The 72089-nt window shown below is 32.3% G+C and overlaps 2 protein-coding genes across 5 annotated transcripts; both read right to left on the bottom strand.

Annotated features, from left to right (window-relative positions):
• Positions 1–1826: 1826 nt before the first annotated feature.
• Positions 1827–20797, bottom strand: LOC127736407 (cytochrome P450 2B19-like). 4 transcript variants are annotated; one of them, XM_052246940.1, is made up of 9 exons: positions 20747–20797; positions 10691–11088; positions 10011–10236; positions 8386–8512; positions 7452–7602; positions 6390–6526; positions 5977–6073; positions 3731–3937; positions 1827–2632 (listed from the first exon to the last, which is right to left on the bottom strand). In XM_052246940.1, exons 2-9 carry the CDS (start codon positions 11049–11051, stop codon positions 2451–2453), a joined length of 1488 nt encoding a protein of 495 aa, XP_052102900.1. In that variant the 5' UTR covers positions 11052–11088; positions 20747–20797; the 3' UTR covers positions 1827–2450. The 4 variants fall into 4 exon arrangements, with proteins under 4 accessions (XP_052102900.1, XP_052102903.1, XP_052102901.1 ...); XM_052246943.1 differs by lacking the exon at positions 20747–20797 and adding an exon at positions 20622–20742 and having other exon boundaries at positions 10691–11103; XM_052246941.1 differs by lacking the exon at positions 20747–20797 and adding an exon at positions 20622–20742.
• A 10891-nt stretch (positions 20798–31688) lies between these two features.
• LOC127736405 (nitric oxide synthase, inducible-like) lies at positions 31689–59479 on the bottom strand. The gene is made up of 25 exons (XM_052246939.1): positions 58890–59479; positions 56550–56683; positions 55338–55500; positions 54581–54672; positions 53976–54117; positions 49006–49145; positions 48194–48368; positions 47134–47235; positions 45818–46012; positions 45159–45247; positions 44281–44425; positions 43518–43625; positions 43079–43128; positions 42256–42520; positions 41057–41201; positions 40156–40234; positions 39631–39833; positions 39071–39240; positions 37743–37953; positions 37281–37362; positions 36638–36765; positions 35672–35829; positions 34976–35167; positions 33682–33767; positions 31689–32179 (listed from the first exon to the last, which is right to left on the bottom strand). The coding sequence occupies exons 1-24, from the start codon at positions 59421–59423 to the stop codon at positions 33708–33710; spliced, it is 3762 nt and encodes a 1253-aa protein (XP_052102899.1). The 5' UTR covers positions 59424–59479; the 3' UTR covers positions 31689–32179; positions 33682–33707.
• Between the last annotated feature and the right edge of the window lie 12610 nt (positions 59480–72089).

Genomic DNA, 72089 nt, shown 5'->3' with positions numbered 1-72089 from the left:
CCATAAATTTATGTCACAAAATTAACAATATTGACTATTGTTATTAACTTTATTTAGTATGAGTTCTTTTATTTAAATTGATTCAGTATCTTTGATAAACACCGTGTTTTGATTGTATATGCATCATGTTGGTATTTGCAATTCTTTCAAAACATGTCTAAAGTTAATTTTAACAAAAGAAGATGCATATCCGTTATGAAAAAGATAAATATTGTCAGCAAGATGTTCGAAGTCTGCGAATGTAAATGAATACTGATTTTCAGATCTTTTACGACTGAAGAAAGACAGGTTATTATTGCAGCAGATGAATTAAAAAGCTGGTTTATCAAAAGCCCATTAAATTATTCTACAAATTTAAGATCCGGCCAGAGTATGTTGAAGAAGAGTGTATAAAAAGGCAAAACAAATCATAACTGGCAATAGAATTAACTACTGTTTACATTATCAATAAAATTGATTATTTGTAAGAATCTTTCACCCGCAAAAATGTTTAACCCCGGTCCGTGTAAGTGTTTTCGTTTTTCGTTTTGTTTTTGTCTTGTGAAATTAAAAACGAAAATTAAAAACTCTTTCGTTTTTCGAATTTTGTTTTTGATATATCAAAACGAAAAACTAATGAACACAAATATACACCGACCGACTCCATACATAACTGAATATTGAGATATTGTATGGTAGTAAGTGTACTTGTAAAAAGGTCCGTGTAACACTTATCAATTCAAAATTTTAAAAAGTTTTCAAATTATAGATTTTTGGATTTTTTATCAAAGTTTTATAATATCAACATTCCAAATTTTTAACCTTTTTGAAATTTTGAAAATTTCACCAAATAATTAAAATTCTTAAGTTTTTAAATTCGTTTTAAAATTTGATAGTTTAGATATTGAATCAAACTCTAAAAATACCAAACTTCATGTGCAGTTTTGATTATTTCGCTTTTTGAAAGTTTGAATTTTTTTTTGCAAAATAACCAAACAGAAATATGGGGCACACCACATTGTTGTTCCGTTCAAGGTGGCTGGGGCGTCTTAATCAAAATTGATAGAATTTTTTGATAATTTGCCAAAATGAAGTTTTTATCATGCGTTTTTCAAAAATATAATAAAAAGTATGGGTCACCGAACTTTTTTTCACGCTAGAGGTTGTGCAAAATTGTCAGATTTTGTATAGAGTATGCATGGAAAATCAAATTTTGTGTGATAAAAAGAAAACTACTTGATAGAACTTTCAGATAAAATGTGAGAAGATAGCTCTTATAAGATGCTTTGAGATAAGAAAAAGAAAAAATGGGGTCACCGAACTTGTTTTCTTGCTACATATCAATATAGGTAAATTCACAACACTTTCTATTATAAAAATTACTTTATCTGCGTTATCTCCCCTTATTTGGCAAAGTTGAAAAAAAATCTAATCAAACACAAATAAAGTGTTTTTGAGAAATTACAGCCGTAATTATGATTAAACACACAATTTTCTATATTTACATCAAAAGTCTTTCACATAAACTACATTCTACTCTCAAAATTTGCACATTTCATGAAATATCTAGACCAACGTTATATGCTACTTCGAAATCCAAGATGGAGGAAGACACCCGAGCGACCTTAAGACATGAATATAACAAACTTGTGTCAGACGGTTAATGTACAATTGTTGCTCAATGAATATAATTATTAGTTTGCTTTCATCCGTAGCATTTGCATACTTATATAACTTCGTATGTTATTTACACATATATGTCACGGTATATGAATGAACTCCAATAAAATCTACATTAATGAGATCAAACAGTTGCTGATATGCATATTGTATGAAAAAAAGTTAAATCTGTGTAAGCAACATTTTAATAGTGCAAGAATCAATGAAAACTACGCCATAAATTTTCATTGGAAATTAGTTGTTTCCTTTAGAAAAAAATCTCATTTATTATATCATATTACAAATTTTTAAATAAAACAAATAAAAAACAATGATATACTAGAGGGAAAATGATTTGATATTGGTGAATACTCTTCCGATTAAATATCACAATACATAACCTTGCGGGTCAAACGTATGTTCTTTCAGGGACAGTTTCCCAAATATTAGTGCAATTGACAAAACCTTTTAAAATTACTAGAACATTATTTTGTATTATATCAAACAGAATGGATGCCCATCTAATCCGGAATTTTTATATAAAAAAACAAGTATTTTAGTTCAACGAAGATTGTACCATGACACACTATCAAAATAAATGTCTAACTAATACACGAGAGAAGTTTCAGATTGCATTCCTTATAAAGTGCTTTTTCTAATTGATTAATACAACTTTCTAACAAAACAAAGACGAGCAAAATAATTTCATGTAAGAATAAGATTGACTCAAACTTTTGGTTGGCGCGTTATCCCAGTCTGTTCTCCTTCCACTGAAAGTTCTTGATCTGAGCTAATATGATGCTATGCAAGTACTAAATTGGTTCAAAATACATCTTAAATGGTTTTGGTTGGCGCGTTATCCCCGTCTGTTCTCCTTCTAGTGAAAGTTCCTCGTCTGTGTTTACTTTGACAAAATTAAACCGCTGAATCAATGACGTAAGGAACAAAAACACTTCGTTTGTTGCCAGCTGTTGTCCGATACAAGATCGGGGACCTGCAGAAGTGAGAAAATTATGAACATACATATAAAAAAAATTTGAAGTTTTGAAATACAATCGGTTGAATTGACCAACTCGTTAGTTGCATTCATTTAAGAAAATGTAAGCCTTCGGTAAACCGGAAGTTGATAAGTGAGGAATGAGGAAATGCATGATATCCTAATAACCAATCGCAGGAAACTCTGATTTGTAGTTTCCGGTAAAAAAGTTAATGTGAAAACGTGTCACACGGAATAACATGCTCACAGGAAGTTCATACCAAATTTAAGGAAGCAATTTAAGGGAGCTATGATTCGTAGTTCCTGGGGAAAATGCGATGGCAATTTAAAGGGACGAAAATACAGTACATTCCGCCTTCGGAGCAGGGATATAATATAACAATGAAAAGCGAGGCCGATTTGGATAATTTCTTATTAACTATTTACTAAAATGTATCATCATGGGTAAAGAAGGTAAGACATTCATAAATGACTGCCAACTGTTCATCGCGACTTTACTTTTGTAGTTGAACACACATCTTACAAGAAGTTCCTTGGAATTACTTCCCTTTTTCGAATGGAACCCCATAACGTAATACGATCATGAACTACAAAAAATGCAAAACGAATCGTTTATTTTGACTATTACATTGACACCAATTTCTACTATTTACTTCATTTCTTTTTTTTTTGTTGTTGTTTTTTATCGTATATATTACACCAAGAAGATCGATTCGAGTCCTTCGATGTGTAGGTAATGCTCTTTAAAAGAAAAAAACGTTAAAATATAGAAATGAAGAAATATGAACTATCCTGATGTGAAACTAAACCGCAAGGCGATTAAAGTAGTAGAATCATTCTAGAAAGGTAGCCACCTTTCCGCAAACGCTGTACGATGGACAGCTTAAGGATCAGGCTATGTAGTCAGAAATATAAACTCAGTAGTCTGAGTACAAAATTTCTGATCGAAACCCCAAATCTAGTATTTTGATTGGTTGATTTCTGAGCCTGAGTACAAAGGTACTCGAAAGTTGTATAACTGTCAGACGAGGTATTCAGAGCATATTTCCATATTATGAAATGAATGACGCAAACGCAAAAAAACCAAAATCTTACCCATAGAAAATGGACAAAAAGCATCAGGTTTTATCAGTTGTCCATTTTCCCCTAGAAATCTTTCGGGTCGAAATTTTTCTGGTTCTTTCCATCGAGTTGTATCATTTTGAACAGACATCAGGTGACAATAGATAATAGTTTGTTTTGGTACTAGTTTGCCAGCAATTAACGTGTCTTCTAGTACAGCATGAGGTGTAGCTATTGGGGCTGAAAGAAGAATATAAGAAAATGTGTCTTTAAGATTTTCGCATCTTTGGCTTTAGTAATAATAGGAGAACCGACTGACATTTGGACAAAAAAGGACCGACACGTTTATAACAGATTTAGGGCATTTTTACCCTTCCTACCAAATTATGTTCGAGATAGGCAAAGACGAGACGTACGTGTATGTAAAGCTGCTTTGAACCAGCCACAATGTGTGCCTTTACGATTTCGGATTGAAAAGAGCATTTGTTATTCGTTGTTTTGTGTTTCAATTTGTCCGTCTATTTATGGAGTAGTCGGTGTTGGAATGAAATGATAATGATGGATGACTGGTTAACGTTCAGTGGCAGGTTAAATAGATATAAGAAGATGTGGTATGAGTGCCAATGAGACAACTCTCCATCCAAGTCAAAATTTATAAAAGTAAACCATTATAGGTCACAGTACGGTCTTCACAACGGAGCCTTGGCTCACACCGAACAGTAAGCTATAAAGGGCCCCAAAAAATTACTAGTGTAAAACCATTCAAACGGGAAAACCAACGGTCTAATCTATATAAAAAAACGAGAAACGAGAAACACTTATGAACCACATCAACAAACGACAACTACTGAACATCAGATTCCTGACTTAGGACAGGTGCAAACAAATGCAGCGGGTTTAAACGTTTTAATGGTACCAAACCTTCACCCTTTTTCTGAAACAATAGTGTAACATCACAACATAGAAAGACACACTATAAAATATCAACTGAAATAGCTTAACTCAATCAAAGGACATATTAACACCATTGAACATACACTGAACAAATAAATTTGACCTATGACACAATGTAAATACAAAATAAATAAACTAAGGGAAGAATAATAAAAGTAACATGTTATATCGGTAAGAAATGTTAAACAATTAAAGAAAAACAATATGCTCGAACAAAAATATCAGCCATTTGCAATAACTTTAAACACAGTTAAATGAAAATAATTTAGTTGTTAGGTATACGTGTACAGTACCAATAGAGAAAGGAAATATTTTTACAAAATAAATAATTTTGATGTTCATAGTACGAAGTGAAAATTTATAGTTATACCAAACACTGATCAAATCTGGTAAATAGACCAGATATAACCCTGAATAACATTAAATAACAAAAAAGCAATACAATTAGTATCAACAGGTCTCATAAACAAGAAAGTACGATTTGAGAGTACTCGCAGTTACTGACAGCTAGTTAAAAGCCAAAACTATTAATAATAAAAAATCATGCATCAGAGACTAAAATCAACTAAAACAATGCATACTCCAGACGTAAACATGTTAATGTGTGATTGTATATAAAGCCTACTTTCTGCTAGACCCGCACGATGAGACGGATTGTTAACTTACAAGGTCCCAAGGTAACAGTCCACAGGAAGCGTGTCACTCTACCCGAGCATATTGTTCTGACTTCGGGATGACTAGTCTTTGCTCTTAAATGACGATTTCTAAGCGGACAGGCAGCAAATCTTTAGTTTGACCTAGCCAAGGGTTGAATTTTCGACCTCATGCACTCGGCGATGTGAGTACGCTACCACGAGACCACCGACACCACGGGTACCGAGGCGGTATGAATGAATACTCTACTTTTCCATTCATTCATATTGCTAAGATTCTTTAATAAGTAGTCTTAAATCTTTATTATTTTTCAAAACAAATCGCACGAATACGATAATAGTCTTTTCCTTTTTCTACAAATTAGTATTTAATTGCTTCATAAAGAGAAATGGCAAGTTGTATTTATTACAATAGAATATGTAGTATTTTGTTTGTGTAAATAATTAAATTTCAAACAATTAATAATCCAATCGCTACATAAATTTTGTAGTAAATTGCATGGAAGAAATAACATTCTAGAATAAAGAACAATTTTATATAAATATAAACAAAATAGCTATATCTAATTTGGAGAAAAATTTAAGATACATTGATATTATAATGTTCCAAATTGTTGATTGAAAATAGCCGTGTACATTCCAAATGATCGATATTAAATAATTAAAACATACCTACAGACGCAGTTCTTTGTATCTCACGTATTGTAGCCATAGTATATGGCAGAGAGTCTTTGTCCCTGGCTGAAGGGTACCTGCCATCACCAATAACCTGCATCGGAGAAAAAAATTAAATATACTCCGACGGACCCTATATAATTTCTAGATACAGATGTTTTAAACATGAATTTTTTCTGCACCACTCTCTGGTGGAGAGTTGTCTCATTGGCAATCATACCACGTCTACATTTTATATCGACATTTTGAGCAGTATGTCGAAACATACCTATAACCTTATTTTTGTATAAAAAAAACCAACCATTATAAAAATCAAATTGAAAACATTTCAAAAACTAAAATAAACTATCCAATAAAAATATTGAAAATATAAACAATAAAAAACACACAAATACACAGGCACATCATACCGTCATAACTTCTTCTCGACACTTTTTCTGAACATCCGGGAAATTCAACATGAACAACATACACCATGTTAAAGTGGTAGATGTAGTATCAGTCCCAGCTTCATAAAGGTCTGCTATTACTTGGAATATAAAGCCCTCTGAAAATTGTAGTATAAACTTTCAGATAATATCAAAGCTTTCTTAAAACCATGAAACTGCTATTATTCCCCATACCTCTATATGAGAATGAAATGTTAAATTACGTTTTTTTTTATAAATTCGCCATCTTGTTTATTCTTCATCGCTTTTTCAAATGGAATGTGCGTCTTTAACTGCATAACGTGTTAACATTTTAACATCATCTTATATTAAAAATGAAATGAAGGCAAACAAAATAATAAAAAAAAATATATGTCAGAACATAAATACCGGGAGGGTTTTGCTTATCATGAAGAGGGACATTTCCATTGTTTCGTTTGTTTGTTTGTTTGTGTTTAACGCTACAGCAAACTTAGCTATATGGTGGTAACCAATTTGTATTCGTGTAGGAACCTAGCGTGTCCGGAGAGAACCACAGACCTTTGGCAGGAAAATTGTCAATCTTTGTCGGTTATGATTGGAACGAACCCAACTCGCGACGAGCGGGGTTCCTACATTAAACCTCAGTATTGACAGGCTAGTGATAACTGTAAGCTCACTACTTAGACCTCTTGGTCACCAAGGCCCCTCTCTAGGAAAATTATGAAATGCAGGAAATTAAACAAGAATGTGTCCATAGTACACGGATGCCCCACTGGCAGTATCATTTTCTATGTTAAGTGGACCGTGAAATTGAGGTCAAAACTCTAATTTGGCATCAAAATTAGAAAGATCATATCATAGGGAACATGCGTACTAAGTTTCAAGTTGATTGGACTTCAACTTCATCAAAAACTACCTTGACCAAACACTTTAACCAAAAACTTTAACCTGAAGCGGGACAGACGGACGAACGGACTGACAGACGGACGAACGGAAGAACGGACGCACTGACCGAAAAACATAATGCCCCACTTAGGGGCATAAAAGTTAATTAATTCAAACCTGAAATTACTGATTCTGGTTTTCTTTCTTGTTCAAGGTAAAGATCTAGAAAATTCCGAATGTTTTCTGGATCAAATGAATCTCGTTGTTTCTCAATCCTGGTACTTACAAATGTCCTAATTGCTGCCAAGTGTTCATTTATTTGGGCATGCTGTGTAAAAACAATGTAACTATTAAAATTGTGTATGTAAATAAAAACAATTTATGTTGGTTTAAACTGCTCTATGATACAGAAGATATAGGATTTTTTTTATATATTAACCAAGTGGCAGAATCATACTTAAAAATTTGTAGCCTGGTTTCCAGACAAAGATACATCGATGGTAAGCCTTGAACAGAGTCGACTAGTATTATAAATTTCACAATAGTGGATCTTGTGCGACGTCATGTACAAACTGAACTGGTTCGACATACTGATTTTCTTCAATTTTTTTTTGACGGCTTTAAAAACACCTTCAATAAAAGTCTCCTTCACCTACATTCAATAACTCAAACTCCTCGACAGTTCCAGTTTACTTTTGAGTTCATAATAATTTCGAGTAAGATCATCGTCCTCAGACTCAGAAATCAACCAATGAGATTCAACTAGTGTTTCGAGCACACATTTTATATTCAGAATACTGAGTTTGTTTTATGACCGAAACCCCTGATCAGCATGTTTCACTACATTAATGTTATTATTTGTCATAAAGAAGGAAAAAATCATATAATGCACGAGGGTCTGGATGGGGTTTTACAGAATAAAGAATAATGGACAAGACGTGCATAATAATTGGCAAAAATTAAAAAAAATAGAGAATAATGGGTGTTAAAAAAAGAATAGTGAAAAAAGGTCTATAAAAATAAAGAAATGAAGGTCCTCCCATCCGACCTTCATGTATGGATTTGGCATTCCATATTAAATCTTTTATTTAAACATCATACGGGTACTTACCGAACTCCAAGGCATGATCTTATCCAGTATAGGAAAGAAGTTCTGTGGTGCAATGACTTTCAGGTTTTTGAAAAAGAAATAGATGTGTTGTAACATCGCCTTGAATTCTTCATCGTCGTAGGTAAACCTGGAAAATAGAATTGTACATGTTTCCAGCTGATGATATAAACGAAAATAATACTTTATAATCTATATTTACCTCGGTTTTTGGTGGGGTTCTTGTTTTCGGTCTTTAGTTTTCTATGTGGGTTGTGTGTACTGTTGTTTGTCTTTTGGTCTTTTTCTTTCTTTTTTTTTGCCATGGCATTGTAAGTTTATTTTCGACTTATGAGTTTGAAATGCTCAAACTCAAACAATCGAAAGCCAAATTCGAAAAAAAAAATGTATATTTTTCATAAACGTGTGAAATATATGGTCATAAGGAACCTGAAACGTCATAGCCAAATTCATCAGATTCTACAAATAAAAGAGGGTGTGGATGGGGGTTACAGAATAGAGAATATTGGGCAAAAAGTAGCAGAATAAAGAATAGAGAAAAAAGACTAAAAAAAAAGAAGAATAGAGAATAATTGGGTGCTTAAGGTGGTACCCAACACCTTGACTAATATTAATTTGGCTCGTTTAATTTTCATAAAATTTTGACAAAATGTTTACTTTGACCCTTTGACAAAAATATAAAAATTTCAAAAAATTTGAACCAACCACTTTATCAGAAAAATTTCATTGGTTATATAGCAGTTTGACAAACACTAATTTTGATCATTGAGAAGCTTAATATTTCCTTAACAATACAACATAATTAAAACGTTTAGCTGATTTTTACAGAGTTATCTCCCTGTAGTGTTAGGTACCACCTTAAATATATAGAATGGAAAATAATGGGCAAAATTTATAACATGTATAATGAACAGAGAAAGACGCCTCAAAAAGTTAAAGAATACAGAATTGAAGGACCATCCTTCAAGACCCTAAAAATAGGTCAACTGTGCTTGAGTGAGTTTAAACCATAGTTTCTTGATAATTTCTTAATTTATCAAAACTGAATATATTAATAAGAGTTGAGAATAATGGGCAAAATCTGCAGAATAAATGGCAAAAAAAAAGAAAAGAGAAAAATAGGGCGAAAAAATCAAGAATAGAGAATAATGGGTCGGTAATATATAAAGAATAGAGAAAAATGGGGTGCTAATATATAAAGAATAGAGAAAAATGGGCCAAAACAATAAAGAATACAGAAAAATTACCTACAAAATTAAAGAATATAGAAATCAATTACCCCCATCCAGACCCTCATAGATGGTAAGTTATTATTCCCTGTGTCACCAAAATGAAGGTCAATGCACGCAAGAATATCTTCATAGATCCTTGAACTTCTTGATTTGAAAAGAAAATAGTTTTCTGAATAATACATTTTGTTTTGCAAGCCGTACATAATTATATATGACTCAGTCCTAAGACACAGTGTTTACACAAGAAAAAAGGTTTGATACAAATACGGATTTCATTTCGTGATGAAAACTAAACAACTTAACTTGACAATTTTTACGGCATAAATGGCTTATTGCATTGAAAACATTCAAATAAGCGAACTAAGCAGTTACTTGATTTTAAATTGATTCTGTTACCTTGATCCGAATACTATGCTTGAAATAATATTGGATGTTGCCATTGGAAACACTGTGTTGACCTGTATCGGCTCTCCTGAATGTTTGGAGAACTCGTCCACTAGAAACTGAACCTCTTCGCTTATGCGTTCATCAATTGTTCTTTTTCCAACACCAAAATCCTTAAACGCTACCGATGTAAGTTTTCGTCCTTCGGACCATGGTTGTCCATTACTGAAGAATATTCCTGTTAAAAAATTAGTGGACATCAAACGTAAAACGCAATTTATATTTTTTCAACTACAGACATACTTTTAATCAGTGGTGGCAGCCTTACAGTCAATTTGTATAGGCAAAAAATGGAATGGTATGACTATAAATGTTGGCAATCGTACCGAAATTTTAATTTTTTTGTATGACGACTGTGCTTACTAGTATGCTGTTTTACTTTAAGAAAATAAAAGTTATCTTTGTATTTTTTAATTTCAAATTTTTAACGATAGTCTTAAAATTATATCGACTTTAACACCTATTATCTCTTTTCCTATTTACGGAAAATTAATCGTTTGATAAATTGAACTCAAGCTGTACATAAAAACGGCACACACATCAACGTTTTCCTTCTGATGATTTTTAGTGTATTCCCACTTAGTATTAATAGACAGCAACGATTCATTCCAGACATACGTTAGTCTGCCTACCTGTCTTAGGGAACATCTTTTTAAAAAGATACAACCAGTTTGGTCTAAACTTTGTTTTGTCGCCACTGTTTACTAAAGCTTCTTTGACCATGTCATATCCGAAGCAGAATAAGGCAGGTTGGGAACCGAATCGTAAGAACACCATGTCCCCATACTTTTTCCTGAACTCCAGCATTTTCTTTCCAGGATCTCTGGTTCCAGCCACGTGAGGTAAGTTGCCTATAATTGGCCATGGTTGCGGTCCAGGAATATCAATGTGAACAGTGAAGAAATGGTTGCAAACCATGTAGGATATCATCAATGCAATAACAAATATCAATATTGTCGTAAAATCCATTGTTGTAAAGAATTGATTCACCATTGATCAGTTAATACTCTTTGTCTCGCAGCATCTTTATCTGTGAAGAAAAACACTATTGCAACAATTTTTAGATAAGTTCATTGAGGCATATATAATCCGAATTTATAAGTTGTTACAAGAACAACACCCTTGACATCGCATGACTGAATCAAAGTACCTACGCCTTACTTTTAGCCTGGATTTTTAGTATTCGTATTGTCATCTGATAAAGTCATGGTGATTATAAGGTGCACAGTTTCCCTGCTTTCAAAATCTTTCTGTTTGAACCCGCCGACCCGGAACTTTTGTTATCATTGGTAATATTAATTACATGTATGTGGAAAAAATATATTGAGTTCTTTGATTCGTCGTTTTTACGTCAAGCCGGCTAAAAAAATGGAAAGTACCTACGTCTTATTTTTTAGCCTGGACTTTTAGTATTCGTATTGGCATCTGATAAAGTCATGCTGATTTTAATGTGCACAGTCTTCTCTGTGTTCAAAATCTTTCTGTTTTAATATAACCCGTCCTGGTTTTCTTACTACAACCAGAAACTACATGTGACATATACTATTGCTATCGGTATCGGATTCGACCCGGAATTTAATTATCAATTATGTGGAAAACAAAAAGGCACGGAATGGTGTAATTTTTAATCAACACCATTGTCCTATATTAGTTATATATAAAGTTGAATTCTTTGACTCGTCGTTTTTGCCTCATGCCGGCTTACAAATTGGACTTCGATATTTTGATAGTATAGATATTCCACGGCTCTACGGTGGGTACACACTAATGCCTGAACTAAGGCCTAGTTAATGAAAAATCGTCAATTAATCATTCGGAATTACAGGTAGCTTGAGATCCAGAGAGAACCAATCTAAATCGTGATTTTATGACGCGTTTATAGGTATTGCAATTTAATTTGGTTTCATTTTTTGCTGGCAAGTACATAAATCCTGAAGAAATTTGATGTTTTGTTTGTTTGTGTTTTTTTTTTTTATTCTTTAAGTTGAAATTACTCTCTCCTGCATAAATTGATAAACAACTTTCAATGGGTTTACAATTCAAATTTTCTGCTTTACTGAGTTTTCATATTTAGAACCATTAAAATTGCATTATTATAATAACTGCACCGTATCATATGCATATATGAGATTTCATTTTGTAAACTACTTCATTCTAAAAACTGTTACGCTTCGCATGTTACATGTATGTGTTTAAGAGAAAACTGTCAAATTTTTAAGACAAATTTAAAAAAAAAACTGCTACAAGTTTTCATTTAGGCAAATTTTAAAATAATTTCATAACAAGTGTTAATTTTATTTTCTGAAGAAGAAACAAGTTGCTTTCTTTAAAAAAAGAAAAACAATACGTGAATCCAAGACCGCTGACTGGTCACCAAAAAACTGTTGCTGAATTTTTGTTTGCTTTTGAATTGAAATAGTTGACTGTGAATAGAATAAGATAATGATGATGTTAAAACACCTTTATTTAAAAAGTGTAATTGTGTGTAGATTCTTGCACAAGTCAATCGAAAGTAATGTTGGATAGTTGTGAATAGAAAAGTGTATATATACATTTTAAGGCTTGACTATTTTATTTATTACTTGGGAGTGTACAACATTTTTTCATAATCCTATTGCAAATCCCACTTCCTGCAAACCGGATGTCTAATGCAAATTGCACAAACCAATCGCAATATAAATTTAAGCACTCAGTTTGCTTTATAATCTGCATGCATTTATTTTATCTATAATCATATCTTCATATTTTGTTTCCTGGATGCCTTCAATTATTCTTAACTCGTTATTGAAGCAGTCTGTACTCGTGGTAGATGTTGTATAGATAAATTTAAAGTCCAATTTCCATGTGAAGTGAAACCCAGTTGCATGCAACATATAAGGTTTCGTGTATTTTTCTTGAGAGTAACACACCAGCTCCATTGGGACCTCTGATATAGAGACTTATTTTGGTCTCATAAAACATCTCAAATTTTAATCAAACCAAATATCAAAAACTTGGATTTGAGGAATATCTTATTTTCAGAAGTTTTATGAATACATGAACATACTCTAAAATGAACCAATTTATATAAAAAGATATGTAGATATAAAAAGATACCAGGATTAAAATGCTGTATGCCAGACGCGAGTTAAGACTACAAAGAATCATCAGTGACGCTCGAATAAAAAAAAAGTTAAAAAGGCCAAATGAAGTACGAAGTTGAAAGAAATTCAGGACCCAAAATTTCGAAACAAAGGTTTTGCCAAATACATCTAAAGTAATCTATTCCTGGGGTAGAAAATCCTTAGCATTTCGAAAATGTCAAAGTTTATAATAGGACAGTTACTCAAAAAAGAAAAGAAAAGAGAAACAGCTAGAGGTCAGAATTCCGAGTAATGATGACCATGCTTGAAAGTCATATGTCAAGCTCTTACTGCCGTGTCCTGAATTTAAATAAGAAAAGCGAAAATTCACATTCGCGAGTGAAATTAATATTTATGCATGCACGTGGTATTTTTGCACAAGAAAAAGTAAATAGAAAGCAAACGCACTGATACTGTGGATAAGAATACGCATTTGCGTCATTACATATATTAATACTAGTAGTTGAGGATATCAAACTACCTACCTCAAGTGTTTTGACTCCGGATTCATTGCCATTTAATCCGGAATGTGTGTGAACACAAACCGATAGTGTGCGTGTGAACTATTTGATATATAATGCGAATGAACTAAGACTTGTAGGATAGCTGGTCAACAAAGTGCATACAATTTTCAAAATCGTACCATAGTGCAAAGATTTAGATGCTATAAGGTTGAACTGTTAAAACAAACAAATAATAAGAATTGAAATTTTATAATTAACATTCATTCCAGTTAATGATTTTTTTCCGATAATTTAGAATACAATATCATTAAACATAACGTCAACTTATTACGATGGACATTTTATATATCAAATCATTCTCTTCTTAAAGTCTAACATTCCACTATATGAATATATTGCTATACAAAATATAAGCAGAGACTTATAAATCCATACTAAAGCAGTATAAAATAATTAACATAGTAATTAAATTTTGTTATGATTATTGTAAAATATTAATTACGTTTTTTGTGAGATGCAAGGATTTAAAATCCTTGTGAATTAAAACCATGCAAGTATTTGTTCATTCACTACCATTTAAAATTTATACATTTAGCTAACTTTGGGGACGCATTCCTGCTCATTGGTACTAATACGTTTCATATAATTTTCATAAATGTAATGACTGTTCAAACCTGTGAGACATAATGCACGTATATATAACATTTTTAATTATATTCTATTAAGAACAAATTCAGTTTCAGTTTAAACTTAATAATGAATATTCTCTTGGTCTGGTAGTATCTATTAATGGAATTAAATATTTTTGACAGAAAAATCCTTTTGATTAATTGTCTTTCTGCTTTCCGACCACTGTGTTTCCGACCTAAGATAAATATTTATAACGGATATATCGTTTTCTTTATTTTTTTCATGCTTTCCGACATTTTCCCATGCTATGATTGAAATACAAAATATCAAATGATAAACGTTCAGAAATAATCAGTTTATTATGGGACATTATATATATCAATAAACTATTCCCAGGTTAATTGTCACAATGCACAACAGCACGCTGTATTAAATACTACACACCAAACGCGTACAGGGACCGTCTCAAAAAATGAATTATATAATTGCATTTTCATTATTCTTGATATTTAATAAATATTCGCATTATTGAAAACACATATGTTTTGTCAAAAGGCAAATAGGTGCTAACATATAAATGATTTGTTGACTGCAATCTAGTCATTATTGTTTTACTATCCAATCTACAAATGAACTGTGATTGTTGAAATATACAATGTCACGTGGTATACCATCCATAGAGGGACCGTATCAAAGACATAGATAACTACCTGTATAAATGATCGAAAAATGCTTAGATGTTCCGAGAATCTTGATTCCGAGGATATCGAATGGCCCATAGACACTTCCAAAACTCACCAATATATAAGCGTGAACACCTCAGGGGGTTCACGCAAAAACAGACAGCTGTGTGCATTGTTCATGTTGTTGTAAATTAGTACATCTGAAATTTGTGTGCGTGTGTTAATCAAAAAGACGCTAATGAATATATACTCATTATGCCGATATACAAAAACTTGAAAAAGACCCTTTTTATACATTGGTATCAACAAATCTGTCATAACAACTTGACAGGATGATTTCTTTTAGTATACAAATATGCAATAATTTTATTATAGACTAGGTACATGTAGTCCCCATAAGCCTGGAAATCTTGTGGCTAGTCACATATATGTATTCTGGTGAAAAGTAAAATAACAAAAATACCGAAGTCCAAGGAAAATTCAAAACGGAAAGTCCTTTATCAAATGGCAAAATCAAAAGCTCAAACACATCAAACGAATGGAAAACAACTGTCATATTCCTGAATTGGTACAGGCAAAAGAGCTATCTACATAACAAGCAAAAGTCCAAGTTCCATTGCTATCAGTATATTTGTACCAACCCTCAATAGAATTTAAACTTTACTTACTGATGCTTATTTACTGACCAAGTTTCTGACTTCGACCAGGCATATGAATATACGGCGAGGTTAAACTAGTTTTTCTCACTCCCTTTTTTCCCCTCTCTCTCTCTGTTTAAATCGCGATCAATTCGCCGTTCAAATTCTATATCTAATTGTTCGTACCCCTAAATGATAATAACGTTCGGTCATTGGTCGAATTTCCATCGTTAAGGACGTTTATAACCAATCACAACGTTTTGGTGTACACTTTTGAAAACATTACCCAGAATGCATTTTATTTAATTAACAACATGTACTTAACAGAATATTAAGAATATAAAATAAGCATCGGTATACTGCAATGACCGAACGTTATTATTATTTTTGGATACCTACTTACACTACCTAATCTTCTAAATGTTCTTTCAACCAAAAGATTGAAACAAATTTAATTAACAGTATATAACATTGTTTACTTTTTTGATGATCCGGTGAAATTATTTGACAAATTTGTTTGACTTCATTAGCCATATATTTTTGCATCTTTATGGGAAAATTTAAGGGAAATGTAACCTTTGATTTGTTATGAAAATAAACTCATCATAGATACCAGGATTGAAACTTTATACGCCATACGCGCGTTTTGTCTACAAGAGACTCATCAGTGACGCTCTAATCAAAACAAGTTAAAAAGGCCAAATATACGAAACTGAAGGACACAAAATTCCTGAAAATTTTGCCAAAAACAGCAGTCATCACTGTGACGTTATAAGGAACTTTTTGAAGTTTTAGCAAAACTCAATTTATTTAAGGCACGTCTTAATTATCATATACATCTAGATTCTCTAATACATCTTTTGCATAAATTTAGTAAGATGCAAAATTGATTGATTATGCGTTAATGTTTAACGCCACTTTCAACACTCTTATAGGCTATTGTCATGGTGGTCAGTTTTTATTTGGTGGAGATTACCGGAGTACCCGGATAGAACTACCGACCTTCGGTAGGAAAATTTGCAATTTTATTCAATTAAGATGGCTTTACTCGACAATTTGAAGTTAAAGGGACATTGCCACAAGCGGTCTTCGAACTCACAAATTCAGTGTTAACAGGCCAGTTCTTTATGTCTTTAGTGATTTTGTTTGTTGCTTTTGTGCTTTTTATCGTTCTGATGAGTTAAGACCTTTTCAACGGATTTTTATATTTTGATCTTATGTTGTGCGGTCACATCATTGTCTCAGGTAAGGGGAGGGTTGGGCAAACATGTTTAACTCCGCCACAATCTGAATGTGCCTGTCCCAAGTCAGGAGCCTGTAATTCAGTGATATTCGTTTGTTGCTGTATATTATATTTGTTTTTCGTTTATTGTTTTGTTCATAAATCAGATCGTTAGTTTTCTCGTTTGAATTGTTTTACACTTTTCATTTCGGAGCATTTTATAGCTTGCTATGCGGTATGGGGTTTACTCATTGTTGAAGGCCGTATGGAGACCTATAGTTGCTAACTTCTACTTCATTTGGTCTCTGGTGGATAGCTGTCTCATTGGCAATCATACCATGTCTTCTTATTTTTATAGTGAACACTGAAGATGAACTACTAAGACCACTCGACCACCGAGAACCCCAAGATGTTAGAAGATACATCTTTAGTAAAAGTATCTTTTGTTCGAGGATTGTACTTGATATTTCTTCTCCGTGTTTCCATTAGATGTTCACGATTTATTGTGACATTTCCATTTATCGACATTATTGTCTTTCTGTATAACCAATAAAAAGGATTATTTAACATAAAGAGTATCTTATTTTAAAACAAGGGAGAATATGCGTTAACCTTTTTTTATATTTTGAGTCAGTTCATTCCAAAATCATACCTATTTTACTATCCTGATTTGTAGTAAACAATATAATTTATGATTGATTGAGTTATAGTCAATTCAAAACTAATGCATTCTGGGATGATATTTTCAAAAGCGTACACCAAAACGCTGTGATTGGTTAACAACGTCCCAAACAATTGAAATTCAATTAATGACGTGACGTTGTTTTCATTTTAGGGTACGAACAATGAAGTTACCCAGAATGCATTAGATTTTGAAACGGCGAAATTCATGCATACTCAGGACAAAACGGATAAACAATTTATAAAATAGATAAGTTCTGCAATGTAGGTCCACCTTAGGGCTTTAATTGCGACTGACACTGGAAAATGAGGGATGTTTGAAAAGGGCAGAAATTTTGCCTTGCAGCAGGCCACCAACGGACCCCTTGGAAATTTGTTGCAATGATTCGGTCACGTGCAGAGATCGTGACACTCAGTTTACACAAGGCAGTGGATTTAACGTCTCAATTCCGACAGGAATATAAGCGGATTCATTTACATCCCACACAGTCTAAACGCGCGTCCCAGTTTAGCAAGCATTAACTTTTATCGATGGACTGATGAATTCAGGGGATGGCCATATATCTATACCCAATTCAATCCTTGGAGTTATGTACATTTATGACAAACAATAGCGGTTTTCAAATAAAGCATGCGGAATTTCGATTTCGGGGGTAGTAGATTCGACTCCCATCTGGCGATAAAAGTTTGAAAAGTTGGTATTTGCTATTTTTTTACGGTAAAGACGTGTATTTAGGGATATGAGTACGGACTGGTTGGCTCAGGGACGGGATAGGCTAGTTCTGGTTTCATGTCTTTCACCGGAAAAGATCGTCAATTTCGCACGCCTTTATGACGTCATTTACCAGATAGAAGGCGCGCCTGTATCCCTGCTCTATTAAAGTTTCAACCACTTTCAGAAATTGAGAATATTCCTTCTGCAGGGTAGTCTAGAAATAATTTATGTTCTGTAAGTACGTAATTTTAATTCCCGTACGACTGAAGAGAGGGTGACCAACTTATTAGATTTTAATTTCCCAAATAATTTGTGCAGTATAAGATCAAACTTTTTCATCCGTTCGCTCGACATGTGTTGGAAGTGACGATGCATACATTTTAGTCACATTGTGATGGAAGTCACATGACAGATTCAACTAACTACCGTATCCCGGAACTGGGGTATTGTGTATCTTGGAAGGTTAACATGTATGACTTCATATGAACTGTTACCTTGTTATCTAGCGCCCTAACATGTCTGGCTCATCTTATCGGTCTAGTACAAACCAGTGTTCATATTTGAATGTATTGCAAGTGCATGTAATGGTTGCCACTTGACATTAAATAACCATCCATCATAAAATTCCAAACTAAAACGAACCACTGTCAACGATTGATGTCACATTTTTTAATTGAAAAATTAGTATTTGCCAACAAATACCATATTGTTGTCGATAGCATATTTTACAGTATAGCAAAACATAGTTAATACAGAACGTAACCAAACGTTACCGTGCAATGATAAATCATAATGCAGTAGTGCAAATCAAATAAAGCTTAGATGACATCCTTCATTTTTTATGTGATAATATGGTGATAATGATTTATTGGTGTTTAACGTCCAGTTGCAACTGTTTGATATATCAAGACAAGGACATATGCAATTTGATTATGAACAATCTGAACACTCTGAGCCGGATTTGAACTTGCTAGTTCACAAGGTTTCAACTTGTTCAATACACATGATATATAAAAATAAGGAGTTGTGGTATGATTGCCAATGAGTCAACTATCCATCAAGTTCAAATGAAGTGGATGTATGCATTTATAGGTAATCGTACGGCCTTCAACAATGAGAAAAACCCATACCGTATAGTCGGCTATAAAAGGCCCCGATATAAAAATATGAAAACATTCAATTGAGAAAACTAACGGCCTAATTTATAACAAAACAATTTATGATAAACAAATATGACAGACATGAACCAGCGACAACCAATGAACATTTCAGAGACGACCAGTATTTGCTCTTTCTTTTAATATAAATGGTGCATACGTCGCAGCAAATACCGATTTTCCAGTCTTTATTTCAAAACTGCCGGGGTCGAACTCTTGACCTTCCGCACTGAAGGCGAGCACGCTACATTCAGACCACATAGGAGTCTGTGCGATGTTATAAGAATTTAAAATGAAATTTTCACAAATTCGTTTGTACCCGGATTTCTTATAGAGGGTATTTGTTGATATGTTATCAACAGAAGTTTTGTCTTTCGGTGTGCACACACATAACCACATCACAGAGAATGAAGGAACTAAAATAAAAGGAATAGCACTGTTATTGTCAACATCAATTATATGAATCAAATTTCATTTTAGAATTATTATAAATGTTCATATATATCTGAAACTTCAAACACAATTATTCGAAGGTCGTTATATTGTTTATGCAATTTTACTAAATATCATTTAAAATCAGTCTTTACGCACAAATGCACATCGCTACTTTGACAAAATTTGCTAAATATGAGGCGTCAGGAAAAGTGATATGTTTTATATAAAAGTTATACCTAACGTAGGCCGGGACGACGAAAGTCAGTTCAAGTACGGTTATCTCCCATTTAGCATAAAATATTAACTCTTTAGTGAAAAAAAGTGGTTTAAATTCAAGGCGCAGTACACGTATGGAATTCCCTCCCCAATCAGGCCAGAACTACAAAAAAATGTATGACTTTTTTTGATAATTTAAGAATAATATTAATTAGTGTTAATGTTTGTAAACATTGAAATTTAAATTTAAATCATCAAAAACAGTTTAAATTTTAAGATCACATCTTTGTGACTTCGTGCGATATACTTGTGAGCATTAAGGTCCGCTTCGAACGAAAAACAGTTCTGAAATCTATTAGAATCGAAAAAAAAAGTCCATCATGTCTTGCTCTAGGCTCAATTGCTTGACGTTTAGAAACCAACAATCAATCAATCAATCAATCCAGAAAAGGCAGAACTTTAACAGGTTAAGCACAACTAATCAAATTGAGAAAAGTTCTTAAAATCAGTAACAATTCCTCTCAAATGAGGGTTACTTTTCCAGTGTTATAATGAACCTTTTTTTTAATCCACATATCTTATATTTAAAATGGCACATACTCACGAAAAATGTCGTATTTGTCCCAGAAGATGAAAAGTCCTTTAGAAACTGATAGAGTAAGAAGTAACAGTGTAGCCAATTGTAATGTATGCAGAGTATTCAATGTATCTGATATTATATCTACCTGTTTTATGCAAGTATGCACATCTCTTTAAATGGCTAATGTATTTATTACACAAAAATTGTCCGACACGTATTATGTAAGTTTTGTTTCTTAATATAGTAACACACTGATATTTTGTAAAACGTCAGACAGGTCCTTGTCAATCACTTTCCTTCATCGCCAAAGACTCGGTTAATGACGGAAAATAAGTGTTATTATTGTGTTAGCTAAGAAAAGACTATGATACGGTTTTCGCACACACACCATGTGCGCTCAGGTTAGCGCAAGCTCAGTAGCGCTCAAGAGCGTTCGAGACCAAAAGATGGAAAAGAAAACGTTTATTTATCTTTTGATAGCTCTGTAACCTTGCTATGACCTTAGCATAATAGACAAAAACGTATTTGGACAATTTGTAGGGAGTTGCAATCTTCGTTTTAACACAATTTACCAATTTACGTTGTTTTATGAACTCTAAAGTAGAAGGGGATATTTCCTCTGAATTGATTTCACACCAGGGCCATTTTTAAACAGTATTTCAATCTTTACTTACATTATTTTAGGTTCTTGTACTATTAGGGATTATTTTTAAAACGTTGTTCCAGTTATAAACGCCCGAAGATAGCATAAACCCGAAATTTTTTACAGATTTTAACAAATACTGGGTATTTATCAAACAAATGTATAGGGAGCACGAAATTACCAAAACCAACACTCTGTAGGAAGTAAGGCTATATTTTGTCTTTCGTATACAAAGAATTACATTTTGGTGACAGGTCAGACATCCTTCCTTGCAACATTTACAAAAACATGTAAAACGCATGTTTGCATTAAAAGGCCTTCAATATCAACATGCATCCGCTTAATAACATTATAATTTGATTCAAATTCCAGCAGGATAAGACGACTTTAATTGTTTCAGATAAGGGTGAAGGTTTGGTACCATTAAAACGTTTATACCTGCTGCAATTGTTTGCACCTGTCCTAAGTCAGGAATCTGATGTTCAGTAGTTGTCGTTTGTTTCTCGTTTCTCGTTTTTTATATAGATTAGACCGTTGGTTTTACGTTGGAATGGTTTTACACTAGTAATTTTTGGGGCCCTTTATAGCTTGCTGTTCGGTGTGAGCCAAGGCTTCGTGGTGAAGACCGTACTTTGACCTATAATGGTTTACTTTTATAAATTTTGACTTGGATGGAGAATTGTCTCATTGGCACTCATACCATATCTTCTTAAATCTATTTAAGATTTTGACCTTGAAAGTGAAACAGTACAGGGGAAATTGGCCTTAACGATGTTCGCTACTCTGTTCTGAAATAACAAGCTTTTTAAAAGACTGTTATAAATTGAAAGTATATAAATAATGGAACTAAAAAATCAGAAAAAAATGAAGGGTTCTTGTACTTGTTTTCGAGATATAAGCCATTAAAAATTTGGCGGGAAATGATTCTCTCTAGATTTTTCATATTTTTAACATTGCCACCTTTTTTCTTTCAAAAACTATGAACAAATAACAAGGATTTTATAACATCTTCAAATATGGCTTTTTACCAATATGTAATAAAGTTGTGAAAAGAAAAGTAGGGGTTAGTGGGCAAAATGTTTAATGGCAGAGCATGGATAACACCAGAGGATTCCGAATATCTGACAAAAAGTCAAAAACAAGAGGAGCGAACATCCTTAACTGTTTACCGGTTAATATGTATTTATAGTTTCACACGTGATAAATTATGGTACTTTAGAAAGACTAGCTACATGTACCCTAGTAAACGAACAGCTGTACCAACACAATTGTTAACAGTAGTTAAAATGACGCATACTATCACACTGATTTCCGTCGCACACATAAAACACAATCAATATGTCGAATACACCGGGCATATTGAATCGAATATCCGCCATAGTTATACATTTCTTAATTTGTAAAATGTTATTTCTTAATTTGTTAACATATTTTCTACGTTATTGACATGAAATTCTACATTTTTTAGTTTGCGAAATGTAACTTCTTAATGTGTAACATGTATATTTTCCATCCGTTACATGAATTTTTACATTTCTTGATTTGTGAAATGTAACTTCTTAATGTGTAACATGTATATTTTCCAACCGTTACATGCATTTTTACATTTCTTGATTTGTGAAATGTAACTTTTTAATGTGTAAATGCAATTTCTTGATTTGTTAACATATTTTCTTCGTTATTTACATGAAATTCTACATTTTTTAATTTGTGAAATGTAATTTCTTTGTTTGAGTCACGTTTTGGGAGAATGTGTCAGTGTAATTGTTACCGCTGCCAGCCAATGAGAAGTTCCGTTTCTCAAGAAAAACTACAAGTTAAAACTCAACAAGGTAAAAATCAAGAAGTTTTACAAATCAAGAATGAAATAGTTCCACAATATTCCGCACGAAGTCGCTGTGGATCCATGCCAACTCGTACCTTAGTTAACATGTACTCAACCAACTCATACTTCTACCAACTCGTACCCAATATTTTATTAATTATATGCTTTAAAGTTGTTATGTTCTATTATATAATATAGAAACATACAAATACAATAAAGAACAACTTTATTGATTGGTAATCTGATGCAATTTGTTTTCAAATCAGAAATATCTAAAGTTAATTTTTCGTCTTAGACAACAAGCTCTTTATTCCTGACACTGTATGAGACGAATCTAGAACAGAGCGTATCAGCTCTCGTCCACCGAACGCAAATGCTCTACCGACTTCTGGCAGATATGGGGGTTTGTGCAAGAGGACTATCTAAATAGAAATCGACCAGTAATGGAACAATAAATAGTGAATGTAAATTGAACAACGATAGCTTAAAGTTTTATTTCTTAAATGATTGTGGGCTGAAGAAAAGACTGCTGTCTCCGGATTTCATTGACATTTTTCTTTGACATGATATGGTATCTTTTTGTTGAAACGCTCCATAGAATATGGGAGAAGGATATAGTTCAAGAAGATATTTCTAGATAGTTTATATATGAAGGCCTTTCTAATCTTTTTAAAGCGATAAAGCCAGCACAGGAATTAAATAGTCATGTGTTTCTTTGCTATGTGTTTCTTTATTCTACATTGGCTAGAGGTATAACGGGAGGGTTGAGATCTTACAAAATATGTTTAACCCCGCCGCATTTTTGCGCCTGTCCCAAGTCAGGAGCCTCTGGCCTTTGTTAGTCTTGTATGTTTTTTTAATTTTAGTTCATTTATATGTCTTGTAGTTTAGTGTGATGTTCATTTTCACTGAACCAGTACACAATCTTATTTAGGGGCCAGCTGAGAACCACATCCGGGTACGGAATTTTCTCGCTGCGTTGAAGACCCATATTGGTGGCCTTCTGCTCTTTGGTCGGGTTGTTGTCTTCTTTGACATATTCCCCATTTCCATTCTCAATTTTATAGTCAAAACGTTTTTGCATTTTATTTAGATACTATAACAGATACGAACCATGATTACAAATGTAAGATCATACATTTTGCCCTTATTTCCCCCCAAACTTGGCTTATACAAAGTTAATAGATAAAACTCAACGGACTTTGGTGCAGCATTTATTCCGAAATCTGTATTTTCATAAACCTTTCTATGTTTATTTTTCATTTAAACAACCCTATTCTATTTTTGTAAGTCCGAGCCTATTATCCATTAATCAGGCGCGGATTCAGTCATTTTTAAAAGGGGGTTCCAACACATGCAAGTTATATAAAAAGTGGAGTTCCACCCATATGTTCCCATACAAAAGCATTAGTTGTCAAACAAATAGAGGGGTTTCAAACCCCGAAACAACCCCTTTCCGCCACCGACTAATGATCACTGATTAGAACATTGTATGATTATAATTATTCAACATGTATATATAATATGAAATAAATTATCGTTCAAACTATTTCATATAATCACTTACTTCTAAAGACGAATGATTAACTTTAGCTATTTCTGGATCAGAAATCCCTTGTAGCTGTAAAATGGGTAATTTCAACTACTGTCAAACCATTTTTCTCATATAATGAACATAATATCATAGAAGATTCGGTCATAATATATTTTCTTTCGCAAAAGATGCTTAAATGATTGGAAAAGATGTAAATCCTCAAAAATAGAAGAAAAAAAAACAACACAAAGTTGAAAAAAAAATATAAGAAAAGCTACTGTTGTATATAAATAACAACGCAAGTTGTTAACGGAAATGATGATTTATGTAATCGTGGCCAGTGCGAAAAAAAGAGTGTATGCGTTGGCGTGCTATGCTACACCCCCCCCCCCCCCAACCCCACTTATAAAGCAAAGTATAATAAAACAGTATGCAGGTGTATGGAACGCCATGACTGTCTTCTGATGTTGATTGTTTAATATGTTTGGTGCTTTATGCATTATGTTCAGTAGTATTTATATTATGTTTAGTAGTTTTCATATTATGTTCAGTAGTTTTTACATTATATTCGGTGCTTTGGTTATCATGTTCAGTAGTTTCATTATTATATGCAGTGGTATTTAAATTATGTTCGGTACTTCTGACATTATACTCAGTGCATTTTTCATTATGTTCAGTACTTTCGACATTATGTTCAGTAGATTCAATATTATTTGCAGTACATTATGTATTACCTTCAGTGGTCCCGGTTTCTTTATATTCGGTGGATTATTCATTATGTTCAGTAATAGCATTAGTATTATACTCGGTTCAATGAACTATATGTTCAGTGGTTGTATCATTATGATGATGTAGTAAAAGTCGGGAAATCAATAACATGAAGTCTTTAAAATGCTACCATTACTCTTCTCTAATAAATGGAAGCTTTGAGGTTACTTCAAATTTCACAAGAGGTACATAAGAAAACATTTAAAATATAAATTATTATTTTAAGTAGAAACTTGAAATTTTCTTGCAATGCTAGGCGGTGTTCTCGTAGAAGTGAGAAGTGCAGGTTAATTCCAGTCCGACTCGGTGAGGAAGTAAAGAATCAGATCTACTCTAACATCGTAATGTTCATTTTCTAGGCACTTTATATATATAAATCTTTATACATTTTTTTCCTATAAAAAAAAGAAATGCAAACAAATAATCAGCATTGAAAGTCGAATGGTGATTAAATGTAAAATAACGTTAGAAATATGAAAACTTTTTTATTTTAAACAAATCTTGTTCAAATGTTTTATTGTTAAAAAGTGAACGTACCGGTATATATGTAACAGTAAATTTGGTCCGGTAGTAAAATTTGTCCGCCGGACTTTTTTCCTAGTTAATCAAGTCCATGGCCATGATTTTACTAGGAATGTAAGTCCCAGGATAAATTTTCCTAGGAAAATAAGTCCATAGCTAGTAAAATATGTCTGGCACTTATTTTCCTAGGAAAAATTGTCCCAAGACTTGTCTGGGGACATAAATTTTATTAGAATATCAATACACAACTCTTTAACAATATTAAAACATAACATTTAAATTTCCATTGTTTAAATGTAAATGATTTAATTCATTAAAATTAACCTTTTAAATAAAGGACATGGACGTTTTTACCTAGGCATATAAATGACATGGACTTGAATTCCTAGGAAAATTAGTCTGGGGACATAAATTACTAACATCGGACTAAAAATACTAGTAAATTCGGTAACCATGGACTTTTTATACTAGTAATTTGTGTCCGCCCGGACATATTTTACCAGGACAAATTTATCACTTACATACATATAAGTTTCATTCTAATCTAGCCTGTTGTCATTTTCATGATTTTGTTCTAAATGATATAGCTCTTACATATGTCTTTGGATAAAAATAATTGAAATGTAATTAATTACATTGGCAATGTAATTGTAATGTAATTAATTACATTTGAATATCAATGTAATTGTGATGTAATTAATTACATTTAAAAAACAATGTAATTGAACTGTAATTATTTACTTTGGCATGTAATTGACCCCAGGTCTGCTTCATCGTGGCAATGATTTGGTCATTCTTCCTCGTGGCAATGGTTTAACCATACTTCATCATGGCAATGATTTGATCATACTTCATCATGGCAATGATCTGATCATACTTCATCATGGCAATGATTTGATCATACTCCATCATGGCAATGATCTGATCATACTCCATCATGGCAATGATCTGATCATACTTCATCATGGCAATGATTTTATCATACTTCATCATGGCAATGATTTGATCATACTTCATCGTGGCAATGATTTAATCATACTTCATCGTGGCAATGATTTAATCATACTTCATCGTGGCAATGATTTGCTCACACTTCATCGTGGCAATGATTTGATCATACTTCATCGTGGCAATGATTTGATCATACTTCATCATGGCAATGATTTGATCATACTTCATCGTGGCAATGATTTAATCATACTTCATCGTGGCAATGATTTGCTCACACTTCATCGTGGCAATGATTTGATCATACTTCATCATGGCAATGATTTGATCATACTTCATCGTGGCAATGATTTAATCATACTTCATCGTGGCAATGATTTGATCATACTTCATCATGGCATTGCCGAGACAGCGTACACTTAAAACAGCTTTTTAAAGCATAATTTACATGTACATTTATTTTAACTCAAACAAATATGGGTACTTTATTTAGGGTGTTTTCTACGAGCTCCGTGTCGGGCCCATATGTGCTGAATATATAAACATAATAGAAAAAGAACGGATATGATAAAACGTAACAAGGTCAAATGCACCAGCATATAACTTAAATACAAAATAGTAAATTTTTAGAGATCACCCAAAAGGTCTTCGATAAATGAATGATAAAGCAACCTTGGAGAATTGTAAGAAACTATACAATATTTCGAATAGGTCTCATTTCTAATGAAATCGCAATTTACGCATTTTCACAAAAAATCGTTAGTGTAAAGCAGTCGTAAGTTACGACGTCACAATACTTAGATCTTTTATGACGTCATAACTTTCGACTATTTTTACCATTACGATTTTTTATTAATAGGACAGCAGGCCCCTAAGGCAAGGAAAAATGTATGTTTAGGGTTACACTGGAAGTATAAATGGGATAGGTAGCTATGCATTTATCCGGTCGTTCACTGTCGATTTATTCAACTTCCCTATAACCGCTTTATTCTTAGACGTATGATTAAGGTGGCTCGGGTGTCTTCCTCCATCTTGGATTTTGAAGTAGCAGATAACAATTGGTCTAGATCTTTAATGAAATGTGCAAATTTTGAGATTAGTATGTAATTTATGTGTAAAACTTTTAATGTTAATATAGAAAAGTATGTGTTTTATCATATCTATGGCTGTATTTTCTAAAAAACACAAAAATTTTTTGTTTGATTAATTTTTTTTTCAACTTTGCTAAATAAGGGGAGATAACTCAGATAGTAGGGGAGATAACTCAGATAAAGTAATTTTATAATAGAAAGTGTTGTGAGTTTACCTATTTTAATATGTAGCAAGAAAACAAGTCCGGTGACCCCATTTTTTCTTTTTCTTATCTTAAAGCATGTTATAAGAGCTACCTTCCCACATTTTATCTTAAAATTCTATGGAGCAGTTTTCTTTTTATCACACAAAATTGGATTTTCCATACATAATCTATACAAAATCTGACAATTTTGCACAACCTGAAGCGTGAAAAAAAGTCCGGTGACCCATACTTTTTATAGTATTTTTGAAAAAAGCATGATAAAAACTTCATTTTGACAAATTATTAAAAAATTCTATGGATTTTAATTTAGACCCCCCCAGCCACCTTAACCATTTGAAGTTTTGTTAGAAATGAAAACCCTACGAGATTTATATAAATAGTCATCAAACCAAGAAAGGATATACTAGTAGGAAGAGGAGTGTTGAGTACCAATTGGAAGAGCTGTCTCCAGATATTTCAAGCAGGCCCGAGCGGATCCAAATATTTTCGAAAAACGTGGATGTGGTTCCGATCAAGAAACTTATATAAAGAAAGAGTGTGCCATGCTATTATTATCCGCTCATTGTTTTGGCCAAATCTTAGAACAAAAGGGTAGCCCAACCCCCAAACAATCATGATGTATCACCCGCTATATCGTGCGTTTATAAAAATGGAACCTTTCCTTGCAAAAGACCGACATGCTAGAAGGAAACGTTTTATTATTTAATAGTTTACGGTCATAGAAGACATTTTTATCTCATATCCCTCTGAGCGAAAAAAAAACCCCGCCGTTTCAAACAAACTAAAAACCGGCAGCTAAGTTGAAAACAAATTGTGAACTGAAATTAATCTAAACATATTTAAGTACGGTTGATGACAAATAAAAATAAAACTTTGCTTAGACGATGGCACATATATACATGTAGTAATTTTGAAAGTGCATTTTTTTAGGAATGGTGACAGTATATAGACTGGTGATATAATAGAGCTGGAGGTGCTTCAGGGTTTTAAAAGTGTATGGCTAATGTTTCCTGCACCAGACCTAATTGTTGAAATTATTTTCTAAGATTGTAGCGTTTATGTTAATGTACGCGTCTCTGGTGTCTGGAACTTGGTGCCCAGAAACTAAACGCTTTTGACATGACACATAGGTGTCTATGCGACAATTTGTAGCTTATCAACTGAGAAATGGTTGTAGCTAGTTGAAAGGTACATTTACACAAATGTATCTAAGGGCAGAATTTATTTGTCCATGAAGAACACGTCCGTCAAAAATAACCGTGTTCGTTTTTTTTCGACTATTTCCGTTATTGATTTCCCGACTTTTACTGCATCATCATAATGATACAACCACTGAACATATAGTTCATTGGACCGAGTATAATACTGATGCTATTACTGAACATAATGAATAATCCACCGAATATAAAGAAACCGGGACCACTGAAGGTAATACATAATGTACTGCAAATAATATTGAATCTACTGAACATAATGTCGAAAGTACTGAACATACTAAAAATTGCACTGAATATAACGTCAGAAGTACCGAACATATTTTAAATACCACTGCATATAATAATGAAACTACTGAACATAATAACCAAAGCACCGAATATAATGTAAAAACTACTGAACATAATGTCAAAACTACTGAACATAATATGAAAACTACTAAACATAAGATAAATACTACTGAACATAATGCATAAAGCACCCAACATATTAAACAAACAACATCAGAAGACAGTCATGGCGTTCCATACAGGTGTCTGGTAGATCAGAAAAGCCCACACACGTTACAATCCATAACTTTCAAGCTGCTGACTAAACATGAAGTCATTCTGCTCAGTACCATAGAAAAGTGTGTGTGACGGAAATATTTGTTGAACAAACGGATGAACTGATGAACAAACAGTGTGAATACCTAGAGTGAGTATAAAACTACTTCATTCGTATTCAGGACAAATTAAGGAATAATTCAATTAGGTAAATTCTCAAAAGAAAAGCGCAAAGTATATTGACCATAACTGGTAAACGTATTGTATAATTCTGACTTTGGGCACAACGATCATTGCCCATAAACAAAAGCTATCATTATATGTTTACAGTAAATTTAATTTAAACAAATCATAATGTAACATATACCAATTTTTTTTGTCTTTTGTTCGTCCCCTTTTTGGATTGAAATAACGACCTCCTACAGTCAATGTAAGCATGTAACAAAAGAGGTCAATGCGGGTTTAATTTTGAAATTCCAGTCAATATATTATTGTTGTCTGTAATTTGCATTATGTCTCTTTAATTTAAAACATTTTAATAAATCGCATCTTGCATTCGTCTTAGTTCACCGTCAACTATGTTAATTGTAAGGACAGCTTATTCAATTGTATTCCTTTGCTCGGATGTGGTCATATTCTAAATATGTATTGTTGGTTATTAACATTTGTTTGAAATTCTCTCTCATTTTCATTATCAATGTCTCTAAAGTGATGGTCGATGCCAGTTTATTTTAAAAAAAATTGGTACAGCTGATAAAACCAAAAAGGGATCAAAATTAAAGATTTCTGAAATTTCATAACAGTAATTTTAATAAACCAATATCCGAATTTTCATACCAAGGCCGAAGTACTGGTTACGGGGCTGGTGATACTATTGAGGACTTAGAAGCCGCCAGCATTTTTTAAACTCAATTGTATGAATAAAATTAACATCGTAATGCAATTCGTTCGGAACGATAATTTTCATTGGACGTTGACAAATATTTTGAAGGGTTAGATTCCACGTTCTACCAGTCCGTAACTAAGGAAAGCCACCATTTTGAATTCCGAATTTTTGTGGTATGTGATTTCTCAAAAAATAAACAAAATAGTCACATTTTGTGCCTCAAAATCTTCTTTTTGTCAATATTTAAACCATTCAGAAGCGTAAGAAAAGTATAAATACGTCAAGTGTTTATGTTTGACATCGGGAGTATATGACGTCCAATTGTGTATATGCCAAAGACGAGGTAAGAGTTTCGCAAACTTTTTTAATTTATGGCATTCTTAAGCCAAAATATTTACTAAAATGTAATTTATCTTAATATGGAGATACCTGTGTTGTATTCTAAGCTTGATCTTCGTAAAACGTAGATTTTACTGTCGCGAATTGAGTTTTCCTATCGACGCACAGTTATCTCATAAGTACCAATTTTACTGCACAAGTGCGTATTTCGACAAATAATGTCTATTTAGTGATTCACCAGGCCACAATATTTGAAAATCCAAGCCTTTATACAAACTTTGGAGAACGGATAAACCAAATAGGACTAAAGGATAAACTAGCCACGGACAAGAAATCAGAGTTGTGCATGAAGGATATACATTTCTTAAATTAAACATGTTAAAATGATTTCCAAAATTTTATTTTAAACAAAACGATATCAGTATGTGCATGCCAGTACCGAAGTACTAGTTACTAGTCTAGTGACACCCTGGGGGACTAACAGACAACACGTAGTGGTATAGGTAACATAAACGATCAAAATTTTACTGCACCACGTGCACTTTTCGGTGATGCTCGAGTATTAAATCCAACTATATTATATAAAAGTGTAGAATATTTATTTCTTCATACTAGTAATAAAAAAGAATATATTGTATAAGGCAAATATAAAAAAAAAACACACACACACATTAATTTGCCGTTTCAGAATCGAAAGACTTGTGGGTAATTTTATTTTTTGCACGCGGAAATGAACATAACGCTGTACGCCATTGGGTGAATATCACTTATTTTGCACATTGTTTACCAATCAAGACTTTGTTGTGTTCGCTTTTAAGAATATTAACTACACAAGTTTAGATTCTGAAATGGGAAATTGCATTGTAATATAAACTCCATAAATGTTTAAAAAAAAGTGCAATTACTTCTCACAGTTTGTAAATACAAAATGTATAAATAAAAAAAAAACATATCACAGTATTTTAGCATAAAATTAAAAACAACAGTCAAATTAAAATCAGTATAATTTTAACTGCTTCTGTATAACAATCTCCCACAGATGGTACATTGACAGTTCTGTAATGAAAACATATATGTTTATGTATCCTTGTCATTGTGCTTAGTTTCTTTTATTACCTATTCTGATATCGGACTCGGACTTCTTTTAAACTGAGTTTTACTGTGCGTATTGCTGTGTGTTTGTTTATTCTGCATTAGCTAGAGGTATAGAGGGAAGGTTGAGATCTCACAAAATATGTTTAACCCCGCCGCATTTTTGCGCCTGTCCCAAGTCAGGAGCCTCTGGCCTTTGTTTGTCTTGTATGTTTTTGTTAATTTTAGTTCATTTATATGTTTTGGAGTTTGGTATGACGTCCATTTTCATTGAACTAGTACACATTTTTGTTTAGGGGCCAACTGAAGCCCGCCTCCGGGTGTGCGATTTTCTCGCTGTGTTGAAGACCCATTGGTGGCCTTCTGCTGTTTTCTGCTTTTTGGTCGGGTTGTTGTCTCGTTGTAACATTCCCCATTTCCATTCTCAATTTTACAATCATTTTAATATAAGATATACATGTATCTTTTATATAGTTTTTTCTTTAATATTAAGCTTCTGTGAATCTTATGGCTGTTTAAGTGAAGTAATACAGGCACTGCATTTTTGTGGGTTATTTTCAATGCAATATGGGTCTATTTTTTTTTTCAATTTTATAAACTGAGATATATCATGACTATTTTGTGTGTATATCTTGACAATGGTGTCTCATTTTACACTATATGAACTAACAAGAGTTAAGAAAAGTTCGTTCTAATACTCATCTATATTCAGATCTATTTAGCAGTTCAGTTATTCCATTTAAAAATCCGGGATTTTTTTGTTAATTTAAAAGAACACAATAACATTTATCGAAATTATTAAGAAACTAAGGTTTCAACTCCCTCAGGCAAAGTTGACTTTAGATGAATTTGGCTATTTATTTTAGGTATTTTTTTGTCATATAGCTCTTCAACGGTTTCGGTACTTGTACATCCTCGGATTTCAAATGTTTGGCTGTGAGCGTTCCTGATGAAGGTGAATCCAGAAAAGCGCTTCGGACGCATGAAATTATTAAACGTGTTGTTTTCAATTTTTTATTATATATATTTATAACGGATTACAAATGTGTCGAGGTTAATGGTTGGATAACTGCACAGACATGTCAATATAATTTCCTGACACAGACAGGGTATCAAAGATGTTATTTACCCCAATAAGAACCTCAATAATACCAATCATTATTTTATATATGACGTTATTGAAATAACTTGGCTGCGTTCAATATCTTAGCAGCTAATATAGCCGCTATATCTTAGATATCTATCTATGTTGAACGATATGCTACGGAGCTAGCCTATCAAAATTACGTCATAATTAATAACACTTCCGACGCCATTTTGGATCTCTAGATAGCATGAATTTTTTGGGCTATCTAAATCTATTTAGCGGCTAGGCTAGCTATACGTTCGGTAATCAAAATTTACGTAGCACTACGTAGCAGCTACGATATTGAACGCACCCCAGTTAAAGCATGCGAGACACTTACAAAATATATAACCCGTGCATTAGTTTTTATCTTTTCTTTAATCTGACAGCTAGACCGAATATGTCTTCATGCAGTCTGTTCTCATCCTGCAATTAAATAAAATGAATATTGATTTATTGATTAATAATTGGTGTTAAATGCCACTTTTAACTCTCATAGCTGTCAGTTTTTATTTGTGGGGAAGCCGCAATAACCGTAGAGAACCACCAACCTCGACAGAAAAACTTGCAACTCTAGTCAATTCAGATTTGAGTCCACCGCATATAGGTGCGATCGACATTCACGAATATAAAAAAACAAAACATTTGTTGTATATCTGTTCCATACAGAGTAAGACAGTATAGCAGCCGATATCAGAAAAAAAAGTCTTGATAACCTCATCAGCTTGAGATTACAATAAGTGGAAGACCATTTTCGAGGGGGGGGGGGGGGGGGGGGAGGGGGGGATTTTGAAAATGAGTACTGTTGAAACTGGAAATAAATGACTTTTCAGAAGACAGGAGGAAAATGAATATTCTGCTACACGAAATGCAGAAAACAAATGTGTACTAAAGTAAAAATGAATTTTCGCGCGGCTCGGCTTTGAAATAGGCATGCGTAGCAACAGATGATATCAAATAATCATTCAGGCAAAATATCCTCCTGCCCCGCCCCCTCCCAGAATATCAAATGGTCGTCCCCCAAGTATTATTAAGCATGCACTCTATAATTAGTTAAGTTAATTGTACATTTTTTTTTTATCAGTTGTACCTTTATGACTGAGTAATATCTGTCATTTTCTTTTACATATTTTCATTGTGTGTTTTTTTCATACCTATTGTATTTGGTATTTGAGAGTTTTTTTTCTTATCGAATCAAAGGACATTCAGAAACAAAATGGCCATGAAAATATGAGTTTTGGTATTGTGCGGTCGACTGATTACACATAAGCTCTTCGTGTTATTCCCGAAAGATGTTTTAGTGAAATGGAATCGAAGGGATGTGGCATATCAATTCATGAAATATAGTCTCTGCATATACAAGCCAACCCAACAGAAAATGAAATATCTCTTTGATTTCTACGGCCTCTCTTTTATAGTTGTTCCTCATCTAGGAGTCATTTTTATAAGCAATAGCATTTAAGTGGTTTTTTTTAAATTAATAATTTTATACAACCTCAATAACTGTCTTTAATTCTTTTATTCATCCATTTACTTTTTAAAGAAAGTTGTTTAAGATACATAAGACAGACAAGAATATTTGCGCAATGAAAACACAAGACAGACAACACAATTAATACAATATTAGTTCTTACCTTCATTCTATCCATATATTGATCGACCTGAGGATCAGGTAACCTGCCTATTGTTTGAATCACATATCGTAACATCTGTTTAACGTCAGACGCCATCTGAATGCTGCCACAAATGTAGAAATGTCCATTTTCTTTTACTATCAATCTGAATACATCTGTCGCATTTCTTTGGATCAAATCTTGAACATATGTCTGGAAAATAAGCATAAAAGATATATATGTGTTGACATGAATTATCATTGATATGGTCATAACTATAAAATAACTGTTTACTAAACTTCAAATTTTTCGAAATACTAAGAATTGTCTACCCAAGGAATACATAACCGTAGCTGTATTTGGTAAAATCTTTCGGAATTTTCGGTCCTCAATGCTCTTCAACACCATACTTTATTCAGCCTTTTCAGCTCTTTTAATTCTAGCGTCACTATTTATTCATTTTTAGATGAACGCGCTTCTGGCGTACAAAATGTAAAGCCTGGTATTCATGATGAGTTTATTTATGATGTGGGGTTGTGGATTAAAATTTGGACGACGGCATAAAACTGCATATAGTTATTAGTGTGTTAACTTTTAAGTCATAGGCGACACAAATCATGCATATAATGTGTCCCACGAATTGAACAAATATAAAAAGTCCAGGGAAACATATCTGAAGTCACTACAGTTAATCACGTGATCAATTCAAACTCGTACCTTTTTCATTCCTTGCTCACGAGAATATGCAAAGTAACATCTGGTCAGGATTCCCTCGTTTTCACGTTGTTGCAGTTCATTTTTGTAGATATTGTCTGCTATGGTGTGTCGACAACCAAAATATAGATACGTTTCACCAAAGGAAACCCTCTGTCTACCTAAAAAGAAATGTTCATAATAATCAGGAGATATTTTCATTTTATTGTAATTTATAAATGGCTTTTATATATTTCTAGTTTTCGGACATCTTTTTAAACGCACCTTATCACCAGGACAAAGTTATGGTATGATATAATTTTCCCCTATCCGGACACTTTTTTTCCGAACATACCAATCTTTTTTTACTCTTAGAAAGGAAAGCAGAAAATTATACTTTGAATATCACTGGATTAGCCTGACCGGAGACACAAAGAGAGAAGAGACATGAAATCAAAAACGTCGTTTTCACAGGTATTTCAAAGGTAAAATATTCGTATCATAACTGAAATTTCTTAAGTTAAAAGAACAGCGGATGTAATCTAAAAATTTTAATATCTAAGAGAAATTGTAATAGCATTTTAAAAAGAATGTACTAAATCATTATATATGTTTACTCTTTGGTTCGTTTTAAAGTTGTTACAAATTATCATTGCTGTTTCGGTTTTTCTTAATCATATATCTAAAGTATCAGGCTTTAATTATTTAGAAAAGATTAAAGATAGTTTTAATTCAGATTTACTGTTTATAATCTTTCAGCATAAGTATAATCCTTCTTCGTCAAGGCTACTGTTTGTTTAAACCTCAGTTTTGCGTAATCGTCGGTTTATATCTTCGTGACTTTCCAATTACTTAATCATGATATATCAAAATTTAGTTTATTCAAAAGCATACTGTCAACATTCAAAACAACAATAATCAAAGGTAACATTTGGAAAGGATTAATAGTAAATATATTTTTTAACAGAACAATTAGTTAAGAATACATACTTCGAGATGCGAGTTCTATGCTAATTTTACGTTGCATCCAGAAACTTCTAAATGGTGCTATACCTGTACCAGGACCAACCATTATAATCGGAGCTTTCTGGTCACTTGGCAGATGAAACAGTGGTGCCCTGCATTAAATAAGAACACTATCAACGGTTTCAAAACTTATATGATCATATAATAAATGCAAATAATTTTACCAACTATTTTGGTGTGGTACGTATAGCTCCATCTTTTGTTGACTATTGTTTTCCTTGTGACCATGGTGATGTCTTTGATTGCCTCCTTTGTATCTTTTCGCTCTTTTTATATGCGTTTTATATACCTTACATCATTTTGTACATAGATCATTACATTTTATAAAATTCAGGTGGCAATTCCATTTTTCAAAGTTGATCTTGTACGATTTCGTCCGTTCTAAATTTAGACCCTATTTATTTTTGTATTTTTATCTGTGTTCAACGTATTACACTTATATAATTATTGCAAACCTTTTGGTTTTGAGTTTATCTGATGATGGTTAATACTTTTTTTATCACTAAAAAACTACCACACGTGATATTCATTCAAATAAGCCTCTTTTTTCTCCACTATGTTATATCATTTTGATTACGTCGATTATATTCAATATACATGTACTTACGATCTTACGGAGCAGTATATGTCCTGTCCGACAGGTAGAGTGTTCAACCAATTACTGCAAACACCTTTATGCTTTCTTCCATCTGTCAAGTAACACAAATTGAACTAATGATATACCATATAATCTTCTGTCGAACAAATGATTTTGAAAAAGTAATGACTGATTATAAGGAACAGGTAAAATCAGGGCCATAATTTGGTCCAGGTAATTGGAAAAAAGTTGAATTCCTAATTATTTTGATAAATTAGACAGATGATATGATTTGGAAACTGTTGTTGAGAAATTTCAGTTTTGATTTCATTGTGGTGTCATAAACCTGTTCAAATTGATATATTTGCTTCAATTTCAAACATAACTAATGTCTGCGATAGAGTCGATTTTAGTTTACTTATGTTGATAGCAGCCAGAAAACGCTACATTAAAAAAAAATTTCTAACAAAGACACCTGTTTTAATCTTTTACCTGGCGTTTGATATTCTACAACGGCAACTGTCACATGAACTTCGCCTGGTGTTGCGTCCAACGCCGAACTTATACTGTAATAACGAGGTAGAAGGAGTGGTAGCTGTGATATAAGGAAAGCTGGTGTCACTTGAAGCGATGGATACTCTCTCAGAACGTCCAAGATATTTGGCATTCCATGACTTTTCCAGTCTTCATAGTAGCTTGTATTCTACAATTATGAAAAAGATGACATGAACTTTTGTTAAATAAATATGAACATGTCTTTTTATACCCCATATATCTACTGTTGAGCAGTGAGCCAGGACCCCAAGCTATACTGACACCTACTTGATGGGCTTTAGAATTATTAAGTAAGTTATTATTAATTCCTATCAGAAGTATAACCAGAAAATAACTCAATATACGTTACCAAAGTTATTCATAATAACTTTCACTTTGAAGGTTTTAAGTTATTTATTTCTGATGTAATGGTATATTATCTTATACTGTTGTAAGATGATATAACCAAATGAAAAAAAAAAAAAATATGATTAAATAAGAAGGTATGTTAGGGCCAGTTTTTGGCCCCTTGAAACAATTTTAAATTTGCCACGTGACATGCTTCAGATGTAGTTAGGACATTAGACTTCCAGTCATTCTTATATATACATGTATATTTGATTTTTGTCTTACATAATTATTTCTGGCCTTCAAACTCCTTGTATAAAGTGCAAAACTGCAAAAACTGACAATTTTGCTTCGTTTTAAGATCTTGTAACTAAATTTTAGATATAAGGCAAGGATTCACTCAAAAAATACTTTGCTACAAAGATGCCAAAATGTATTAAAAAAGATGGTAATGGTAGTAAACTATCTGTTGTTGCATTGGCTTATATCTTCTTTTTTTAAAATTACGTTTAAAATGGTCGTTTCGGTCTAATACAAATCAACCACATGTCAATGATGTCATTGTGACATTACATGCGACGTTTCGTCACAAAATCGATTGGTTATATACACCTGTTCATTCATCAATATAGTTATAATATTGAACGGCTTCAATACTTATTTTGCTATTTCAGCAACACACAAATATCTCATATCATCCCCTCCATCAAGTTGAAATCCTTTCACTACTTGATGCTATTTCGTTAATTGATGCAATAGTTTACGTGTATACAGACTTCGCCATTGTTTTGAAGAAGCAATTGGTATATACGTTAATCGATCAGGGGAACTCGTTCATTCTTACCGCTCAAACGGTTAAAAGGAAAAGGCCTTTCTTTCTGTCCTTAGTCAATTGATGAACTTTGCGATCTATTTAAACTGTGTAAACAATCTCTAACCTCTGCAATTCTTTTTATTCTCTGCTTGTCCTCCTGTCTTGCTGCTAGACCCGATAGAATGCTTAGAAATTCCTGGGTTGGAGGTGTTGTTATGTCGAGATATCTGCTCAGCAAGTCCTTTAATGAACATGGTGGAAAGCGACCATAATCTGCCCAGTAGTTTTGACTTCCTACAACATATTGTTCAAATATATAAATTATGTCAATAACAATTGAAAGCTTGATTCTTTTCATCAAATTGCCGATCATACAATGTACATAATAGGTATATGAAAATAACATTGGATAATTTTAGTTCTTTCGAGGCGCTTTTCTGGATTTAGCTTCATTCAGGACGCTCAAACCAAATGTATACATATTAGAATATATTATGAGTGATATAACCAAAATGGGACATAAAACGTGGCAGGTCGGACACGTTAAATACATTGCGCCTAAGTATATCATTATTGTGTGTCCCGCAGTTTGTCGAAAAATACGAAGTTTACCGAAATTGTGTCGTAAATTTTATTTTTACGTTTAGGAATTCAAATCTGTTGCTTACTCCTCCAAAAACTCACCCGTTTGGTTGACCTTTACATCTTCAGAGGTATTTTGTTGTAATTGTATCAAATCGCTTGCTGTGACGTCCTTCAGATGTTTAATAATGCCATTAACAAGATCTGGATGATTGTTTGAGAACAACAGCACGTGATCCCCTGGACTGTATCTCATAGCATCGTTGTCATCTCTAATGTCTATCCTAGCTAGAATTGTCTGCCGACTTTACATAAAAGAAACAGACAAACCATTATTTGAAATATATTTCGTATCGTATCCAGTATTAGCCAGAATGTTTGATATACTTGACAAAGAATATTTCTTTAATCATAATTCCAACTTTGATGCAGGTGTTTTATCTTTGATTTTTCAAGTTATTAAAAGTTTAATTTTTAAAAGAAAATATTTTAGTCGACAAATTCATTTCGTGATAATGAGCTAGGTGTAAATGACTCGAACTGTATTTGCTGGCTATGAATTAAAGCTTATACATGTAGTAAGTACAATGAATAAAAAAAACGACAACAATTTCTACTCGATTTTACCTATAATGTCTGTCTCCTAGATTAACTCTATCTTTCAGTCTACATTTGGAAACGTTTTTTCCAAACACCTTGGACAGCTCTTCAAAAACACAAAAATAAAAACATTAAGAGTCATGAACTGTAAAAATATCTACGAAGGGTTTTTTCTATGTACAATATTGTAGCATATGAACATTTGATGCTTAAAATAATTACAAGAAATATGCTTTAATGAGACTTGTATAATTCTCTACTGCCTATTCGAAGATCCATATGTAAAGGGGAAATTACCAGGGTAGATTTCTTCTTTGACTGATTACTCTAATGTACTTTTCACAGTTATGCCCGCCATGCTGATTGATCTGTAGTACTAAATCATTTTTTAAGGCATACAACATGTAATGATTGTTATCTTGTTTATTATTGATATTCGAGATAAAGGTATCGAAGTTGTGGTTATTAAACTGACAATATCCCAACTCTATATATATATTTATATATATAAAGCATCGTAAATTAACATGAAACCCGGACATATACAAGTGAAACTTAGTTAAACTTAGTCATATAAATCAAAAAGTTCATACATTAAATACTCATATATATTCCCTGACACAACCCCACTTTCGATGAGTTTCAAAGTAGTCTGTTTATAGTTTTTTATAAAGTGTTTGTAGACTTTTGTTTGTCTGTTCGTCGTTTTTCTTTCTTTTTTGTCATGATTTTGTCGGTCTGTCTTCGACTAATGAGTATTGTATCTTCCTTTGGTATCTTACAAAATTTTATATTCCTGATATCTATGATGAGTTTATATTTATCGCCAACGTGTACTAGGTCATGAAAACGACATTGTACGCGTTCATATCTGTTCTAATTGAGTGATTCTGCTTGAGATATAATTAATAAAAAAACATATTCACACCTTGTGATAATGATATACGCTTTTTCCTTGGAATATCTATCACTCGGAATTTGTCAGGGCGCCATGTCATGTCTGAATTTGCCAAAACATCGGCGGCATCATTCAAGCCCTGTTTGTTTCCAACTTTGAAGTAATTGCACGACACCTGAAAGAATACGTAAATTTTGTAAATATTTTACATTTCATCTTTGATGATCTAGCACATGTAATTATACCTTTTGCTGTAATTGATAATGATTGAATTTTTTTTTTTCAAATAAATTTCAAGGTATATTCATAATACATCAATTTACATATCTACATATATTACTGAATGCATTGTGTAACAGCACTTTATAAATGATTACCATTTGAACAAGTGACGATTGAATATGAATTTAAGAAGAAATCACTTTAAGATAAGTATTCAATTCGAACATAGCAATAGACAATTTATTAATTATGTAATAACATATGGTTAATAGTTTATGAATTGCAACTTAATTTTGTATGTCATTTAAGCAACAAAGATTCAATATGACCGAAATGCATATATTCTACTTTGCTTTATGAATTCCGTCATATAACAATCATGATTCCAAGATCCGACATACAACCAAAATTTAGAAATTTTAAACTTTAAAAGAATTCGAGTTTATTTCGTTTACAACTCAGCATCTCTTTGTTTACCAGTTTGTTTTTTTTTTTTGTTTTTTTTTCACATATCCATTGCATTGGATGCAAACCTATGCACTGAAATGTTCTATTTTCAGAACGCAATGAGAAATTATTCAGATTTGTAACAATGTAGTGACGATACCAAAGCGATGAAAGAATTGCAAATTGCAAACACACACTCTAGTTGCACATTCCAAAATGTTTTCATTCTTATGACTGGTTTCACTGTATGAGTTGATTTCAACCGAGAAATTAAAACTTACTCTAAAGATTAATCCAGGAAAGCTATTAGGACAATCAAAATTTATAAAGTTGTAGTTTCACTAAGGAAAACACATTGTACACTTTTTTCTCTCGACTGTATGGTCAGTTTTCCCCGTTTCGCATTTTTATGTTATTTACTAATTAGGAAGATAATTGGATTGGATGATGTTTTGTACTTGCTTGTCCAGTTTAAGTCTTGTATAAAAAATGCGTTTTTCAGTCATTGAGTTATTTCATTTCTAAATGGTCAAGAAAATTTCATTTTTCATTACACCTACCTGATAGACATTCTTTGCCCAGTCTCTAAAAGAAAGTTCCTGACCAGATAGTTCATCACCTTCTCCAATAACATGAATTCTTGAGGCTCCCAAACCTTCCATCGTTTTGTCTATGAAATGTCCGAATTCACAAAATTTTGGATATGCTCGGGAACCAAGACCGAACACGGAAAATTTCAGATGTCCTAACCCAGCATTGTTTCCGTTCATAGAACTACTATTTTGATACATGCTGTTTCGACTAGCCACAGCAGGATGCATGCCACTGAAAATAAAGTGCTTATTTACTACAAGTTTTGATTTTTTAATGATTTGCATAACGTCCAGTTGGATTCATTTTAATAATAATCAAGGCGAGAACTAATAATCAATTAATTGATAAAGGAGGAATTCTAATATTCTGATGTGTCGATCGGAATAAACGGCGGAAAGTGTACTACTACACAAAATCTATCGATCGGATTTGACGTCCCTATTTCCATAGGATGTTGCTGCGTATTTATATATCCCAAACAGCTAAACGGACAGTCTGTTTCTTTTTTTCTGAATTTTTCCTAGTATCTGTCCATGGTTCAAAAATGCTGAGAGCGAAAATTGATTACTTTTAATTGATCTGTTTTTAAAACATATATAATGCTTTTCTTAAACGGAAAATCATGATAACTTTTTATAAATCTTCTGAAGACAGTAGTATATAAATAGCTTGTGGTAAGGTTCATTGTATTTGACAAAGTCCTGAAATGTGTTTTGTATGGAACATCCGGGTCTCTTTAAGTAATACTCATCTTGTCAATTATGTCAGAATTTGTGAAGTACAACTTACTTTCTTTGTGTTGACCTGTCTTTCGCTGTTGGGAGAGCTTTAGCAAAGGTCTGAAAAAATATATAAAAGAAGTGAATAATTTTTATAGTGATACACGAGTTTTTAAAGTCAAAGGAGAGATACAATTTCTGTTTTGCATAAATTTTGAAATTATCAGTCATTTTTGCTGCAATCATTATGTTTATCATTACTTACAAAACCAATCAAGAAACACTTTATATACTGATGTAATTCCTATAAAATGTAATGAATTTTGCATAAGAGTATCGTTCCTGTTTTTGATACCGTATTTCTGTTTTCTTAATTTTTCTATGTTAGCGTGCAATAATTCGACAAGTGAAAAGTGATTTGTTAAAGTCCGATCAAAACGTACGGAAATCAAAAACAATTTCATATTTTTAAAAAAAGATGTTTTAAACTTTTGTATAGTTATATTTACCTTTCCATTTTCTGGAGGATCCCCATTTCCGAATGTACTTGCAACAAACAATACCAACTGCTCGGATCTCAACTCCTCCAGTACATTATAACTTTCCACTTTCAACATCTAAAAAATAATATTCATGGAAAAAAGTGGTCGAATACCGGTACTTCTTTTAAAAAATACATACACAGGTTTTAGTGTTTTGTGTAATCTTTTGAACTTTTCAGTATTTAAGAAATGTTATTACCCTTTTGGGGTATTATTTACTCTCTAATTTTTCGGGAAACCTAACCTTAAAAATTGAACTCTCAGACATTAAAGCTGTGAAAAGGGGTCAAGGGTTTTATTCCTTTGGAGTCTGTTTCTTCTATTCATACACCAAAACACATTTACTTCAATTAAAAGTTTGAAATGGTATAATAATGTGAAATAATATAAATTGATAACTAGACATTTATGCATTAGTTAAACTGACATTAAGCTGTTAATCACTTATTTGGGTCACAACTAGTTCTTACTTATTTTTTTTTTACTATTTTGATGTCCTTCTTGGTCATATAGCTCTACTACTGTTTCGGGTTTTATACATCCTTGGTTTATAAATATTTGGCTTTGAGCGTTCCTGATGAAGGAAAATCCAGAAAAACGCTTCTGACGCATGAAATTTATACGTGTTATTTTCATTTTTTACTTATATACTAATACCCTGCTATGAGTAGCCTTTAAATAATCATAAGACTCAAAAATAACTTAAATGAAATACACAATAGCAGCTTACCCTAGAATTAAATGTTTGTCTGAATATTTTGTGCAAAGTATTGGCAAATTTCTCTGCTTTACCCGTCTCTGTCGCAAACAAAATGGTACACTTAATCCTTTTGGAAAGTGCTTTCGTCATCAAAGCTGTCCATGCAGTCACAGCCCTAAAAGAACAAATGTTGATAAATGCAACGAGAGGTTACAAGCCAGACATCTCGCTCTTATTATCTATCATATTTTAGTTCAAATGTTTTTACATTCAAAGCTTTTTTTTAAATTTAAAGTTATAGTAATAATGAATTTAACGGTATTGCTGACAACAGTGGATAGACATCTTGCCAAAATGAAATGAGATTGAGGTACAGAGATTTTTGTTTGTCCAATCGAAACAATTTGAAATATGCATTCGATTCAAAAGTAAAATAACAAAAATACCGAACACACAAAACGAAAAGTCCCTAATCAAATGGCAAAATCAAAAGCTCAAACACATCAAACACATCAAACGAATGGATAACAACTGTCATATTCCTGACTTGGTACAGGCATTTTCTTATGTAAAAAATGGTGGATTAAACCTGGTTTTATAGCTAGCTAAACCTCTCACTTGTATGACTTAGCCATACACAATATAAATAAATATTTGATATTCCATATCTCCAAATGATAAATTTCACGTAAAAAAGTATAACAAAGATACCAAACGTTCCTGATGAAGATAAATCCAGAAAAGCGCTCCGGACGCATAAAATTATAACGTGTTGTTTTCATTTATTACAGCACTTGGTCGATACCTCTAACGTTTTTTTTTTCACATGATCTTATCAGTCTATCTTTGAATTATTGAGTTTGATTGTCCCCGTGCAATCTTCGCCCCTTTTTTCACAATACTGTTACCTTGCAATAGCCCTGAACCGTAGTTTTGTTTTACGTTGTTTTGTTTTGTTACCATTCTTCTTCAGACCGTAAGTTTTCCATAATTCATCCTGTAGGACAGTTCAAAATATTAATGCAACGGAATTGAAAATGAAATGACATTTACCTCAAAGTATCCATTAAAATAAGACATTATCCGAATTTGAAGAGTACAAATGAGGGAATAACCTTCAGCTTGAGAATTTTGTTTCGTATGACGTCATATTTAGATGTGAATGCGGCAAGATCAGTAATTAAATTTCGCGACGTTCATTTTATTTATATGTTGCACATTTTACCAAGCTCCAATGCATTATTTCATTTTTGTTCAGGATTAAAATAGTTAAAAGATTCTTTTCAATTTCGATTATCTTGGAACCCATGAATCCCATTCATGTTTATCGCATTGCGCATGAGTAGATCACATTGAAGTTGACACAGTGTTTATATAGGTTACGAAAGTAGGTTTGGTATATCGAAGTGTAAACCAAGGAAAGAAATTTTTTCGAATCAGTTCTATTCAAGTATTTGTCGTTATGCAAATCACATAAGAATTATGTAAAATTGAAAGATAGTTTTTATACGTTAATGAGACAAAAACCGCAAACTGTATTATTATTAGTATATGTATTTATTCATACCTGGTACTCGTAGGACGGCTTTAATTTGAACAAGGTCATTTCTTGGTGAAAAACAGGCGTCAAACTGCCACTGATAGGTGGCACTAACCATACCCAGTCTGCAGGGCACCCTCCACGTTGTTTGTACTCATTGTGCATAAAGGTCATAAATTGTTCTGACGCTGTGTGTTGGTCAACTAGAGTGCAACCGATTGTCTTCAAATATAATAATAAAAAACAATTATAGAAAGAAAAATTTTTTATTTCTTGATAAATGAAATATTAGATTATGAGATGTGGTATGAGTCCATATAACGTGCACATAAGAAATAAAAGGTCACTGTACTTTTTTTTTTTAAAGAAAACCTTTCCATTTCTTGTCCATCCGTAAATAAAAAGACATGAAAGAGACTCACATGAGGAGTCTATAACATATAATGCCGTAAAGCCGTTAACTCGTTATCCTTTACCTATTGTAAACATTTAAACTTAAAATAATTATATGGTTTTTATCAGAGACTGCCCTATGATACTGTTAAACATCATGCTACCACAGACAGAACATTAAACATGGTATGCAAACGATGAAATACACGTTTTGAAAAATGAAATTTAGCATAAAATGAATAAGGAGATACCAATGGACTAAGAAAAGATGGACAAACAATTGCAATCAAAACAAACAACCAAAAACAAAATTGATAAACATAAATTACTTGCTAAAAAAGAACACTCCCGTTTCATTTTAAACATATGTCGTGTAGTTAATGACATGGAAAATTCCTATTATATGTTATCATCAATGATTACCCATTAACAAAACTGTAGAACGGGATTTTGACAAATGAAACATATTTATTGTAACTAATTAGTCAGGTAATATATGAACAAGTCTATGAAAATAACCATTAAACAAAAAGTAAAATAAAAAAATACCTAACTCCAAGAAAAATTCAAAACTGAAAGTCCTTCATTAAATGGCAAAATTAAAAGCTCAAACACCTCAAACGAACGAAAAACAACTGTCATATTCCTGACATGATACAGAGTTCAATAAGCGACATACTGACGTCACTTTTACTATTTGTTACTCCTGGTTCTGTAGTTTGTTTTTCAACACATTTAATTTAATTTTATTCACCTGACGCCTCATGTAAATTTAATGTTCATTATATAAATAGTAAAGTCATTCTTTTGTTGTACGATTGCTATGTGTAAATTATGGTATGAAACACTCTAGAATATCAATTGTATTCCATTCGAAGTTGCATGGGTAATATGTGGTTTGTGATCTTTATAGTTCATTTATAGGTCAGAAAGACGTTATTATTATATACCTGAAAACTATGAAGAACCGCAATATTTGTCTCAACTGCAGCATTATCTTTCCATGCCGCTGGATTGCTTTTAGTGTCCAGTCCAAGTGCTTCTGCTATTTCCTAAAATATTTAAAGGCAATTAACGTATGGTTTCTAAACATTTAGTAATGTGTGCGTGCATTTCTTATTGTGATTGTCGAGGAAAAGTGTGATATTAACTTCAAGGATGTCAAGAAATCTTGCTAACAAATAATGGTATCAGGATTAAATATGCGATATTTTATTTTTGCAAAACCAATCCTGTTTTAATATTCAACATCATACAAACATTGATTGCTCTTTTTAAAGACAGAGGTTGAACCAAATAAAGACAAGCAACACTGGACGAAAAACAGTGCACATAATGCTGTACAGATAACTTACACTACACAAAAGCAGAGACCAACAACTGCTACATAAAAGAACTTGATTTAAATTCTGGTGTCTAAACGGGTATAAGGCATTTCCTGTATCATTTCTGGCACCTTTATTGCTGCTCATCACTTAGTAACTCAATAAAATAAACATTAATCGTGATTTCAGGAATACTTATCATCATTTCATGTGTTACATGTGTTACTTTGGGTAGATTCTAACTATTTTCATTTGTCATACAAATATGTTTACTACCCTTAACGAAGAACCAGTTGTCGAAAGACACTTAAAAAAAACACAAAAAAAGTTTCCTTTTTTCCCTTTTAATAGGTTTTTCAGAATCGGTACATCGTCTACTTAATACTCATAGGTGTCAAATTAAACACTATGTAAAAGAGCATTACAAGGCAAAAAACCTAAAAAGTTGTGCCAAAAAAAAACCTCATCAAAGATACCAGGTTTATAATTTGTTAAGCCAGACGCGCGTTTCGTCTATAAAAGATTCTTCAGTGGCGCTCGAATGAAAACGGTCGGAATCCTAATCAAATACGAAGTTGAGAATTTATGAAAATTATATTCATAGTTAACTAGCATCCAGGAAATCTGTGCCAGTTGTGTTAGGGAGGGAGGAGGAGGGGATGCTAGAACAAAGATACTACATTACCTCTATTAGATTATATCGTTGTTTATCACAGAAGTCTCTGCAAGCTATTTCAGTACTCATGTACCAACCATTGAAAGGAGATGCTGTGAATTCTAACCCACCGCAGTCAAATTTCATATTAGAAACAGCTGGAACGCAAAACCATTTCAAACCAAGTTCGTTGAACTTTGGATATCTGTAGGTGAAATTGAACATAAGTATTCTTCGGACATACAAAGATTTTCTTTCGATATGTTGGGAAAACATTTCAAACGCAGAAATAATTAATTAAAACTGATGAATGATAAATATTTGTTAAAACGTCACTTTCAGGTATCACTTGACAAACCGAACTTCAATTAACTACTTGAAAAAAGACTGAAGGTATAAAATCTTTCATTCTCCGAGTTTTGTACCTGTTGTTATATAGGATATCAGTGATTCGTTTATGTAAAATGAATGTTGATTCTTGCGTAAATAATTATCTTCAATGAAATTGTATTGATCTTCATCACCATTGTTCAGTTGAAGAGAAAAGGACACGTGAAATATTTAAAAAAAATAATAACATTAGAATGGGCATATGATATACATCAATAAAAAAGCAACCAAACGACAAGCATAACAAACATACATCTATAAAGCAACATACAGGCATCAACAACAGACAGGTGTACGGTTTGTTAATACATGTTATGTTAGGTTGTTATCGATATTCAGTAATGCATTGTGGTAATTGCTACCTGCTGAAGTAGCAAGAATTGCTTCACAGATTTATTTTTTTTTTTTTTTTTTTTTTTAGTGATATGTTACCAATTACGGAATAAAATTACTTTGGATGTTTTATTGGAACCTGCAATATCAATTCTGAGGGTATTTCAAACCACTCGGGAGCACCTCCATTTGCCTGTACAATTATTGGAAGAACATCGAATCTACCATTTCGTCCTCTCCAGCCCATCTTTGAAACAGTCTGAAATTTGATTTGAAAATCTTAGTTGCATTATACAAAATTCTGCAATAGGGTTAAATATATTATAGTACATAAGACATGTAACAGCTGTCCTCTACCGTATTACCTGTTTTATCTTAACATACAAAATGTTGCAATGTCAATACATGTTGTGTGAAAACTGCTTTCGGTGTTAGAAATATTTCCTAAATCATTGTGTACAACACGCCATATTCTTTCTTTTTTTCCCACCCTGATTTCTACACAAATACATATATATCAGGTTATTGTGATCTTTATTTTACACCTTCCTACATTTATATTGCATATTAATGTATATGTGATAATTTTTACCCTTTTGTATGATAAATGATAATTTTCATATTATTATTATTTACAAAATATCATTCATATCTATGTCCTTTGGATCATAAATGTCAATTTACAATTAGGAGAACCAAATATAAACAAACACATCCAATGTGGCGAATACATCAAATGTCTTATATTTTATTGAAGAAGTTTGTTTATCTGACCTGTCAAAAGTGAATACCTTGACTTTATCGTGATATGCATGATGTTAGAAAAATATGTCGTATGATCGTAAAAATGTTTTGATGCCTAAGCTATCAAACGTAGTAAACGATTTGATTTTTGATTTTTGGTGTTTAAACGCCACTTTTAAGCACCTCTTTTGGGCTATTTCGTGGCGGCCAGTTTTTATTGGTGGAGGAAGCCGGAGTGCCCGGAGAAAACCACCGACCTTCGATAGGAAAACTGACAATCATAGTCAATTAAGATTGGAGTCGAGTGCACCCGCACGAGCGGGGTTCGAACTCACAACCTCAGTGTTGACTGGCTAGTGATTACAGTAGTAACTACTTAGACCACTCGGCCACCGAGGCCCCCGTAGTAAACGAAGATAGATGCCAAATTCTTTCTAGGTCTATACATTTACATATTATAGTTGTTTAACTTTGCACATGTTTTTTTCTCTTAGGTTAATTCTGTGAAGTTGATATAATAAAAATGAAAATCAATATTCTCATATACGGTTAAGCTTAAATTCATTGAAATATGCTTTGATGTATAAAAAGAAAAATATCCCGGTTACCATAAAACTAGTGACAATTTGACAGATATGCCAACCAAAACTTAAAATATATTTTTTTCTACAAATAATAAGGTTATACAACATAATAATAAACGTTAAAGAACATGATGATTGGTTTTCATATAAAGAAATACATATACGATTTGGTTACATGATCTTTGGAAAATATGTATAAAGGTTAAATATACTATTGGTACCTTTTAAAAAGTTTAAACCCGCTGTATTTGTTTGCACCTGTCCTAAGTCAGAAATATGATGTTCAGTAGTTGTCGTTTGTTGATGTGGTTCATAAGTGTTTCTCGTTTCTCCTTTTTTTATATAGATTAGACCGTTGGTTTTCCCGTTTAAATGGTTTTACACTAGTAATTTTTGGGGCCCTTTATAGCTTGCTGTTCGGTGTGAGCCAAGGAATGTACTCGAAGATGTATTTGATGAAATTATAAATAGAAAACAGGAATTTGCTGGGCATTGCCATTAAATCATAAAAGCAAACCGAGCTTTGGAATTATGAAATCAAAGTGGCCGATATACCAAGCGAACTTTCCTAATACAAAATTACATCTCACCAGATTAAAAAAAACCAACTGAGACTAGAGGACAATACACGAATAGTACAGATAGACTGATAGATACAAAAATGACCATGAGCTCAAAGCACGATAGCAGTGCAGAAACTATCCTCCTTCTTATACTCCTGAGGTTACTTTATGTTGCGCATGTATCCGTTTTATTCCCCTATCATCAGGTCTGTTGCTAGTCGTTCGTTTTCTCTTAATTTCGCCACGGGTTTTCAGATCGTATCGCCAAAACTATAAATAGTGACATGTCAGCAAGGACCCTGCTTGTACATTTTATTAGATGCAAACATACGGATGCATAAAAAGAAATTCAATTCAAAGCAACGGACTTTAAATTTTCATTAATTTTGACATCAGAAACTTATTCAGGATTTGTTCTCAATAAATATAAATATAAATAAATATAAAGTTTTGCTAAAATCGATACAATATGTATTTTGTATGGAATATTCCTAAGTGCCGGGCTACAATGCTTAACACAGGGTATCATTTTGAAATGGAAAATCCTATTTGTATTTTGATTTTGATTAAAATCCTAGCAACAGACGTTTCTAAAAATTTACATTAATCATAACAAAATCATGTTTTTGCCACGGATCAATTTGGGATGCATATTATACTAGTGCATCCTGTTTTGATAAAATCTAAACAAAAATGTTTTTTAATTAGTATTTTATTTTAACAAAAATATGCTTTCACGCCAATCTTTTTCCTAAATTTGATTTTTTTTTAAATGACACCAGGGATCAACTTTGAATAGTATAGTATATATTCATATCAATTTAAGGATATAAAAGCACTCAAAGATTGATTTTTTTTCAAAATTTCAGATTTTTACACAAAAAATATTGTTATTCTACTTTTTGCAAAACTGTTGACATCTGGATTCAATTTGATATAATTTACTATGCCTTTATATCAATTTTCTTTGATATAATTGCACAATGATGTATTTCTTTTTTTGGAAATTTTACACCCAAATTATAAAGTTGTTTCTTTAAATTAGTGATATTTGAACAAAAAGTATTTTTTTACCAAAATGTCGAACATTCCTTTCATAGGTATTAAGGCTGTGCATACAACGTTTTTAAATCTGTTACAGCAAACTTCACTTGTCGTACTGTGCTGACGGGCAGACGGACAGACAGAAAGAGTGATTACTCTAGGCCACCCGCTCAGTAGTCAACGGGATCTGATTATTTTTGAGTGTATCCCCGCCTCTATTTATATTTTTAAAGATTGAAATTCTTTAATTTTCGTGTATTTCGATATTGTTATTATTATGTATTCCAAAGTTGCTTTAGTTATTTTTTTCTTATATAATTAAACATTTTATTATATCGGTGTGTTCAAAACAATCGTAATGAACTACTTTCGCAAAGGTAGTACATTTATTTATCTTTGTACTTTAAAGGGAGATTTTATGATAAACTATCGTAGACCACTCAAGATTAAAAGGAAAGTATGCGGATGTTGAAACAACATAACCACTTTCTTTAAAAAACTTGAGATATCATTTAAATTCACTTGATGACCTAAAGATAAACTTTATTTAAAGTACTAAATACGGGACATACAGTTTTATATATAATATTTTTTAGAATCAACATAAATCTGATATGAATTATTTGATTAACCTAACACACATGTCATTTGCACAGTTGACAAATAAACAACCGGATTTTAAAGCATGACTTTTTGTATAGATTACAAAATGTGTAAACTTATTTATTCTATTTTACATTGACATGTGCCAATACACAACTGTAGCAATCAATTCCGCCTTGAATGTCAACTGAAGTTCAAGGTTTTATTTTGTGCTTTTTAAGATTCAAGAAACAACAACTGTGTTGTGTTTTTTTTTCCTTTGAAGAATGTCGAGTGAAAGTTGAGATTTTGTCTAAAGAATAAATATACCACATTCATTTTTAAACTTTTCAAATAAAAAATACTTGTTTTTATTTTATTCCTAATATATTTCCTATCGTTAATTATCCATTTTTAGATGGTGACGTTCCCTTGTCACCATCTTACGATGTTTATATATCTCAACTTGTACGATTTGCTCGTGTATGTAACAATGTTTTGGATTTTAACGAGAGAAATTTATGTATTACTGAAAAATTATTACACCAGGGTTTTCGATATCACAAACTAGTCAAAACATTTACTAAATTTTATCATCGGTATAAGGACATCATTCGTAAATATAGCTCAACATGCAGACTTTTTATATGTTCAGGTATTTCACATCCAATTTTTTATGGAAATATTCTTTATAAAGCACAAAAATGTCAGTATTCACCTCTGAAGCTAACAAAACCTTTAAATAGACTTATTAAGAAGGGATATAGTTACGATACTGTTGTCAGGTCATTAAAGATTGCATATTTTGGCGTTAATATTGATTCACTTATAGGGTCTTTGCATCCGCACTAAACACATTTATTTAAAAACCAGTTGTTGGCATGACACGGGTTATGTTCTTCTCATATATGTTATGATGGTATGATACTAAACCCCTAACGGGAAGGATTGTGCCTGATATTCATATGATGAAGACATAATCTTTCAATCAGTTTAATTGAAGTCTGGAGCTGGCATGTCAGTTAACTGCTAGTAGTCTGTTGTTATTTATGTATTATTGTCATTTTGTTTATTTTCTTTGGTTACATCTTCTGACATCAGACTCGGACTTCTCTTGAACTGAATTTTAATGTGCGTATTGTTATTCGTTTACTTTTCTACATTGGCTAGAGGTATAGGGGGAGGGTTGAGATCTCATAAACATGTTTAACCCCGCCGCATTTTTGCGCCTGTCCCAAGTCAGGAGCCTCTAGCCTTTGTCAGTCTTGTATTATTTTTAATTTTAGTTTCTTGTGTACAATTTGGAGTTTAGTATGGCGTTCATTATCACTGAACTAGTATATATATTTTTGTTTAGGGGCCAGCAGAATTTCTCGCTGCATTGAAGACCTGTTGGTGACCTTCTACTGTTGTCTGTTCTATGGTCGGGTTGTTGTCTCTTTGACTCATTCCCCATTTCCATTCTCAATTTTATTAGATAAAATATTTACAATTTTGTGTAAGTTATTAAATTATATAACCATTATTAAACCGAACTATACTTAAACAAAATAGAAGAACAAAAATGTTTACCTCCGTGAAATCAACATTTATAGGATCCCCTATAACGGTGCCATCAGGCTGTTTGTATCCTGCATAACTAATGAGCTGTTGGTTCCATACCCGGTAGTCATGTTTTTCATCTGTTCTTTGCCTAAACACCGTTATCGCAGACCTAAAACATGTAAATTTAAATTAGATAATATTGAGAAGGAAATATGAGACAATACACTATTCACTAAATCGTAAAATGTTTTCATTATTGTACGAAACTTAACTTCACTTTTTTCAATAAACTTTTAAAACATCATGTTGAAGGCCGTACGGTTGCCTATAATTGACTTACATCAACTTCATTAGAACTCTCGTGGATAGTTGTCTCATTGGCAATCATACCACATCTCCTTATATTTATATAGTAAGGTAGAATAATTATAAAATTAAGAAATGAATATGTATACATCTGATTTTCCGTTTGATGCTTATTTCTAACGTACAATATATTTTCTATAACTACTATCATTTTCAACAAGATGCTGAGAACTCAAGCGTCTGTCTGCCGTTTTTTATGCTCTGTTTTTGAGTTATTGTTTTTCGCATAGACGAGAGTTTTTGTCAATTGCAGTATGTATCATTACCTGATTTTACCGTTGTTAGTTGCGTACTTAATATGCCGACAAATTGCTTCAAACATTCCCTGTCCTGTCCTCACGTTGCGAGCATCAAAGACCTGTTTTCCAGTTAAAAAAAAGTAAATAGAATGATACGAGTTGAAATGTATCAACTATAGATGTTTGTTAATGGGATATTTGTGGTTGAACATATGAAAACGATAAAATCACTAGATGATTAACCTCCAGCAGCAAATAAAATGCATATTAAGGAAAATAAAATCAAAGAATATGTACCATCACTTTTGAATATCTAAACAACTCGTTAAAAATATTTGTTAAATTTCTACATTTGTCTGGGGTTTTTTTATTGACTTTTGAATATATTCTAGAGTGAAAAAGTAAATACCCACCCCCAACAAAATTTATACATTTGGGGGTAAAATTAAAGAGCTATACGAAACCTTCTCTGAAATAATTTTTTTTTTTAATTTTTTTTTTAATTTTTTAATTTTTTTTTTTTTTTTTGCATTGGTACGATGCTTCCACATAATATAAGAATAATAGAATCAACAATTTTTTTCATTATCATAACAAAGGCACGTATTGTGGCGTAATTATGACATCACAACATTGGTAATCTTGTCGTATTCGTTTATGATTTTTAAATGATTTTTAATTTTATGTTTATCTCTTTTTTACGTGTAAACTTGAAAAAGATCACATAAACTGAATTTCAATTGATACAAAACGCATTTTTTATACTTCGGCCTTTGGAACTCACTTGTAGATTAGCCCATTGTATCCTTCCAATACACCTTGGTGCGTTTCTCCATGCTTGTTTTGTCCCAAACTCCAGCTCATCAATAGTCAAATCATATGTCCCTGTTTTATTTACGGACGAAACAACATTGTCCCACCTTTTTCGATGTTCAGATGAATCATTGCTATAACACATAACATGTATTGAATTATATTAAAAAAGTCGAGTGGCTTTAATATTTAAAAGTATAACATACACCACAGGGTACCTGCGTTAGAACTATGCATACGAAAAGCAGGAATTACCACCAATTTGGACAGTATTATACCAGAATCTCCTGCAAAATAGACTTACAAATATCAAAGAAAAATACACTATTCAGATACCCTGACTTAGAAGAGGAGCAACATGTGTTGTATTTTAAATAGGTTTACGTGCGCCAAACTTTCCCATTTGCCTTTCTAGACCATATGTAGATAATGTAAAACACATAATAAAAGCAGGAACACCACTAACGTCAACAAGTAAATAAAGAACAGTACATGAAAAAGAAAGCCAAATTAAAATATTTTAGCTCTTACAGGCATTTATATTTAAATACCGTTTTGCCCTATTTGTTGTGGAAATAGCTTGACAGCAGGAGGCACGATATGAACAAGTATTTGGCCCATGAAGTTTGAAAAAAAAAGTAAAATGCATTAAGCTTTTAATAATTATATTAAGACAACACCGAACAACGCATGGTCCACTTTGTAAAGGCACATATTGTGGTGGGATTAAATCAGTTTTATATGCGCACAAATATCCCCTTTGCCTATCTAGACCATATGTCATTAAACTAAAACACACAATAAGATATAGTCAGGGTGCAGCTTACAAATAGAAATATATAGAAATATGAAAAATTATAAACAAAATGTATCATTTGAATTATATCATTACCGACATAATCTTTTAACCAGTATTTTAAATATAATACATCATGTTAAAAATCTTCTGAATTCTGATAATCTATTGATAATAATGATCAATTAAAGATATATACTGTACTCGATAATCGGCAAAAGTAAAAATATAAAATACGAATGATTAATTTTAATGTATGTTAAGCTGATAAAACGACAAATAATCGATTCCAAAGTCATTAGAAATAATAAATCGTACTTACCTTAATTTTGTTAGTTCATCAACATTAATAGAATATATCTTAAAATTACATTCCTGATAAATTACCTTTTAAGGCTAGTGTAATACTGTTGAAAAAAATCTTTCGCATGTTCCAGTAATTCATCTTTTGAACGATTGGCATTTGGATTTGTAAGTGTGCCATACAGCGACCCTAAGCACTGATGTCCACAAGATATGTTCTAAAATAATAATGCTTAAATTAATCGAAACAAGGTAAATACATCTCTAAGCCTCAAATGAATATGTTGTCTATTAGTAAGTTGGTATATATAATAATATTCAACAACACTTCATTTAATGTAAATTAACAGTTGAAAAATGGAGTATAAAAAGCATATCGATTATATTTTCCCGTTTAAATCACCTGATGTCTTTTTTTTCTCTCTTGTTTTGCTGTCTCATCGAAATTTACCTTTCGTGCATATTAGATAATATTTAAGTATCCAGTCCAAAAATTATGTAATATAATTGACAGTTGTGTCATTGTGTACTCATTAGATATCCATTTCAAAAGAAAAGGTGTAGTAATACAAGTCTCTGACAAAGTTATCAAGGCCAACATCAAGTATCCTACACGTACAGTCGATTGTATTTACAATTATTTGTCGTTTGTTCAATAATATATTAAACACACATGCGGATCACATACAACACGAATGAATGCAGATAAGGCAGGAGGATTTTGATTATTCATTTTCATCTGTTGCTACTCATGCTTTTTTCCGAGGCTTCGCAGCGCAAAAAATATTTTCAATTTTGTACCCTGCATTTTGTATCTCAGTTATTAATTTCCATCCTATCTTATGCAAGGTTAAATATTTTCAGCTGTTATCAAAATCCTCCCCCCCCCCCCCCCTAAATCACCATCAATAACTACAACAAATGGTCATTAACAGAGAGCCAATGTATTTTTTATTATGAAAAATGAAAAAAAATCACTTGAGAAAATTGACGCGCGCGAAGCGCTTTTATTAATTTGCTTATCATCAAGTACCCTTAAATCCTAAAAATTGAAATTCTAAGATGTCTGAATGAATACTCAGAAGCTATACGACAAAATGGTACGTGAAACGAACAACCCAGTCCACCTAAGGTCTCTTTTGCAAAAGTATATAAAATATAAACAGTAATTTAATCAACTAATTACACCTTGAAATGCATGTTTTTTTTAATTTTCTAATTTTAACGCGGATTCCTTTCTGCGAATTATTTATCATGTATAAGTCCACAATTAAATTAGAAATATGTTGCAATTCTAATGAATTTATTGAAAAAAAGAATAACAAATATATATCTGGCATTCTAGTTGCCTATATGGATGATTTTGGTTTACATTTATCGTGAAAGAGGGACGAAAGATACCAGAAGGACAGTCAAACTCATAGATCGAAAACAAACTGACAACGCCATGGCCAAAAAAAAAGACAAACAGACAAATAATAGTACAGATATACACTTTTCAATGGGTAATTTTAATGCGAGAGTATCAATTAATGCAGAACAGGCTTCATGAACTACCTCAAAATACGGGATATTCGGTAAAAAAATAAGTCAAAACAATACTAATAGTTTTTAATTGCCACTGTGTACCTTTTCCCCATATTCAATTTAATTTAAATTAACCAAAAAACATTTTTTTCTCACTATTTTGTATTTTTAATAGATCGATATATATTGCATTGTCATATGCAAATTTGTAATATCACGATTTTTTCTCAGTACCTGATAGTAACGTTATAAATTGTGTAAACTATAATTCATACTTCAATAACAGCCTCTGATGTCCTAAATAACTTCATGTACAGACACAAAATACTAAGGGAAGGACAATGTAGCGTAATACATATCATTAATAAGTGACAAATTATTCCGTATATTCAGACGAAAATTATTTATTAGACATACTAAGTAGTTAAAATGTTAACTGTGAATAACTTTATTCCAAAATTTTAAACAAATGTACAAATTTAAAAGATTTAAAAACACATAAAACAACTTTTGAAAAATTTAACAAAAAGTTGAAGAAACCAACCAAAAATACATTGGTTTCTTTATTTTATTAAAATTAAATGTCGAAAAAGGAACACATCGAAATATTCGCAGTAATTTAACGGTCATTAAAACCCAAAACAATCCTAAAAACCTTATTTTGCGTTATGGATAATCTTATTTTCATCATAAACTAGAAATAAAACACTCCATTTATGTATTTTTTGTACGGAAATACAACCGTCTTTTCGAACATGTTTTTGCTTTGGATTTAAAGAAAGATGTACTCTGAGCCTTATGCATGTTTTAATGACCAAAATTAACTATTCTTCTTTCATTCAGGGGCCTACTGCAATTTTATTAACACGCCTTTATATCTGTGGATGTCTTTCCTACCTCTATGACTTTACTCTGTAGTGTGTCTGTCAACACAGTGTCTTTATCTGAAAAGTTTTTAAGTTTTACGGGAACGGTAGTTACTGGATGCTCCTTCTTTTGTTCTTTATTATTTCTCTCTTTTTCCCTGATTTCTGTTCTTTTATGCGGTACATGGTGTTCATTCAGACCCGTTTTCTCGTACCCATCATGTCTAACTATTCGATTGTTAATTCTAGTGTTTGGCACATGTGCAAATGAAGAAACATGATTCATTGATATTCTATGTTCGTTTTCTGTACTACTGTACAACGGAGCCATACCATGTTGTTTTCTGATGGCATCTAATACTCTCTGATCAAATGTTGCGTATCTATGCGGAGATGATGCTCTTGAAACTGTTAAGCCATTTCTCTGTCTTAAAATTCTTTGGTTTACTTGTGGTAAGTGTACTGGTACGTTTTCTTTTCTGCTTTTTGTTTTGTCCTTGTTTTCGGAATATCTCTCATCCTTCCGACCTTGTTTTGAATAATTTCTTCCACCTGAAAACTCCATTCTTAACCGTTCATTTAAAAAGTAACAAATTTATTTTGTCTTGCTTTTTTATTCATTATTTATCAAGCAAAAAGATATTAAGACATTTTTATTATTTCAATCTATTTATACAGTATGAGCATGTAGGGGGCGTTACCAATGTTGAATTATTGGTGTGTTACCTTGACGTTAAGGTTTGTTCTCTAATAGAAATGCATATACGGGTAAATTCCTGTATATATTTTTAATTTGATATGTAAATTTGTTTTAATCTTCAAGCTTACTAAAGTTATTATAAAAAACACTTAATTTGCTGTCGATTAGACAAATTACGTACAAATTATTAAAACAAAAGGCGTTTCCTACTTTAAAACGGTTTAAATTCCAAGATTGAATGTTGTTTCTGCAGAATAAATTATTTTACTTATTAAAACATTGTCATTTATAAAAAAATAAAAGAATTTAAATAAAACATCGGTGCACAATTTGCTTTGTGTGCGGCATGTTTTCTCGGAACTAACCGTAGTTACTGAAAATTGGACACTTTAATCCAGACAAAGTTCCAATAATCTACCTATATGGAGTGATTCAACTGCAAGTTCAGACTTTAAAGTGATTTATTAAAATCATGTAAGGAAAAAGTTTGAGTTAGCTTTTTAACCTGCATTAACAGTTATACAATTTTGAGATATATGTGTTAGTTTATATTAACGATTTCTTGAACATTTGTTCAACTTTGCAAAATTAACAATACGTTAATGCTGTCTATATCGTTGTTGAATATTATTTTGTCAGTAGTTTTAGCTTAAAACTTAACATGCCAAATGTAAATTTCTATCGTATTTCTTTAAAAATACAAACATTATATTTCATGTTTTTATTTAAAAAGCATACGGATCCGAAAAAATAAATATAAAGTAATTTCTAATTTACCTGAGCAATCAATATTCAAATGTTTTATGTTTGAATCAACGATTGACGTTAGTTTCAGATAAATTGCAAGTCCTTTTTTTCATGTACTTCCCGACATAAATTATTTGGCAGTAATCTCAGCCTTTTTGCTGTAAATTTTGGATTGTTATTCATTTAAAACAGATCCAGTAAGTGTAATTTGTATTATTTTATTATTTTTTCTTATGTGAAATATTAAAAAAGCCCTTCGTCTCATAGATCACATGCAAAAACGGTCATATAAAGTATTATCTTTTCTTTTCAAACGTCTTTGTTTGTTTCAACATCGTAAGCTTTTATTAATACTAAACAAAACATTAACCTAAATGATCATTCTGCATTACTGTCAACAGTACACATAATGATAAACCAACCATTATAGGAAAACGAACGTTAAATCAAACATAAGCATTTAGGTTAATGGCTATAAACTTACTATTCAGGGGCATTAATATCACATTTTTATTGATACTTGTGGAGTAGAATTTGCTTCTCTTTGAAAGTTTTTGACTTGATCTATGGTTTCTAGCAATGTGCATGCACTGCTTTGATTTTTGTGTCATGTTTTGCGCACTTTTGTCATTTCATTTTTTGTTTTGTTTTGCTTTGTTCATTGTATTTGATGTCTTCCATTGACACATTGATTGCTCCCTTTTTATCTTCCCAATTAATTTCAAACAATTAATTAAGGTGATACCAAACACCTTGACTTAAAATAATTTGGCTCGTTTAATTTTCATAAAATTTTGACAAAATATTTACTTTCACCCTTTGTCAAAAATACAAAAATTTCAAAAAACTTGAACCACACACGACGGATGCCACATGTGGAGCAGGATCTGCCTACCCTTCTGGAGCACCTGAGATCACCCCCAGTTTTTGGTGGGGTTCGTGTTGCTTAGTATTTAGTTTACTATGTTGTGTCATCTGTACTTTTATATGTCTGTTTGTCTTTTTATTTTTGGCCATGGCGTTGTCAGTTTGTTTTCGATCTGTGAGTTTGACTGTCACTCTGGTATCTTTCGTCCCTCTTATATCGGAAAAATTTCATTGGATATATAGCAGTTTGACAAACACTAATTTAGATCATTGAGTTGCTTATTATTTCCTTAACAATAGAACGTGATTAAAACGTTCAGCTGATTTTTACAGAGTTATCTTCCTGTAGTGTTATGTATCACCTTAATTAATTAAAACAAATTAACTCTGTCATTCAATGCATAAGTTCATAATAACACTTGTATGCAGTAGCTAGCACTTAATCTTTTATTATTATTTAAAGATAACAAAATTAGCCTGAGTATCTAGATTTGTATTTCAATTGTAATAATATCATAAGTGAAGATATTTTCAAAATGTTCATTTAATTCGGAGCTTTCGGTGAGAAGTTCAAAACGATTTAACAAAAATTACAGGTGTAGTGAACTGCAAGGCAGTGGATAGTGTCAGTCACATTTTAGCCGTTTGGTTATTGAATATCATAATCTTTGCAAACTGGTTGGTTTAATCAGTTTAACCACCCTTAATTACCAGAAAGTTATTGTTGTATAGTTTTAAAATCCACAGATATTTCATGCATAACAAATATATTGTCAAAACTTAAATGTAATTTTCCTTTGCTTTTCAAAATATTAGATTTACACATCTATCACATGTTTGAACACTTTTCTTTGATATGTAAAATCTGAAGAAGCTACCTTCCGAACAATAGAGCACACAAAGCAAGACAAAAAAAGGAAAACTACTTTGTATAATTTGAATAAAAGTAAAATCAGGTTTCAGGCCAAGGTTACAAGGCAGATGGCACAAGTTGAGGAGAAAGTGTTCATCCTTCTAAGACACTGTATTTTACCCCATTTCTTTCTGGTAATGGCGTTGTTAAATTTTGTTAGTCTGGTCTATCTTTTGTACCATCTATCATTCTTCTAAATAACACCTTTAGGGACAAAACGTCCACCAGCAGTGGCATAGAGCCGGTCAACGTTAAAATTTACCAAAGATACCAGGCTTTTGATTTGGTATGCCAGACGCGCGTCCCGTCTACATAGACTCGTGTTGTCAAGCAATATGTGTTGTCAGGGTATGCATCTCCCGCTTTAAATGTAGTATACTGTTTTATCTTAAATAAGGAGTGCAATTCTGACCAAAAAAAATCTAGATACACTTATTATTGCATCAAAAGAAAGTAATTTTACAAGGAACACAATTGTTTTAACAGTCGCAATAAAACAAGATTATCAAAAGGGTATGTTTGCCTTTCTCTATTGTACAAAAGGTAACTTTTCCCGCAGGTTCACTTTAAGCCAAATATGGCTTTGAATTTCAACTTTACCATAAAATTTCAAAATGGCCATAAAAGAGGGACGAAAGATACAAGAGGAACAGTCAAACTCATAGATCGAAAACGAACTGACTACGCCATGGCCAAAAATAAAAAGACAAACAGACAAATAATAGTACAGATGACACAACATAGAAAACTAAAGACTAAGCAACACGAACCCCACCAAAAACTGGGGGTGATCTCAGCTGCTCCGGAAGGGTAAGCAGATCCTGCTCCACATGTGGCACCCGTCGTGTTGGTTTGGTTCTTAAATGGATCTATTCAAAAGATTTACTTCTGTTTTGAAAGAAATCTCTTCATAAGAGTACATGTTTGGCTTCAAAATCAGCACATTTTGGATATATTGTGAAAATATGATGATTTTGTGCATTTTTCGGACCTATAAGCTTGAGGAAACCCTTGGCCGCAACTTAGGATCTAAAATGTTCTGTAACCAAGAGTTGCCAATGATGATATTGAACCCCTAGACACACAGACATTCTGGTTAATGGGTGGAGGCCAAAGTAAATTATGCTATAAACTGTTAAGCATTATTGAAAATTTGACCAAAACTTGAGTTGTAACGCCCGTTTTGGTCAAATTTTCAATAATGCTTAACAGTTTTTATAACTATTAATATAACTAGATTTATATAACTATTAATACAAAATAACTTCGTCATTTTTAATATGATGTGCCAAAATGAAGTTATTTTGTATCATAACTATTTCTATGTGAAATTTGTAGTATTATGGCCTGATTAAAAAAACATCAAAATCTTAGGGCCAATTTTAACCCTTCCTGAACTTACTCTTTCGTATCACTTAAATCGCTGGACCCCAACCCCTTCCACACCAAGAGGAAGATTTTGTCATTTTGGGCATCATTTCTACTTTAGATATTTGGTTTATTGTCGGGGTAGTTTTTTACACATATAAGTGCACGTTGAAGATATATTGATTTTCCATGCATTCGTTTGATGTGTTTGAGCTTTTGATTTTGCCATTTAATAAAGGACTTTCCGTTTTGAATTTTCCTTGCAGTTCAGTATTTTCGTTATTTTACTTTTTTCCATACTAGTTTCATCATAATGTTGTGTGTCCATTGTTTAACACTATCAATTTTTATGCAGTATCAAAATATTATGAAAAGTTTCCTGTTCTACAACAATAATTAAGGCATGCACAGAATACTTTATCACTGAAAAGTTAGTTTTTCCCCTAAATCAGTGAATAGTTCCAACAGCAGGAATTTCCGAAAGGATCAGCAAAACTGCTCGCAATTAATTAAGGATATACTTAGGTGAGGTTTAGGAATTTTTGTCAAATGTTCGGACTCCTTGGTTTTTTTTCCTACGATACAGGGTAAAATATTTTGCCCCATAACACCAATTTTTCTTTTCAAACAAGACTTCAATAGCTCATCAAAGGTCATTTACCAAAATTTAAGCAGATTCTTGATTTCTTTTTCTTTTGATTTGCGACAAAAGTCTTTTCCGGCCAATTTTCTAAAATCAAATATCTCGAAAAGGCGCTCCGTAACCTATCAATATTTTTAGCTTATTGTGTTCCTTAACTAATGCTCTTCTGACTTATAGTATCAATTTTATGTTCTTGATTTTTTTAATTTAAGTACATCCTTAAGTAATCAAAAAGTACTTTACAAGTGTATATGCAGATTAGTCTAAAGTGTACAAAATGTTTTAAAATAGATTTTTAAATTGCTTTCAAAGCATTTGGAAACAAATTATAAAGAACTGGAATATGTATAATAAGTTCAAAGGAAAAAAGTATTAACAAGCATACCAAACGGCAAGGTCAATTCAAAAAGGGTGAAGTCCAAAAAAACCGACAAAATCAAACGCTCGACTTTATCAACTAATGGAACGATGGAAAACAACTATCATACTCTTTACTTGGTACAGACGGACATTTTCCGAAGAAAATGGTTGGTTAAACCTGGTTTTATATCTAGCTGAACCGACAGACAAAATTGGTTAACATGACAATAATTGGAATCCAGCAGCCAAAACTTTGTTAATATATATCACAGACATACACCACAAAAGTAAGAGGTACATCTTGGGTTTTTTACCCTGTGAATTTGCAATTTCTGAAATTTTAAGACGCAAATAATAATAAATTTTTCAAACTCACATGAAAGTTTTTCAGAAATTTTGAATAAAAAACAAAGCCTTGTTGTCTCAATTTGCCTTTGGCATTATAAATATGACGTCAAAACGGAGATTTGTAATCTAGAAGCTAATTTAAGAGCATTTTGGCTGGATTATCATAGATAAAATGTTTCGCCAAAGATCACGTTTGCGAGTGCAAAGATCAACAGAATACAACTACTGTTCAAATATCTTTATGGATAACTGTTTTGATCTTTATAAGTCATAATCATGTGCAAGTCTCACATTCAGGATTTGGCATACATTTTGTTGTTTTCTGAATGTTTGTCCATTTCATAACTGTTGAATGACTCTACTAATGAAAGATAGTTTGAACATATTTGATTTGGGCCAATTTGTTCTATATATAGCTTTGAATTTTATTATTCATATGGTGATTATTTCAGATATTATCATTACTTATCTTTCTCTCTCTATCTCTATCTCTCTTTCTCTCTCATGTCGTTTATTCCCGGTTTGTTGGAACCAGGAAGTAGTTAGATTTCAATAAATCATACCGTTGTAATTTTACCCTAGATATTATTTATAATTTGAAAACTTGAATCTTATCGTTATAGGAGTTGACATCTAAATTCGTCATAGGTCACTAATACACCTTTTTTCACAGAATTTTGAAAAACCCAAATAATTATATAAAGAAATGATGTAATGCAGTGTTGACTCATCATGACAAGAGGTATACTATTGACTAATTAAAAATAAGGTTGCAAAATTAGATTGAACCACGTCGAATCCAAGTATTTTTTGGTTTATTTATTAGCTTATCACCTCCACTATAAAACCAATAGCTGATATACTATTGATTGAACCAGATATACAATTATACAAAATATATTTTATAACAATAATTTAATACGATTTTAAATACGTCTGACTGAAATAATTCATGCCTCATAATGTAAAGTGGCAACTGATTTCGTCTACTGGATTTAATAAATAGATAGATTCTCTTTGTGCTTTCACAATTATGAATAAAAGCTATAAGAAGTTCATTCTTTGGCCATTAAATTCGAAAATCAAAAAGAATAATAAATCTTCCAAATAACAATCTCCAGATGTTAGTGCGAATTTGACAAAAAGCTGACAAAAAGCAACATTCTGAGATTTTGTTATCAATATTTAGATATGAGACAATGCTTTCCCCAAAAACGATATTTGCTACAAGATGTATTTTATAATGATGATAATTTGTGTAAACTATCAATGAATTAAATGGTAATTTTTGGCTCAAATACGTCAATTTCAAGATGTTAATGATATAACTAGTGAAATTTTGCACTTAAATATGTTCGCTACTCTGTTTTAGAATAACAAGCTTTTTAAAAGACTGTTATAGATTGATAGTGTATAAATGAAGGAACTAAAAACGCAGAAAAAAATTAGGGGTCCGTGTGCTTTTTTTTCGAAAAATACGTCAATTTCAAGATGTTAATGATATAACTAGTGAAATTTTGCAGTTAAATATGTTCGCTACTCTGTTTTAGAATAACAAGCTTTTTAAAAGACTGTTATAGATTGATAGAATATAAATGAAGGAACTAAAAACGCAGAAAAAAATGAAGGGTCCGTGTGCTTGTTTTCGAGATATAAGCCATTGAAAATTTGGCGGGAAAAGTTCCTCTCTAGATTTTTCATGCATTTAACATTAGCACCTTTTTTTCTCTCAAAAACAATGAAAAAATAACAAGGATTTTATAAGATTTTCAAATATGGCTTTTTAAACTATATGTCATAAAATTATGAATAGAAAAGTAGGGGTTAGCGGGCAAAATTTTTAATGCCACTACATGGATAAAACAAGAGGATTCCGAATATCTGACAAGAACATCAAAAACAAGAGGAGCCAACATCCTTAAGTCGGGGACCGAGATTTGACTCTTATCATACCACCAACTTATAAAAAGCGAGGAAAGACACAAAACGGAGATTCAATACTCATAAATCGATGATAAACTGACAACACCATGACAAAAAAAAACTACGACCAAAAGACAAAACAAAAGTCTGTATATGTTGCACCAGTATAAACCTATAAATAGCAATTAGAAAAGGGTAATACTTGATAATGAAACATTGTTACCTGATACACAAAGAATGATACCAGTAGATTTCTAATATTTTGTGATTTTCGAATTCAAAAAACTAAACATGGCCTTCTTATTCCTTCTCATTTCTCAAGACTTTCATGCAAAAGGACACTTTTTTTTTGCCTGTCGAATCCGATCACCATACTCTCCAATGTTGTTTTTTTTATATTTGACTTCAATTTCTTCGGTTACAAGTTTATCCTAAACTGAACTAATAATTAGTCTTGTATAATTATCTGACAGTAACAGGAAACACACTTCCTAACAGCTTTTTTCTGTTTCGGCTGTTATCATGGAGAAAAAGAAATTTGCCACTGAACTTTGAATTATTGGTAACAGACATGTTAAAGATAATGCCGACACTCTTTCCATGTGCCTTTAGCAGGCCAAAGTAAATGTACACCAGCAATTTCAATGTAGGGAATATTGTTCGTCGCTCGATTTTTGGACACCAAATAAATGAAATATTAGAATACATAATACCTTCCAAAGACTTAAACTAAGAAGCCAAAATTGTCGACGGTCAACTTTCACTAACGGAGTTGCACCTATAGTTGTATGATTATTTAAATAAGTACCTGTAAATTTACCAAAACACTTGTTAACACTGCGTCAGATGGTTGCTTGTGGTTGTTTGTGGCTGGTGATGAATACACAAACGGCCAGGTTCCTTTTGAAGTTCATGCGATTGCTTCAATGTTTTTCAATTGGTATGTAATTTCAAAACAAATTTACGAGTTTTTAACATTGGTAGACAACATAGTTCTGTTCCGTTCTTTTCTCCCATATTCTACATATTACTCTTATGAGGACCTTCCTGGATTAGATTGGTCGAACTGGAACACCACCATCGTTGCAGAATATAGACTGACCTCTAGAAGTTTAAAGTTTTTGTTGTACATATATTGAAATTAATGGGATAACATGTCCGATGTATGTGTCATATTTACTTTTGAAAATGAGGGTATTGATAAATTACGGATAAAAATAAGGCGGAAGAGGCCTTTCGAGTGATCAATGATTAACCAGTCTATTATGTTGCGTGCACCTTGAAACGTTTCTTGTGCACGTACGTAACAAATACCTTAAAATGTTATTACGATAGTCAAAATAGGTTTGTGTCTTCCTATTTATTTCATATGAAAAATTTAGTGTTTTTATTGTCATTTTGTTTTCTTTTATTATAACTGAAAAGTGAAATGTGAACATGTTATTATTGTTTTTTCGTTATTGCGTGAACACAACAAACTGATAACAAATGAGGAGAACAGTTGTTCCAACCAATGTTTAAATCTCAAGAATTCATTAGGAAGAAACAAACCAAGAAAAAAAATAATAACTGAGACATACGCATGAAGTCCACTCGAATGTGTCGGAAGGGTAAGCGTCTGCATCCCCCGCAGACAAAATGTAGCAAATGGTATTTCAAACAAAACGGACCTTGGGTTAAGAATTATATAACATCAGTAAACAGGTTTTTTAAACGATTTCACACGCTAAAACATGACATAATGTTCATACATATCGCTTTCCTTTACGACGCACCTGATATCGATCTGTTTGAAGTACTTGTCTCGTGATATAGTTGGTATCTTATTTAGTATGACAACTATGTAAGTGTAATTATGAAGTAAATTTATACTTTGTAAATAATCATTGATCTAACGTAAATATAAAATCTTCGGAAAGTCACTGTGTGCTAAATTAAAGAGCTCTATTTAATCTGTGGTGGTGTTGGTCCTTCTTTGAAATATGATTTCTGATTAGCCACTTAGTACCGTTGTATTTTGTATAGGACTGAAAATAGATTTGTCATTTGTCTAACCATTACTGCATGTACTTTAAGCTTAAAATCTATATATATATATATAGAATAGTGCATGATAAGACCATTTCAGTTCGACGAAGTGAAAGAGATTATGTAATACATGGAAGTAGGGGGAATTACCAATATGCAAATGTCTGGTTCCATGAATAACACCAGGAAGAAGTCCTAATTTACAAGCATGTCATCAAACATTGATTAAGTTGATTAACTGCTAATTTATGAGGACACACATTATATTTTTCCTTTATGAAATTTGACTATTAATTCCTTCTGTCATTTTTCCTTTCATCTATTATGTTTAAATGAATTATATCTTCATACCTATTTACGGTGGTTATGCAAATTAACGTCGTCATTAGTGCATGTTTTCTAAAAAATATTTTTGAAGATTTTAACTAACCTTGTGTTGAAAGAATCAGATATTTAGTGTTTGAACTGTTTTTATTGTGATATTAATGTCATCAGTTATTTTGGTTTTAATCTGATTTAAACACGCTGATAATAATTTACGATTTCATTTTAGCTGACCGAAAAACAATGCGCATTGTCTTCACAAATAATAAAACGTATGATTAAATCATCTGAAAATGCATACACTTTTTCGAGCGACGTTTTCATTTGCTCTCAGGACATTATTTCGCTTGGGGAATATTCAGGTGATCGTATGAATATAAACGGAAAAAAAGCAACAACAAAAAAAACGCGTAAAATGTCCACATTTACAGTATATCGGTATTCAATTTGATACATATATTAATGCATACTTTAAATGTGTTGATCTTATCCTCAATTTGGACATAAATTGAAAACCTTCAAACTAGAACCTATGACAAACGTGATGATTTCAAGTTTCCAATTGTCAAATTATCATTACTTAGCAGTAACCTTTTGTCGAATATATATCTCAATTAATATGTTACGCTCGTGCATTTTCACACTGTATGAACGTTATTTACAAGGGTGTACTTCTTACATAAAATCTGATATAACAGAGGTCAGGGGACGAACGACTGAAATCGATACTACGTCAGGTCACCATCATGAATTGTTTGACCGATAAGATGTGTCCGTAGCAACTTGTGTTCATGGTTTTAGATCTAGAGATACTAGGATAGTCTAATTTAATTGATTGTGTCCTTTTCCATATTGTGATATTTTGACTGGGTGTTGATTTGCATGACGAATGATCCATGTATACTGGATACGTTTACCTTGTATTCACATATTGTCAAGCTTCTACTAGAGTTCATACGATTTCGTCATTACTTTTTTTTGTGTAACTTGATTTGTATCTTTTAAATCGATTCATTATAATTAGAAATCGATAAGATACTATTGTCTCAATCTGTCAATCTGATGTTGGTTAATCTGCTAAGTACTTTTATAATAAGTATTAAATCAATAGTTTATACTATTTTCAAAATGCAATTCGGAATATCCTGATATCTATAATGAGTTTATTTATAGTATTGTGTGGTTTTTTTTTTCTTTGACGTAATGTAAGGTGGTGTTTATCTCGAATGTATATCTCTACATTTAGTCACAGAGCTGGAATCTAGTCATCTAAAGCTCCCACTCTTCGAAATGAATTCTATGTTGTTAGGTGTGGATTTTGTTCACAACACATTAAACTTCATACAGGGGTTTGCTCTTAACACAAAAACTGCTGACAGTGTTAAGGGGAAGAACGACTGATTTCTAGTATTTTTCCAATATTATTACTGGATAAAAATTTAAATTCTAAGGTATTTGTTTTTATATAAATAAAGCAACATTTTATTATCGATGTTGATAACTCTTACATTAATTTTGAATACACAAAACAAGAGAAAATAAACAGGTGGGCCATGAACGCAAATACGTCCATCGTTTGTATATTTCAATCTTTAAATGTAATTGATTATAGTAGAAGGCAATAAATCAGAAATCCGTAAAATGACAAGGCAGAAACCCATGCAGGATGTAGACTTAGATATATAGAAATTGTCTAACATTTGACATTCAAGTCTCATAAATATGAAAAAGCAAACAAGACTATTTGAAAAATCGATGGTAGCTTATTTTATTTATCCAATCAATAGTGTACAAACTAAACGGAAAATTACTTTTGACAATCCAAAACATACAGTGTCAATTAGAAGCACATGGATTCAACCATATTCGAGTGCGCGATATTTGAAATTTATCTTGAATCGAGTTGCCCAGTGACTCTGGAAACACACCCCACATAGTATTCAATATCGACATCTCGACTTGTCTTAAACTGGTGTAAAAATATTCTTTAATCTAAATACTATATAAGTAAGATATTTGAAATGGTTATATATATGTAACACTCAGAAATGTGTCGTTCCCCCTCAAACGTGTCCAATCACCAAAACGTGTCAATGTGACTCAACTGTTCTTTGGATTACTGTTAGCGTTAAACTGATTATTCAAACTTTTAACGTGATTCGTCAAAATGTCCTTAGGCCTATCGTGATTCTTTGGAAATCTCAAAGAAGTAACCATTACTGTTATGTTTCGATATAATATATATCATGATTCATTACAATCAGTCAATTGTTTTAATCATTAATTGAAGTACAAAAGGGCAGAATATTTTTATCGTTTACACTATACCAAAACCTACCAGATACCATCAAGTTTTGCAAACATAGCTGATAAAATATTTTACAAGTAGGAACGTCAAAATTTTGGAAAACAAAAAACCTAACGAAGACATTTTTGTCTTTGTGCTCCAGCAAAAGCCTGATGTTTTCAATCGAGTTACTCGTGAATGCCGTCGACTTTATTGACGTTACAGAGGACATATATGCGATAAAAGTGGTGTTGAGACGTTCTGGTGTCGTAAGTGGACATATTTCGGTTGATATAAATTGTCAGTATGGTTGACCTAAGTAAATATCGGCTACGTTGAAGCAAGGAAAGGTTTGGGGGAGAAAAATTGGACACGTTTTGCCGATTTTAGTTTTCAGGACACGTTTGAGCGAAATGACCATGTTTCAGCGAGGCGGACACGCTCTGGATGGACACGTTTGAGAGTGTCATATATGTGAATAAAAAGCTGTTACTTAACGCGACTGATTTTTACATTACAGGAACAACTTTACGGACGCCCCTCTAAAAGCAAAAATTGCTACCGTTTTGGAGCATCTGAACTAACTCTCAGCTTTTTGTGGGGTTCTTGTTGCGTAGGTTTTATTTCTCGTCTAGTATTTTTAGGCTGTTGTTTTCATTTGTCTTTTTCGTTTGACCATGGTGTCAGTTGTATTTCCCTGATTGGTTGTTCTTATTGCTGTTT

This window comes from Mytilus californianus, unplaced genomic scaffold, assembly GCF_021869535.1.
Source record: "Mytilus californianus isolate M0D057914Y unplaced genomic scaffold, xbMytCali1.0.p SCAF_30, whole genome shotgun sequence".
Taxonomy (NCBI): Eukaryota; Metazoa; Mollusca; class Bivalvia; order Mytilida; family Mytilidae; genus Mytilus; species Mytilus californianus.
This window is presented reverse-complemented; position numbering and strand designations above follow the sequence as displayed.

What these genes read in the sequence shown, in the direction of transcription:
- LOC127736407 (XM_052246940.1), bottom strand. Translation starts at nt 11,051, where the DNA reads ATGGTGAATCAATTCTTTACAACAATGGATTTTACGACAATATTGATA. An exon ending in AGCATAGTATTCGGATCAAG is followed by an intron (nt 8,513 to 10,010) that starts GTAACAGAATCA and finishes TCTATTTTCCAG; the next exon opens with GTTTACCTACGACGATGAAG. An exon ending in ACCAGAATCAGTAATTTCAG is followed by an intron (nt 6,527 to 7,451) that starts GTTTGAATTAAT and finishes TACAATTTTCAG; the next exon opens with AGGGCTTTATATTCCAAGTA.
- LOC127736405 (XM_052246939.1), bottom strand. Translation starts at nt 59,423, where the DNA reads ATGGAGTTTTCAGGTGGAAGAAATTATTCAAAACAAGGTCGGAAGGAT. An exon ending in GTTCCAATAAAACATCCAAA is followed by an intron (nt 48,369 to 49,005) that starts GTAATTTTATTC and finishes TTTCACCTACAG; the next exon opens with ATATCCAAAGTTCAACGAAC. An exon ending in AACGATATAATCTAATAGAG is followed by an intron (nt 47,236 to 48,193) that starts GTAATGTAGTAT and finishes TAAATATTTTAG; the next exon opens with GAAATAGCAGAAGCACTTGG.